Source organism: Poromitra crassiceps (genome assembly GCF_964638095.1).
Source record: "Poromitra crassiceps genome assembly, chromosome: 8".
NCBI classification, from domain to species: domain Eukaryota; kingdom Metazoa; phylum Chordata; class Actinopteri; order Beryciformes; family Melamphaidae; genus Poromitra; species Poromitra crassiceps.
In genome coordinates this window covers 35,619,054-35,688,847 of record NC_139629.1, presented here as the reverse complement: position 1 = coordinate 35,688,847, position 69,794 = coordinate 35,619,054, and the positions used below count along the sequence as shown (strand labels likewise).

The following is a 69,794-nucleotide window of genomic DNA, read 5'->3' as shown; positions in this document are numbered from 1 at the left end:
ATGCAATTGTTTAAGCAGAATATCAGAGCAATTTACATTCCGTTATTAAACATGTCATATTTTTCTCGCTGCCTTTCCATCCACCTGTTAATGCAGTTTTTTCTTATTATCATCCTCATTGTCTTTCTCTGTTTTCATGAGCGGTTGTGGGTCGGTGCTCCCCTCCCCTCAGCTAACAAGACTCCATGCCACGTGAAAACGAAAGTAACAAAAGTGAAAGTAACAAAAGCAGAAGTAATGAGTGCTTTGCTTTTCTCCTTTGAAATCGGTTGAAATGCGCTCCAACGACGCTGTTAATAGTTTGATGTTGTATGAATTGCACCACGCTACCTGGAGTTAATGCTTCCCTATGAACATGTGTCTGTCCTCTTACGCTCCACTCGGGAGTGACTCTGGCTTCAAGCCCATGCACGCTCCACTCGGGAGTGACTCTGGCTTCAAGCCCATGCAGGCTCAACCTCACAAGAAGGAATAGTCCATTCATCTGTAGAGCGCGGGGGGGGGGGGGGGGGGGGGGGGGCGGTCATAGATTGAATATGATTCTTTTGTAAATGTCTTTGACCCTTTTGCAGGTAATTCCGTTAGAATAGTGACATAATTGTATGTGTTGTTTCATAATGAATCTATAGCTGTCTCAATTTAACGCCTGGTTGTCACAAAATCCCACGGCACACCTGGACTTGCCTCACGGCACACTATTTGGGAACCAGTGTATTAAACACTTAGATCCATAGTTCACACCACATTTCTAACACTTCCCCTTTAGATTTTTTTTGACGGAGTGAGTGCATGTAACTGACCTTAGCCTTCTCTTTCGTTAGCCTAGGCCACGGCTTCCCCGGCTCTGCTTTTCGTAAACAGCACAACACTGAGCGATCTGTGCGTTTGTGTTTGGATTCCTGTGTTGAAGAAGAGGGACGAAAGACAGACAATTCAACAATCATACAATATGTCGCTAATTTCCCTCTACACTTCGTTCGTACAAGGCAATCTGCAGTACTGACCAAATTCCTCTGAAGCAATATTATCCAACAAAGCAGTGATTCAGTGGTGTTCACTGTGACTTACTTTTTGATCAATGGCTTCAAAAAGGTCTACTTCATTGTCGTGTTTGACATTGTCAGTTCCTCCAAGACAACTGTGGGGGGGGGGGGGGGGGGGAAGAAAGGGAGACCCAATGAGTTGTTTGCGTGGTGGGGAAAGAACATAGTCACCAAGACAGACTTTTAACACTGGAATCTGCTACAAGAAATAATTTGAGGCAAACTTACCTGAAACCAAACTTTGTTTTATCAAAATTGATCTTAACATCCTTGCTGTCTGCTACACAGAACTCGATGAAAACAGAGTCCCTCCTATCATACCACTTGGCAGTTGCTGGATGCCTGTGAAGAGACAGAAGACACAGAAACATAAACAATCTTCTAGCAGTTGCTGGATGCCTATGAAGTGAAACATAAACAACGTTCTTTGGCACAATGTCTTGCACATAATACAGTTAGGTCTATAACTATTTGGACATTGGACACAATCTTCATCAGTTTGGCTCTGTACACCACCACAATGGATTTGAAATTAAACAATCAAGATGTGCTTTCATTGCAGAATTCCATCTTTAATTTGAGGGTATCTAAATCAGCTGAACCGTTACATTACATGTTAAGGGACCAAAATTACATTTTAAGGGACCCAAAGTAATTGGACAAACTAACAATCATCCAATCGTCCAATGAGTTCTGAAGTTTGGTTGAATACGAGCCGATAACACGTCAGAATTCATCCTGCTGCTGTTGTCAGTAGTCACTTCATCAATAAATGGAAGGGAGTAATTTCTATGAACAGTCATACATGCCCACACGTGGACATGTATGACCGGTAGTTCCATTTCCATTTACAGCTATACAGTACATACTGTATAGCTGTCAATGGAACTGGTTCCCTTGTATGTATTGATGATGCAACTTCTGACAACAGCAGCAGAATAAATTCTGACATGTTTCCCACAATATGATCTGCTCATATTCAGTCAAATGCTTCAGATTGCATGATTATGTTAGTTTGTCCAATTACTTTTGGCCCCTTAAAAAGGGGGGGCACATGTAGAAACTGTTGTAATTCCTACACTGTTCACCTGATTTGGATGTAAATACCCTCAAATTAAAGCTGAAAGTCTGCACTTAAATAACAACTTTATTGTTTAATTTCAAGTCCATTGTGGTGGTTACAGAGCTAAAATTATGAAAATTGTGTCAATGTTCAAATATGTATGGACCTGACTGTAAATTTGAGTAGCAAACTTATTTTTAACCCAATTGCTACAGACTGCAACTCTCGCCGCCTTGGACCAAGACATAAACAATTAACAATACATTTACAATTAGGATCTGGACCAAAAACTCCCAACTGTATATTTGTACTATATCACACTGCTTCCACATCCTATACCATATTTAACCTAGGGAATGCATAATACAGACCACCTGTAAGGGCAGGTGGGCCAGTTTTCAGCAACAATAGCGTGCCATCAAAAAGCATGTGTATCAGGTTGCCATGCGGCATCCGATTACTCAAAGAGCGCTCCAGTCTCAAGATGGCTCAAGTAAGTTGTCAAAAGCAAAAGAACAATAGGTTTTCTTCAAGTCCTGCATGCATCATGAACATGGTGGTAATCATGTGATCATGTGACTTGTAACTGCAAAAGCCACAACACACAATTCACATGGAATAATGAAGGCCTGGCCGTGATGGAAGTCAAGATCACATCACTATCAAACAACCATTATTGATGTAAAGATATAACGTTACTGACGACTAGAGTCTAGTCACTGAGTTCTGTGCAGGTGTAAAGATATAACGTTACTGAGTAGTCTAGTCACTGGACGGATGAGTTCTGTGCAGGTAACAAAACTTGTGCCAGAGGTCACGTTACAGAAGATAACCAAAGGCCAGCATGCATGAATACTGATCACTTAATCATCTTTGATCATAATGATGCAATAGGACTTCTAGTATCTCTGGTTATGTTCTATCAATCCATGCTTAACGTTAATTCATTTGGAAGTTTCGACCTCAAGTAGAAAAGCGTGTAACAGTAACGTTAATGTTAACCTACCCGCTTCCCTGTTTCGATGCGATATGATCATTTTTATTGACAAGAGCAACATGATCAGCAATTGCACGCTGATTGACACCCCTTGTCACTATGGCCTTGCCACCAAGCAAAATCCTCTTAAAAGTTGGAGCCCTGGCGATGTATGGAAGGCGCTAGCCTTGGATAAAAACTAACGTTACCAACTCTCCTCACAACTTGACGAGCAAAGGTTGGGTCGCTAGCTAGGATTTGCTTGGGCTTAACGGTCCTGGTTGCAACGTAAAATGTATGTCAGTCTTCAGGCAGAAAAACGATGTTAAATGTAGTGATCGCTTTCTACACGAATTCAGCAGCTCAATGAACGCTAGTCAAAGCTAGCTAATAACGTTAGCCATATATATATTAAGCCATGCGGTGCACCTGACTCATGCCATGACCAAAAGCCAGCCATTTCCAATTGATGTGGCAAAACCACGTATACTAAAATAATTGTGATGCTGTCTATAACTTAACGTTATTCGCTGTAGCCGATATAAGTTCCCAGCTAGCTAGCGAGGTAACAGCTTACAATTCACTGAGGCAAGGCCGACCTCCCGCCTTTGCCAAAGCATGTTGTTGGATGGCTAATGTTAGCTAGCTACGCTACTCAGGTTGGGCGAGTGCTATCGCGCTCCCCTCTGCTGCACCCACTTGTCATTTTCTCCCAAACTTACATGTCTCAGTAGAATTGATCTTGATCTTCCTCTTCAGATATGACAGACTTATGACAACAATGCGATGATAGCTAAATAATGTCCACACAATCAATGCAACGGCTCCACACTCTGGACTGGACTCCGGATCTTCTTGCGTATCACTTGATGAGAATGACGTTACTGACGCAGTTAGCGCGCAGGGCGCTAGACGTTTCTAGAGCTTTCAGCCACAGCTGCCGCTGAATGAGAAAGCATGTTCCTACGTCTCCACCACCACCCAGTAGGCTACGCTCTTCTTCTGGGTTCATAAAAATATCCTCCTCCTGACCCCACAGCCAGGTCGATTTTGAAGCCTGGCGGCAACTATTATTATCAATATACACAGCATCTGCCAAGAAGTAGCTAGTACGTTACTTATGTTTTATTATGGTCAAGTAGCAGACAATTACGTTTGCCTATGTAAAATATAGAGCCAATTTTAAGTAGGTGAATTTATATTGAAACAGATGTCATCCACTCGTAAAAAAAAATCTAGTAATTTTAAAATAATTTGATTGCAGCCCCCAAGCCCCATAACAATTATTTCATTCTCATAGATCTGACAAACCCTGTCCAGCCATCAACCAGGTGATGGACAGGTTGATGACGAGTCTCCGTGGACTATGTTCGGGGATGAGAAGGTTGAGGAGCCTGGAGTGTGGAAGATAAGTAAAGTCGGGGTTCCCACACTTTTTCATGGTTAACATTTCTAAACATTTCCACGACTTTTCAAAGATACACATAATGGAATTTCCAATGTAATGTGGAGTGACTCAATCAATACAAGAAATTTCTACTACACTGGACACTTTTATACTGTATTGGATTTTATTTTAGTGCTTGCCTTTAATCACTCCGTCACATTGAAAGCATGCATTTTCCATAAATATAAAACACAAGCACTCAAATCCTATATAAAGATGTCCTATTTGTCCAGTGTAGTAATAACTTCTGGCATTGATCTGGAGTCATTGCATCACATTACAATGGAAGCTACTACAAAAAAACATTTATGGGAAATTCTTCATTTTGTTTAATAGCTTCCAGATTTGAAGACGCTAAGATTTTCGTTGGGAGTGACAAGGACAAACAAGATTAGGTACGAGTACATAGAGGGATAGCTCATGTAGGATGGTTTGGACATATGCGGAGGAGAGATACCGGTTATCGGGAGGATGCTGAAGATGGAGCTACCAGGCAAGATGAAGGCCAAAGAGGTGGTGTGTGGCTGTGGTGAGGGAGGACATGCAGGTGGTTGGCACAACAAAGAGGCAGAGGACAGGAAAAGATGGTCAACAGATGATCCACTCTGGTGACGCCTAATGGGAGCAGCCAAAGGAGGATGTCCAGCCAGCAAACAGAAGGCCCGGGTTCAACCACCTGTGCAGTCATACCTGCCTAAGAATCCCTGCACCCCCCCCCCCCTCCACACACATCCATATCAGCAAAGTATATATACAGTGTATATAAACAAGTGCAAATTTACAATAGCTGTGACCAGAGATGCAATAGTGTGATGTCATCCACTCCATTGTGAACCCCCCCCCCTTTAACCAATTGACATGAACACAAACGCACACCTTCACACACATGACCGCAATGCCAAAGAGAAAACTGCATAGAAACAAAATTTCATTTTTTTCAAGCCACAACTTTATTTCCATCTTGGGTATAAATTGTATAAACGAGCGTAGATTAAATCAGCAACCTTTCTTCACCCCTTTGCCGCCAGTGTGCCGCTACATCGTTAACTCCTGCAAACGGACAAAAAGAAGACACGTTACCAATGTGTGTCAACAACCCTCTTCATGGTTTAAATCAGTTCCTCTCTTCTCAGGACAGAAATTGTGGCTTCAGTAAACTCAGAAGAACGAAAGTCACTGTGTCAATCATCACGGAAGAGTTTTGACTACAATTATCCACAGAAATTGGACCAAACCCAAACAATGAATAAAGACTCCCATGTCATTTTGCTTAACCGTTAGACCGGTTTTGAAATCTTACCATAATAGCATTGACAATGTCGTTGTTGTTGTTCTTCAGGGCGCGTACCGCCTTCGCCCGCGACACGTTGGCTTGCGACATGACGAGTTCAATGTCCTTCACCTCAACCCCGGTCTCATCAACCTATATGAAAAAAAGTAGCAATTTGCAATACATCCAATTAGAGAGAAAAAGTGGTCATGTCTATATGAGCTCAGTGTGCACATTAGTTTGTCCATTTAAAGTGAACAGAAGAGACCACCGTACCTCTTCCTCTTCGCTCTCCTCCTGTACTGTCGGCGTCTGTGTGTTTTCCTGGATGTTTGAAACGGCTTCTCCCTGTACCTTGAACTTCTCTGCGGCAGCCAGCTGAGCTTGCTGTGAAAGATCCTCGATCTGAGGTGTAAAGGAGGAGACCACATATATCAGCAGCACATCCTTTGACAAGAACACTTCAACTCTTTAGCTGAAGGACAATATGTGCCATCTTCAATAGACTGCCGTTTATCACAGACATCTCTCAATGGCTTTTTTTCTCTGCTGCCTTATAAAAGGCCAAAGCCAGATGAGAGATTTATTCGACAGCTAGATGCGACTAAAAATCCTCACAGGCTGGATTAGATCCCTGATGCCTACTTACCTTCGCCTCGCCAAAGACAATGTAGGTGTCTGACGCAGGGCTCTTGTAGACGTCTGGCTTGGTAATGACAAACAAGATGTTCTTGGACTTGCGAATGGTGACTCTGGTGACTCCCGTTACCTGCCTGAGACCAAGCTTCGACATTGCCTGCAGAAAAAGAAACATTTCTTTCATATGTGGCCAAGTCTCACCCTCTCTAACCCGACTAGAATGGCACTCAAGAGCACAGACCTCCGCCAATGCTAGTCTGCTAAGATATGCAAATTTTGTGAATCGGATCAGAACCCTAAACCCGACCCACCCACATACACCTAGCCACTCCCCCTACCCACCCCTCGACTCTCTACGACCTTCCCATCACTAGTGAAGGCCTCTTGTCCCTAGCCCTGGCCCCTCCCCCCTCGACCCAAATCGAATCGGCGCCAACATTTTACGGGCTCTTCTTCGGACCATGCTACATCCTTCCACGAAGTTTCATGGAAATCCACCCAGTCGTTTTTCCGCAATCCTGCTAACGGGACCAAAAACATCCCCTCCTTGGCAGGGGCAAACATGATAGCAGCGAAGCAACAATACAATATTATTGTAGAGAAGCTAAAAGACTTACTTAAAGGATAACTTAACTTACCTTTCGTGCCTTCTTTTCACTACGGCTCTGTTTGGCTTTGCTAACAGGTTCCTCGTCTATTTCGGCAGCAGCTGCAAGCTGTAGGAGACGGTAGAATATTCATCCACATTTTATAGACTAAAATAATATAGACCCTGGAATTATTCTAATTGGAATATGACCACCAACATTAACAGTTAAAGGGACACTCCGCCCATTTTCAACCAGCTTTGTATCATTAGAACATCAGTAGTATATCAGAAAACTGTAAACGGTTTTGAAGTCTCATTTAATTTGACAGTTATTGAGTGTTAAAGTGTGGACCAGTGACATCACTGGTCCACACTAACTCAAATGAATAACTCATTAACTCAAATCAACTCTCAATAACTGTCAAACTATTCATCATTCATCTAGTTTGACAGTTATTGAGAGTTGATTTGAGTTAGTTATTAATTTGAGTTAGGGTGGACCAGTGATGTCACTGAAACACTCAATAACTGTCAAATTAAATGACAGACTTCAAAACAGTTTACTGATATACTACTGATGTTCTAATGATACAAAGCTGGTTGAAAATGGGCAGAGTGTTCCTTTAAGTGTAATGCAAATTATAATATCGATAGTTTCTCTTCTCAGGACAGAAAGGTTGGCTTCAGGAGGCTCAGAAGAACGAAAGTCACTGTATCAATCATCACTGAAGAGTCAAAATAGCAGCAGCTCAAAAGGTTTTTGTGTGGACCAGAATTCATCTCTCACCTGTGCCTGCTGTGTCTGTGTCTGCGCTGAGTCCTGTTCCTCCAGATCGGGTACAGACTCATCACTGTCTGACTCAGTGCCAGATCCTGAAACCACCCATAGACAAACAATTCAGTCACAACATACCAGCCCGTGCTATACATGTGTTCTTTACACTTGCAAATTGTTCTCAATAACCTGTATCAAACCTGGGGAATAAAAATAGATTGCCAAGTGACCAAAATGTGTTTTGTATGTGAAATGCTAAGACATCTGCTTCCTAAAATCTGTAGAACCAAGAGAAAATGTGGATGTAGGTTAACAGGAATCTGCAATAGCCATTAATTACATAAGACTGAAACAGTCTGCACTGTCTGTGAAAAAGTCTTCACTGCACTGTATGTAATTAAAACATCAACTTTAACTCAAATATACACAATACTGTGCATCATAAAGACAATGCAACACCCGTCCTATCAGTACCACTGCCCTTTTACCAGTGATTAAATGAAGTTATTTGAACAAAACAAGAAAGAAGACAGATGACAATACAAAACACAAGGGACAATTTTTGACTGATGTGAAATGACAATGGAGCAGATTTGTTTCATCCCAAATTGGAATCTGAACAGGATGAGCACCGACTTCAGCAATTGGGTAACATCTTTGAAACAGGCCAGTATCAAGTTAATTTTGAAGCAAAGTTAATGCAGACCTTGACAGACATTGCCTTTTTTTGAAAGAAGGGAATAAGTATATCTAAGCACTTAAGACAGTTGTCAGAATGTACTGACAATTGGGAAAAACACAGAGGACAGACAGGAGAGAAAGGAAAAATACCCTTGTCGTTCTTGATCACAGGCTCCACCTTGGCTGGGCTTTTAGCAGGTGTGGGGGAAGGTTTGGGTGTTGAGACCGGTTCGGATGGGATTGGACTGATTACCTCAGGGGCGGGTTTAGCAACTGCCTCGGCAAATGTGAGTTTATGGGGAGCTGGGGCAGGAACAGTAGGCTCAACAGGAGTGGGCTTTAAGGGAGCAGGTGTGGGCTCAGCTGCTGGTTCGGCAACTGGCTCGGCAGCCTCAACAGGTGCAGGCTTGGCAGCCTCAACCAGCACTGGCTTTGCCTCAACAGGCGCAGGCTTGGCCTCAACAGGCGCAGGCATGACAGCCTCAACAGGCATGACAGCCTCAACAGGCGCAGGCTTGACAGCCTCAACAGGCTTGGCAGCCTCAACAGGCACAGGCATGACGGCCTCAATAGGCGCAGGCTTGGCAGCCTCAACAGGCACAGGCAAGACAGCCTCAACAGGCACAGGCATGACAGCCTCAACAGGCGCGGGTTTGGCCTCAACAGGTGCAGGCATGACAGCCTCAACAGGCGCAGGCATGACAGCCTCAATAGGCGCAGGCATGACAGCCTCAACAGGCACAGGCTTGACAGCCTCAACAGGCGCAGGCATGACAGCCTCAATAGGCGCAGGGATGACAGCCTCAACAGGTGCAGGCTTGACAGCCTCAACAGGCGCGGGTTTGGCCTCAACAGGTGCAGGCTTTGCCACCTCAACAGGTGTAGGCTCGACCTCAGCAGCTGGCTTGGCAGCCTCAACGGGTGCAGGCTTGGCAGCCTCAATGAGAACAGGTTTATCTTCAGCAGTCGGCTTGACAACCTCGACAGAGGCAGGTTTTACCTCAATGTCTGCGTTTGCAGGAGCAGATTTGGGTTCAGCAGCTTCCTTGGTAATCTCAACAGTGACCGGTTTGAACTCAGCAACTGGTTTAACAGCCTCAACGGGAGAAGGCTCGGCCTGAACGGCTTCAATGGAAGCAGGTTTGGCCTGGGCAGCTGGTTTAGCAGCATCAACGGCAGCCGTTTTGGCAACCTCAACAGGCACAGACTTGGGCTCAGTAGCCTCCGCTGGTGCAGGTTTGGGCGTGGCAACCTCCACAGGTGCAGCCTTTGCAACCTCAACAGGTGCTGGCTTTGGTTCGGCAGCTAGCGTGGCAACCTCTACACGGGCAGGTTTAGGGGCAGCCTGTGCAGGTTTAGCAATGTTCTCAACAACTTCAGGTTTTGCACCGGAGTCTTTCTGAACAGGGGGTACGAAAACGGGCATCTTGAATGGCTTCCCAGGTGGGATCAGTGGAGGAAGATCATCATCATCTACGAGCGCAATAACAGGGGCGGCTTTTGGCGAAGCTGCTTTAACTTCCACTGATTTGGGAGGGCTGGAAGAAAGAGCATCTGCAAAGGAAAGTGGAGCCGGTGCAGCAGGCTTTGACGTCACTTTAAAAGCAACAGGAGCTGCAACAGGCTTCACAGCGGGGGGTGACGGTTCTTTTGGCTCAACTGGGGCAGGTTTAGCCTCAACGACACTTGGGTCTGGCTTAGATCCTACCGGTGGTTCACCTGCTGGGGTGGCCTTGCACTCGACAGGGGCAGGAGCAGGCACAGGCACAAACGCCTCTCCTTTTTTAGGTTTTCCTTGTTTGCCAGCCTTGACAACTTTCGGGGCGGAGCGATTGCTGTGACCGGCGGCAGAAGCGCCTCCGGGCGAGGAGGCGAGGGGAGACGAGAGGAGGGGGGTGAGCGGGGCGGACGAGGGAGTCGATTTGGGGGAGGTGGGAGAGGAGGAAGAGGCAGACATTGAGGAGCGTTTTCTTCTGCCAGGGACAGCCTTTGGGGCAGAGGACCCCGGCCCACTCTTGGCATCTTTGCCTTTGGGCTTAGCGGGACCAGAAGCAGCCATTGGTTGTTGGGAGGAGGAGGCTGCTGGGGCAGGAGGTGTAGCTATATAAAATAAAAAGATCTTTAATGTTTTATTCTGAGGGGGAGAGTGAAAGCCTTACTCATGCGGGTTAGATGATCATAAACCAAGGGGCAAATATCCTTCACAATGTTAGGAAAAGAACACTCCAGCCTATCTTCAGAAATGGATGCAAAACACCACTCAATGCACACTACATACTAGTTTCTACAGAAAAAACACTTCCATATCTTGTGAAGATGCAAAAAAAAAGGAAAAAAGGAAAGAAAAGTAATTACAAGGCATACCACTCAAAACATTTTGTGATCATGGAAATCCCACGGGTATGCTAAACTTACTTATATGGGAAGTGCATACCAATGGTTTTTCCAGATATAATTAATTACTATCTTTGAAGACTAAAGCCCAATTCATGCTTCGTCGCTCGGCACTTTTGAAATTGTTGCTCGATAGATATGACGTCTTTAGCAAGAGAAAAATGTTGACACTTTTATTTCATGGGGCATACCTGGAGAATGTTATGTCGCGGACACTTCATATTTTGTCACACAATGTGATTGGATAGTCATCATGTAGTATGTAGTGATGAGTTCCGTCAGTGTTGCGGTGTCTGACAGCCAGCCTGACTGAGCCAACAGCTACCTTAGTGGAGTGGAGGAGCAGAGCGATTCTAGGAAAAGCGGAGCTAGCCGCGGTCAGTCAAAACCAAGGCGGGGAGATGAAGATAAGAGGACGGGTTATTTTTTTGCCTTTAGGCAAGATGTTTCTAGTGATTTGGACTCAGGAAGGCGAAAATGTTACAGTAAGCTATCGGAAACGAACGGCCAGCGGACACCAGGTTCCTCCTCGCAGTGGAGCCGAGTGGAGAGATGCTGGAGCTGGGAGGAGGGGCCGGGTGCCCGGTCGCTATGGAGACGACTGAAACCTTTCCCCTGAAGCATAAATTACAAAGATTGTGCGACTCTTATTTCTGTCGAGCAACACGTATCAAAAATGTCAAGCGCCCTACCATAAATCATTTTCCTGTTACGCGTGTTAGCAATTTTTATGTGGGCTAAACAATTGCTGTTATGTAATTCAATCTTCGCTCATTTAAATAACCAGTTAAGAGTGGATGAATGTCAGGTATTTGGCCACAAGGAAGTCTTTAGCTGCATCTTAATTGATGGGAGTGTTTTTACTCTACAAAGATGAAAACAGCTGAGAAGGGAGCAACACAAAAGCACAGGACTGTTCTGTTCAGCCCAAGAAGGTTGTAGGTTGGTTATGCTCTAATCGACTGGCCTGCTTCAAGGAAAAGATGAATGACAGATTGACGCTGGCCACAAGGCCATAACAAAGGAGCTATTGAATCCTATGCCAGCAAGTATGACAACTAAGTAAAACGTTATTTTTATTTGTTTATTAAAAAGTTTTTTTTTTTGCTGAGATTGTCTTTTGCCATTGGTCATTGTCCAATTTAACCCCTTGATACCGGATGCAGCATTTGTGTGTGTATCCCTTTAAGACAGCGAACCATGTCACACGGTTCGCGGTCTTAAAGGGATATACACGCAAAAATGCTGCATCAGGTATCAATGGGTTAAATGAACCAGCTATGGGTCGTGTATAACCTTGCTCATGTTTGCGAGACATCAGTGTGACTACCGGTATGTGTAAAAAGCGCCAACTTTGGCGATTCAACTACGCAGAAAAAAATAAGGATTACAACAAAAAAAGAATTGGAGGAAGAGAGAGGGGTAGTAGCTCCAGCTTTTCACACAAGATAACCCACCTGACAGGTGCCGGGTGGAAAGGGACGGACCTGCACAATTAGAGGTCACCTTTGACCGCAGGGCTTCAGAGATGACAATGACAGGTGGCTCTTCTTCCTCGTCAAGATTTTCATTTCGAGTGGCCACATCAACGTTCACGCATCCAGGCAATGTTTCAGGTTCTTCGAGAGCTGTGTCCGGGCAACTTTTCTCTGGCTCTTCCACTGCAGGCTCTGGCACACCGCTTGCCTTCCCATCTACACTGTCGGCAATCGGCTCTTCAGAAGCCGGCATTGGTTTTGGATCATCGGCAATCTCTTCGGCCACTACACCTGGTTCTTCCCCAACAGACGTTGCACAACCTTCAACAGCAATATTTTCAAGCGCTTGGCTGGCAGATTCCTCAGCAACGATGCCCGACTCCTGACTCTCAGCTAACTCTTCGGCGGGAGCTTCAGTGGGAGCCTCTTGTTCAGGCGTGTGTGTTCCTCCTGTGGCATCAGGAGCCTCAGCAGGGGTCACAGATTCTTCGGTCACTGGCAATTCGGCAGCGGTCACTACTGGGTCGGCAGCGGTCTCTACTGGGTCGGCAGCGGTCTCTACTGGGTCGGCAGCGGTCACTACTGGGTCGGCAGCGGTCACTACTGGGTCGGCAGCGGTCAGTACTGGGTCGGCAGCGGTCAGTACTGGGTCGGCAGCGGTCAGTACTGGGTCGGAAGCGGTCACTACTGGGTCGGAAGCGGTCACTACTGGGTCGGCAGCGGTCACTACTGGGTCGGCAGTGGTCAGTGGCGGTGAGACAGGCGTTTCCTCCACACTGCAATCTTCAGTTTGCTTTGTGATGTCTTGAGTTGGAGGACCATTAGGTTCATCACCAGTAACCTCGGTATTGGCTTCTTCAGGTGGTGGTTGGGAGTCTGTCTCTTGAGGAGCAACAGAAGCTTCTGGAGTCACAGGGGTCTCCAGTGGGGATTCCTTGTTCACTATAGGAACAGGCATCTCAGGAGGAGCAGAAGAATTCAACACCCTTGCAGCTAATGGAGGAAGAGCAAGAGGAGCACGAGAGGGGGGGGAAGGCAGTCATAGCAGAAGTGAGAGGAGCCATTTTGCTTGCGCACCGCAAAATTGCAAATAAAGAGCTTAATATACACTTACAGTGAATACAGGGAGTGTGCTCAACACGTTGACAGAACCAATGTGTTTGTGAGGGATGCAGAATCAGCTCTCCATTTACCAGTGTAAAAAGGGGGTGTTGTGCGCACTCAAAAAGAATATGTGCCCATGTCCCAAACACCATGCATTGTCCAAACGTGAGATGAACGCTGGAAGACGACCCGTAATCCCAAAAAGTACTACTACTATTATTATTATTATTATTATTATTATTATAATAGCCTATGCAAGAAAATAAAACGCACATCTACAGACCAAGACGAACTAGAGCAAGGAAAACTCAAGACTTATTTTTAACTGCACTACTTGCAAAATCACACATGGCTGGTACATTTTTGTACGACGTCATGCTATCTAAAGACGCTATTACTTGATTCCGAAATGGCGACGACAAATCATATTCCTATTTGAAAGGTTATTTATTCATAGAAGAGAGCATTCAATCTAATCTCACTCTGTTCAAGCCCATGGCAACCAAAACATATCCCAACTGAAAGATGACCCAATTGTTAATTAGTCATAGAACCCTGTTAATTAGAGCACTGTCAAGTATTGACCGCTGTCTGGGGTTGAAACTGCATAATGGTGAAAATGAAGCACACAAACTTGACATGTTACTGTAATATGTATACTATGATGGGGAATTCTGACATGTTAATATGATTTTAATTGTTTTGAAGAAAATTTGTACTCTTCACTCATTAAGTTTGAACTTAAACTCCGTTTTTAGGTTGAAAGAGCAGAGCGCAATCTAACACGGATTATGAAGATAACTTTTAAAGATGTGATTTTTTATTTTATTATTATTGGTTTGTTTCATTCCCCCAGTATATTTCTTCGTAAGTGAATACTCCATGATTGAGTAAATGACTTATGGATGAGAAAATGAAGTAACTAATCCTTTGACTGAACTCAGCCTTTGAGTTAGTCTACCAGTGCTCAACACAATCACAAAATAAAAAATAAATTGTGTTTAGAGCAATGGCCAAAAAGCAATATGTAGCAACAGTTTGTGTCAATATGGTCATATTATTAAGGACATAAGGCTGCAATAAAATATCTTAAGGCCAAGTTAAAATAAATTACATAACACCAAATCTGTGCCATCAGTAATGAGGTTAATTCCAAGTTTCATTGCATTTTCTGCACACACAAAAATACATCATTAATAACCATGCATTGCGTGCTAAACCCAGTTGTCAGTGCAAGTCACCACACCACATTGTGAGTTTGTGAAAACAAGGGGTCCTGGATTACCCTTCAATTGAAGCGATATGCACGACAGAAAATTGTCGAACGGTAAACGTCAAATTCTGACAATGTGAATTGCATTATTTTAATGTAAATTAGGAGTCATTTCAGTCCATCCAAGAAGCACATGCCTCAGTGTTTTAACTGTTTTGATGACAACTTTTATGCCACACACTGAATGGCTTGCAAATATAATAACTATAGCGAAATGTTTTCAGTCCCGCTGCCACTGAAATGCAGTGGTAAAGCAGATAATTCTGCTGCCAATATCTCAATGAGCAAAATACTGGTGCAAGTGCTTTCTGGGTAGACAGAGGGGGCTCAGTCCAGATCCAATGGCCAGTCAACTTTTCCAACAAAAACTTGAGAGCACACTTTCAGTGGACAGCCCTTAAAAGTGCTGAGATTGTGATTAAGAATAGCTGCCTGAACAAGGTCCTCTGAAGAAAGAGTCCCATGGAAGTGTCCCAACAGATGTCTGGTGACAGCTTCAAGAACTATCACCTGTTAGCCCAACTCGGTGTCCGGCTAGTTGACAGTCAACTCCCTGAAACAAAACGTGATCTAGTATTGACCCTCCACCCAATAAAAGGCTGGAGGCAGACTTGACTTAATGGCCATTAACACAGTTACCAGTCAACAAGTAGTTGAGTTCCAGGACCCCATTTGCTCTTCTGTTTAATATAAATCATGCGAGTTATGTTTGGGCTTGTACGAACCAGTCTCAACTTGAGGCTGCTGCATCTCCTGCTCGGTGACTGGGACCGTTTCTGTGGCTTCGCCAGGCATGGTTGCTGTTGAGAAGACGAAATAAGCAATTTATAGCAGACGCCATGTGAAAACATTCTCTCATGATGCAAAACAACATTACACAAGTAGTACCAAGTGTCGTCTTACTCCTCGTGTTTACTCGGGTCAGTTGATTTGATACACAACAGATCGCTAATGTTACATCGCATTAGCCAATTCTCGCACTTGTAGCTAACGTTAGTTGTCATATCTGGTTGCACCCATGCTTTAGCTGCTGAGCTCAGGCTCTAACCAATGGAAACCAAGCTAACTTAATGTGTCAGCCTGAGCCGGGGGAGCTAACGTTAGCTACATAACACACCTGGGCAAGTCACTACTCTCCCATGGCTTTCCCAGCAGTTTTAACTCATAGTGTTTAAAGTACCTAGCTAGTTGTCATACCAATCGAATGCGAATAAACTGCGGCCTTGACAAGCTAGTCAGCAACAAAAGCTGTCTGGCTAGTGAACTGGTAATCCTGTTCCCCCATTTTGAGCCAGTAATCGGCGATACAAATGCATCTATTTTTGTAAGTAGAGGGCGTGGGAAACAAATGGATGTATCAGGCTGAATGCTGGACTCTCCTTAAACATATCGAATATTTGCTACACATGAGAATGTGTATAAATTGTTAGATGAAGTTAGATTGTCAGCAGAGACACTTACCGACTTAGAACGCTATATCCAAGATGGCTGTGAAAGAGAATTTGTGACCCCTGGCTCGCAGTGATATCCGGTTAAAACACGCTGCTGTCTTCTTCCGGGTCACTTTATTGGTTGTTCTGAATTAACCTATGTGAATGAATGACGAAAACAAATGTATCGCTATTAATAAAACAAAACAATGGAGAATTAAAGTTACAGAACTGTTGTCTATCTGAAAAACAGACGTAAACATTGAAACTGCTGTGCCTGTGAGTACACCCCCCCCCCCCCAGTATGGAAAAAGGAAATTGTATTATTGTTATTAATAATAAGGGGAGGTGGGTTAATTCAAAGCAAGAGTTGTGCCTCTATTGTGTTTTCTCGATTTAGTATTTTTGGCTGCACCTTGCATTGGTTGTCAGTCGTCATTTATAATATACTAAATTTGCTCTTACAGATGACTGGTTTGAGTATTAAAAAACAAACACATTCCTAAAGCCAAGGTACCCAGAAAATATTTACAGTATTTTCATGTGGAGGAAATTACACTATATTATAACCTTCTGTACTGTAATGCACTGTGTGGAAATGTACAAGCTGCTGTTATCAGCACTACTCTCATGCTTTTGATCTGATAGAATATAGTGGCTAGTTTAATTGGTCCTCATTTGTACAGGAAATCTGTTATCTCTGGAACCTGCCCATTCTATTATCAAGCATGATAGCATTTCTTAGTTGAATGGAGCCAACTCCAGTAATTGGGAAAATGGCCTTGAGAATCTTGGTTCAACTTGAGACACCAAAACTGAATGTGAATGTGGTCCTGCCCCTTTGCACCTTGTAAATACTGCAGGCAACACACGTGATGGGTGACAGAACATCGTGCATTGTTTGCAAACAAAGTGGAAAGACAACTCTTTTCTTCATCTCCAACTCCCTTTTATTACAGAAAACTTCCATCACATTTGACAAATGTATTAATAAAAGACTGTACAATAGGAAAATATAATGCACAATGAGACAAACAATATACAATGGTCATGTAGAACAAAATAGTAGAAAAAGGGGATCAACGTGTGTGTGTGTGTGTGTGTGTGTGTGTGTGTGTGTAAGATTGGATGATCATTGGTGACCATATAGCAACAAAATCTTGATCAAATTGTCATAAGTAATGTTACTGTGAACAGTGGATCTTCAGAAGTGTATCTATCACATTCTGATCATTGAGCCAATTCAGAAGTCTTGGAGATCTGCAGAAAAAAATATATCAAAAGGGAATAGTTAAATAAACAAATGCTCACGACATCCTTTCCTCATTTCAACATGTCACTCCCTAACTAAAACTTACCACTCTTTCTAAGAAGCTCTCCTTTCCGTGAGCGAGCCATTCCATCCAGAAACTGGTTAAAGTATGTCACATACTTTGCCAGGCTCGTTCGTTTGTAGTCTGTGAAGAAAAGTAAGCACAGTGAGCAGACACATTCTGTTGGCCAATTTAACTAGAAAAATATACAATGAACTCGATGTATTCCTTTTAGGACAGCTTATTAAAAGCAAAGTCAAAGGAAGATCTTGAGACACGCTAGAAGATGATCAGGCTGATTATCATTATACTGGGACACCCCCGATAATTCAGGGCAGATGCTCTGCACATTGTTGAGGGTTTATGTAGCCGCACTGATCGACTCACAAACTGATCTGAGCAGCACAGATCATATTAAACATGTTTAATATTTATGAAATAAAATCCGGACAGGTTACTGTATATGAGGATCACGGATACACCCCAAGAGCAAAGACAACCAACGACAGCCAATGAGAGCCCAGTTTACAGTGAGGTGAGATAAAAACCACCAATCCATCTACCTCTAATCCTCCGTTTCTCTGTGGCATCCGTTTCATTTTCTTTATCCTTGGCGTCCTCCTTGTCTTCCTCTTCGCCTGCCCTGGGCCGATCCAGCTCCTCGCAGATAAGACTAAAGAAATGCAACATCGCATATTACAATATCAGCTCCAGTGTGAGTATGGAATGTAGTTATGTTCTGCACAACAGCGCATCATGAGACACACTTACGCATCACTTACCTGATTGTGGGCACATCAAAAGGATCAAATTGATCCAATTCTTTGAAGACAATGGGAACAGAAATGCGCCCTGGCCAGAGGAAAGAGAGAGACGTAACAGTGAGACACTCAGCCTTCTCTTAGTGGAGTATCGGCCATGCCATCTTCATGACATTATAATATTACATGACATTATAAAGAAAGTACTCTATCACGACATCTATCCCCACCTGTTTTGGGATGGACGCTGAAGGGGCTCTTCAGCAAATGGTTCACCCCTTTGCTGACGTTCACATCGAGCCGAGGGTAGCAGTACTGCAGCATGATCTCCTTCTCAAAGTACTGGCCCTTCTTCACAGTCCCCTGGAGGAGGGAAGATGTATCGCTGTCACATTTGTGTGCGTATCCCTTTAAGACCGCGAACCGTGGTTCGCGGTCTTAAAGGGATACACACACAAATGAGGGATATACACGCAAATGCTGCATCAGGTATCAATGGGTTTAACTAGTGTCCTCTAGAGAGAGTGGCGTCAGCGTAGGACCAAAATGCAAGACTCATTAGCCAATGAACAGCCAGGAATGGGTCTCGCGCTACTTTTGCATGCTAAAATAAAGCTGATAATGTACAATTTGATTCAAGGGGGGGAAAACCCTTTCAGAGTACAACACAAACTCTATTTTGCTGCAACTCGACAGTGCTGCTTAATCCAGGACCTTACTTCCTGGAACTCTGGAGAGTAAAAAACTGGTCCATTGGAGTGAATGGAGATGTCGGGACTCTTCTATCTACACGGCTCTGGGTTTAACCTACACCCTCTTGCTATAATGAGAGTAAACAACAAATCAGAGGCCAAAGCGTTGTCATTATGTGACGCAGGCTTGATTACCAACCCGTTTGTTCTTGGCTAGGGCCACCAGCCTTCCCCAGCGCTTCTCTGGGTTCTTCTCAGTCTGGAAGTACTGCAGCAGATCCTTTCTAACATGTAAGAGCTGAGTTAAGGTCAAGTCCGGTCAATTTTTCCTAAATATTTCTGTGGTCTGTGTAAACAAAAGGGAAAAGCCGTGTCCATATTGTAATGATAATATTCAGAAAACAATATATTTTGTGTGTGTTCTTCAGAAAAAGGTAGCACATTAAAAAAGGATATCTTCAGGCAGAAGTGCCAGCACTTTGTCTAGAGTTTGCTTGTTGCCCATTATGTCTTGATCCTGTAGTGCGTACTGGGAAAAGTAGCTCTCCACCATTACCAGAGACGCTCTGTTGGGATTACAGATAAATAAATTAATATAAAACAATAGTTTCTGCAAGCAATCTTGATGACAGTAATTGCAATCTAAGAACATGCATACCGGTACATCATTTTGAAGTTGGCCTGTAAGGAGAGAATCATGTGATTCTTACCTGATGAAAGGATGGATTGGATCTGTCAGCACTACTTTTCTCACAGTCTCTTCTCCACCCTATAAAACAGCAGCAGGGGGAATGTCACATCACACATAATAATAAGAATATTACAGTTAACTTTCTCATGGCTCCTTAAGGATATCTCCAGGTCATTGAAGAATCATTTTGCCTGTGAACATGATGGTTTATTAAAACTAGGTAACCTATGTAGTAGAAATGTGCAATTATTTTTGAAATTGGAGCCCTATGACCAGAGAAAACGCTGTGGAGCACGCGTCACTGACTCGAGTGATACAGTATGTTCACGTTTCAAAGAACAAGTAACTCTGAGCTACCCCCACCGAGTGCTCCCCGATGTCAGCAACACCGACGACCACTATCGGGCTAGCCAAGGAAACACCAACCACAACCGCCCACCAAGAACTTCCACAGACCACACAGAACACCACCTCAACACTAGTCTCACTGGCCAGCCTCCTCTCCCGTCCGAGGAGTCTGGCGCTGCAGGTCTCCATAGTGGGATTGCGATGGGCGGCGCTTAGCGGCAGTGCCCTTGGAAAATAGTTTCAAACAATCCAACTTGCCATTTTCAGCGTGTAGCAACGAGCTAGCGTGTATGTTTTTGCCGTTAGCTTGCTAGCTAATTAGCGTTGTTGTTTTCACTGCGGTGGCAGGGCACTATTTACAGCGACACACAGGGAGGAGGGCGCGGAAGCCGCTCTGATTGACATGGTCGGAGCAAATGACAGAGCTTGTAATAAGCCGGGAGCGGACATCCGGCTGCCACTGAAACAGTCGCTCAAATGGGAGAGCAGAGTAGAGCAGGGGAGGGTTTATCCCAGTTAATGGAGACCTGTGGCGCCAGACTCCTCGGACGGAAGGGAGAGGAGGCTGGCCAGCGAGACTACTACAGCACAGAACCGGGGCCAGAGAGCTGGTTTGCTAGCCTGGCTGCCCCTTCTTCTCCAGTATTTTTCCTCACCTGAGTATTGCTACACAGGATAAATCGCACTGTTTTCAAAGGATTATAAAAGAAACCAGCGGGCTGGAGTTTATGTGGATAGATTTACCAAACTGCTGCTCCAGTTAAAAACACACTTTCAAACACTCTGTTGCTGAAACATCGGTCCCGGTCCGTTAAGACCAGTTTTGTAATACAAAGCTGGTTGAAACGTGGCCCTTTTATGTGCCAGTCAAAATCATTTTCCTGCAATACATAGCAGATTGATCAATTCAACTATTCAGTCACAGCAGCAGCTACATTTGACTACAATAAACTGGAGTTGTGTAGTAGTGTACCGATTACCCTGTTCCTCATAGAGACATGAAGATCACAGTTCTGCTCTAAAACAAGTGTGTTAGTGCTTTTTCAGTGTTTATGCAGTATGACTTATTGGAGTGCCATAGAGCAATAGAAAATAGACATCTCTGCTGTTACCTTCACCAGGCTGAGGTATTCTGCCACTGCAGAGCGTGCCGCTACAGAGAGCTTCCTGGCAGCCTCGTCACACACCCAGCAATGCACTCCTCTTCTGCCAGAGTAGACCCACAGCAGGTGCCGGAAACCAAAGTCCTCTGGAATAGCACAGCAAAGTTATGAGATGTTTAACCATCATTACACGTCCTTGCCAAATCACCATTCTGCAAAACTATTAAATTAATGAAACGGAGAGAGAAGACAAGTTCATGCATGGGATTAAAATAAAATAAAAATCTGACAAACAAACCTCGAAGAGCTCTATCCAGGATACGGATAGCAATGGTCATCAGGGTCCAGCACTTGGAACAAATGTCTGCACCACTGAAAGTAGATTGTATATCAATACTCATGTTTTATAACTTTAATTCACTGAATATGAAGCTGTAGTTGTCCCTGCACTCTCTGTCAGTATGTGCTACTATGTTTGTTGTCAATATGTACTTACTCTGTTTATAACAATGTATCAGGAGTGGATGAATGTGTATTTTCTAACGATCAACCAATTAACTATATACAGTAATGTAATTACCTGCAGCAGCTTCTGACATCATCATAGTCTGTCATATCAATATCAAACACCAGCTCCTTCTCCAGGGCCTGGAAGGTCCCAGACTTGACAGTGTTGTGTTGATTGGGCTGTGGGTGACAAAACAACAACATATACCTCATATACTTGGAGGGGGGGATCTGACAGGAGAGATGGAATGGAATCATCTCCATGTGTCTATTGAGTCTGGATGCTTTGACAGCGAGTTTGCGTAACACACAGAAAAGAAAAGAAAACGGATGAAAGCCGAGGTATGAGCGAGCAGCCGTACCCTGTGACTGTACACTGCTCCGACGTCAACCTTGTAAGGGTTCATCTTCTGCATCTCCTTCTCCAGCTCAGTCTGTGTGCTGAAAGACTGGTAGCGGACGTAGATGTCATCTTTCAGGGTGAAGGAGAACTCTCGATTCTGGAAGTAGTTCTTCTGCACTGAAATTGCAAAAGGAAGCATGGTTTATTAGCCCCATCTCTACTATTGTTGGTTCTTTGGTCCACTTTAAGGTACTAGATAGTAGTACCACTGTTTGGACTGGTCAACAGTGAACAGATGTCAATGCTCTGGGTACACAAGTCAATCATAGTTTGAAATAGCTGGTATTAAAGCAAGCAAGTGCATAATGTGATGCATAAATGCTGGTCATAAATGACATTCCTCCCGTAAGCTAACTTAGTTGTTAGCTAACTAAGCTAACGTGAGGTCTATCCTTGGTTTGCTAGCTTCCCTGTCCTGGCTAAGCATGACACTCACCTCCTCCATAGTTAAGCCAGCGGTAATACTGGGAGAATGGGAAGAGTCGTCGGTAGTACAGAGGCAATAAATCCGGCAGAGAGGCCGGGTCATAATCTGAAGATGACATTTCTACAACAATGTCTCCGGCAGTCAGGTAAAATAGTTTCAAACTGGCGAGACTACCACCACAGGACAGGGTGACACTGGCGTGTATTTTGCTATTAGAGCGCGCGCGAAAATCTGAAGAGGGGGGTACAACAACCAATAAGACAAGGGTAAGAAAAATACGTCACTGCAACGAGGAAGTAGCTAGTTAGTGCATGGAACGAACAGTAAAACGTCAAGGAATCAGACAAAACAAACACGACTGAATTGAATTTGGCTGTAGATTAGATTAGATCCAATGTCAGCTCAAGAGTTTAGCTGACTTCCTCAAAGCTTGTCGTACCATGGACAGGGGCTTTTTACTCAACCTTGTAATCTTCATTCTAGAACGGAAGAAAAGGCGGAAGTGATGCCGTTGAAGAGAGGATCATGGTATATGTAGTAAGAGTACTTGTACTTCCTATTTGGGTGAGTGGAGCATTTACTGCCAGATTGAGTTTCGTGCATATAATTTACTTCATTCACAAAGAATGAAGGATTACTGATCCGGATCCCGGGATACTTAGGACAATCTGCAGTGGTTCTCAAAGTGGGGTCCAGCCAGGGAATCCCCACTCCCCAGCAGAAAAATGATATTATTTTCACTACAATTCCAAACATAAGTACCACAATGACAGCATGTATGCCTATTTTGGCCGCTAGCAATCTCGCATGCTATGCTCTGGAGATGATGCGCCATGGGCACAACATGTGTCCATGATGTCACAAATCACTGATGATGTCACTGTGTAGCACGTGCACGATTTCTAGCCTGGGGATTATGCTCCATGGGCGCAACATGTGGGATTCATGACATCACTGTCACTGATGATGTTAGGATGTGCGTCACATGTCACTTGCATGCTCGATTTCAGAAGTTGTAGTTGTCATAGACTGTGCTCCATAGTTGATTGCTCTATTGCTGACAGAAATGTGTTATTGTAAGTCGCTTTGGATAAAAGCGTCTGCCAAATGACGTAATGTAATGTAATGTAGGGTGGAGACGATGCGCCATGAGTGCCACATGTTGTGGGATTTATGACATCATTGATTATGTCACTGATGATGTCACGATTTACGTCACAAATAACTGTTGATGTCACTGATGATGTCATGATTTACGTCACGTTTCATGACACAAAACGTGATTAACACTGCAAAATCGTGAGTAACATCTTTAGCCCAAACGTGACTAACACCGTTAGCCAATTTTAATTATGATGATGAGGACGATGCTGATGATGGGTTATACACTATCGGTAGCCTGCCATCGCCATACCAATTAGCAAATGTGAATGCATCTGCAATCTGCAGAGCAAATAAAACATGAGCTCCCAGATTTGTTGGGTAATGTACAGTAAGTGTGAATTTGGGTGACATTTTATTTTGGGTGTGCACAGATTTCTAGACCTAGATATACACAGAGTTTTATGCATTTGGCCCCTGGTCTGAAAGGTATTTAGACTGCACTTTCTCTCTTGCACCTTTAGAGGGCAATACGACCCCTTTTGCAGTAAATGTGACACTGATTCCTTCATCTCAGGTACTGAAACACTGGTATCCCTCAGAGGTATTTCTTTCATCTCAGGGACTGAAACACTGGTATCCCTCAGAAGTATTTCTTTCATCTCAGGTACTGAAACACTGGTATCCCTCAGAAGGATTTCTTGATGCAAGCAGGGTGAGAGAGTAGAAGTCTCCACTGAGATGAATGCAAATCAAATGAAATGTGAGGTGGCAGCACATCAGTGTTTTCTTTTGTAAAAAAAAATCTACTCCGATTGAGTTGATTATTGAGTCCAAATCAGTGTGATTAATGTGACTGAAAGGATCCGAGCAGGTTTTACACCAAAACAAACGCACCCCATTTATTGAGGTTGTACACAATTGTCAAAAAGTGAAGACTTCATTCGTCCATTCCAGATACAGTTAGCATAATAATAAGCTGCACCATGTGAAGTACCTGTGTTCCAAATTCATGTAATGAGCTCATCTTTCCTTTGCAGCGTCAGTGAACTGTGACATGATCAAGAGCAATTAATATAGTCCAGCATCCCCAATAGGCTACATTATTTCCACCTCGTGATTGCACTCATGTATATGGAATATTCTTTAATCATGCCCTGATTTACATAATGCGAGTGCTCTCAACCACGTCTTACTTTGAATTATGCAAATTATTTGGCTCCAAGGCAGAGGGAATATGATTTGGGGTTTTTTTTTTGTAGTTGAATGTTGGCTGGCCACACAAATGATGGAATATGATTTTCTTCTAGCCTTCCTGTTTGTGTTGAGTGTGTGAATGGGGTCTGGAATACTCAGCCGTGTGAAAACAATGATGACTCTACCTAGACATTATTTTGATATGGATAAGCGATGAATTCTCTCTCTCTCCTCTTTCTCTCTCTATCTCTCTCATTCTCTATTTATCTCTGACCTTCTCTCTCATTCTGTCTTTCTTTATTTGCTCAGTGTGTCTCTCTCTCTCCCCCTCCCCCCTCTTTCCTCAATGTAGAGTTTCCATGCAACAGTAAATGTCAGTGGGCCGAGGTAAGTATAGGTGAAGTGGGGGGGTAATAATAATGTCACTTTCAGCACTGTGTACGATAAATCTAGGTCAGACACTCGTCAGGTAGTCATGTAACATGAAGACCGGCATCATGGGTCAAGGCATCAGTTCAGTCAGGAACACTCTCGTCATAGAGTTACCCATTTATTGCAACAAATGGAGATACAGTCATGTTTGCCGCTGATGGCTCCGCTCATTACAGAAGATGCTCCCTGGATTAGCCAAGCAGCATGCTAAGCTAATCAGGGAGCGCAATGCAGAATCCCCACATGGGTATACAAGAGTGAGAAGTAAGACATTGAACGCATGTTTAGCCTTTGAGCCATGTTAAGACTGAACTAGAAAGGTGGAGGCTGGGGTGGTGGAGGCAAAGCTTTGCCAGCAGCAGCAGTGGTGTGTGTGGCAGTGTTGAGTAGCAAAGACCAGTGTAGAAGGGAGCCATATTTCAATGGACCGCCTTGTTATCAGAATGGATGTGATTGGTGAATGATTCAACACTGATCCAATCAGCAGGCTGTCAGCCGATTACATCTGTGGCGTAGCCTATGACCTCCATGTCCTGCATGAACTAACACGATGCTTCATCTATCATTTTGCTTCATATACAAGTCAAAGCATGTCAGGGTTCCCAAAGTGGACGAGAATCCAGAAGAAGGCGGTAATGCAACATAAAGGATGCCAACTGCCATAAAACACCACAGAAGAAGAAGGTTCCCAAAGTCAGTGCTCTGTATCAGTAGCTTAAGAATGGAGCTGTCCATGGACCATGGTGCTGAGCCTGTGTTCACTTATTTTGGCCACTATTAGCCTCTTTTTTAAACCTAATTGAACAATCCTGCCCTGTCACCTTCTGCTCGGTTGCCAAATATGAATGCTGTCAGGCCGACGCTTTCTGAGGAAAATGAAACGGAGACAAATACATACCGAGATACATACATGTTTGCTCATTTATGTGCCAGACAGGCTCATAAAAATGGATGTACTGGAGGAGGTTAAACCCACCTATAGTCCATAAAGGCACGATTGGCTGTGTCTGTGGTTGGGAAGCCGGATTGCCGGATTGAGGGTAGGTCCTATGTGTCCTGGTCGCTGCACTAGCGCCTCCTCTGGTCGGTCGGGGCGCCTGGTCGGGGCAGAAGGGAACTGGTGGGAATAGTGTGATCCTCCCACTGAGTCCCACGTCCTGTCGGTGAAGCTCCCTGCTGTCAGGGGAAAAGAAGCGGTTGGCAACTGTGCATGCGTCGGAGGAAGCATGATGCTAGTCTACGGCTCTCCCCAGATCGGCAGACGGTGGAACAGCGACCGGGGCAGCAAGGGGGAAATTGGCCAAGTACAATTGGGGAGAAAATTGGGGTAAAATAATAATAATTAAAAAAAAACCTATACTAAGTTTATCCAGCTTTTTATGCTGACATGAAACTTTATTATGTAAATTCTTCGCTCCGTGGTGAAAAACTGCTCGAGTGACATCACTGATGAGTGATGACATCACAATTGCTCGAGTGACATCACTAAGGAGTTAATTGAGGCGACTCCACTCCACACTCCACACATGCCAGAAACAGGAACATGCGTGCACGGCCCTCCCTCGGTGGGAGCGCCCGGCACAGCAGCGCAGCGCTCATTGGCTGGCGCGACAATATAAAGTTCCGCAGTATCTCTCATTTATGGGTCAGTCAGTTGAGAGCTGCTCTGCTTGCCTGTTTGAGTCTGACCACACCGTCACCGCCTGCCAGCCGGGAGGGAAGCCAGCACAGCCGCTTACAACGAGGATTTACAAAGTTTTTTTCTCCCTCTACATTCTAATTTTGATAAGTAACCTAGGCTAGTAGCGAGGTTTTCTATATCTTCACAATGAAGGAAAGAAGACTCATGCCACATTTTGTGGCGAGATGTAAACTAGTGCTGGTTGGAGACGTCCAATGCGGTAAAACCGCAATGTTACAGGTCTTGGCGAAGGATTGCTATCCAGAGGTAAGCTATAGGGCCATAAAGGCTAATTTACATTGCTTGATTGATTCATTGATTGATTAGAGCACTACAGTAGAAGAGTTATGATTTTAGACTTTATTTTTCGGACTATTTATTTGACTAACGTTATACATTCCTATTAGGACTTTCTTGGGGCTTTAGAGTGTTAGTGGTAGGCTATTTGTAGGCTATTTGTTTGTAGTTACAGTGGTGTATGCAATCAACTGATACTGTGTATGTGCATGTGGTATGTGAGTTTGTAATATGTCCTTGTATCTTTTTTTTAAAGCTCATGGTGTCACTATATTATGCATAATATAATTAGGCTTATTAAATGTACATTTATAATGGTGCGATGTTTGTAGGATATTCTTCTCAAATGTATTAGGATTATTAGTTCTTTAGGGGTTATAGAATAATAATAAGTATTAACCTATAGGCCAGTCACCACCTTAATATTTAGAATTATAACACTGGACAAAGATGGATGATATGAGTTGTTAGAATCACGTATCGTTATTGACCTAGAATAATGCCTGTGCTAGAATTGCTCCAAAGTGGTAAAAGACAAGAGTCGCAAATGCCATTGTTTTGTCCCTCTCTAGACGTATGTCCCTACTGTGTTTGATGCCATTGTTTTGTCCCTCTCTAGACGTATGTCCCTACTGTGTTTGAAAACTACACCGCCTGTCTGGAGCTGGATGAGCAGCGGGTTGAGCTCAGCCTGTGGGACACATCAGGTGAGGATCGTGCCGTCTTGTTCACCTGCACACACAGTTACAAACACCTGTGAATTCTGACAACACAGGACAAACATGAAACGGCAGCAGTTTTACGACTGAATGAATGTATGAATTAATTCATTTATTCATTTATTTATTGAGACAGTTGTTAAAAATTCAGATTAAATCCGTACGCCGGTATTAAAATTGTCGAGGAATAAAAGTAAACACAATAAAGTCCATGACTTGTTTCCATCACCTCCTCTCTTCTCTCTGTCTTCGAGTTGCTCCCCCTGGGAAATTCTGCTTGGCCAATGAATTAGTAATAAGTAGCTGGTTTCAGTAACATTGGGACTGGTGTGTGAAGCCTTTGTTTAGCCAACCACCCTACAAACAAGACAGTCAATATAAATGTAAATGCAGGGCTGTCTTGTCTGTTGTCTTTAGTGTCTTATTTACCTTCACGGAGACTCCCGCGTTATTGCTGTTGGTTTACCCAGACATCACTGATCTGTTGATCCTGTTTCTCTGAGGAGAGACGAGAAGCTGTTCCAGGCAAAGCAGCTCAGTACTGACTCACACTTGTCCATGTTTAATTTTTAGCAGTCCAGATAGATGATATTTTGTAATAGTTTTTCCCGTGTATATATATATATATATTTTTAGTTTTACAGTTAGGGGAGATATCCATGATTCATGTTAGTTTTCAGTGAAGAAGGGAGTAGAGAGGCTGTCCCCGCCTCCAGCTTAAAGCCCCTGTGGCAAAAGCGACCCCCCTGCTCAAGTGTCCTTGAACAAGACACTTGAATCCCTGCCAGCTGTGACCTCCAATTTCCTCCAGGGATCATAGAGGATCACAAAACAGTGTCATAGATTCATCACTTATAGATCACCCGATATATTTCTGTGGAATAATGTCTTCTAAATCGTAGGGACCATATAGGAGAAAAATAGCCCTGCCATATCTCAAAGAAATGGGACAATGAAAGACTATTTGTGGCTGTTACAACACGAGCGTTATTGCAGTGCTGTGGCTAACTGAGATTTCAGTGCTTTGCCCATCAATATATTTAATTGGAATGGGGAGAGTGGGAAGTGCCTAGTGCATTCCCCAAAATATGCATGTGAAAAAACCCACATGTGAATTCAAACCGCGTCTCTTTTGGACACAACTTTTCACCTACAATTCATTACATGACAGTATTTGTTTCACATGTGAACACTTAATTTCACATTTAAGAGGTAGTTCGCAAGTGGGAAATGTCATTTTCACACGGGAAATGTTGGTTTTCATATGGGAAAATTCTCAGTTTCTTTCCCGATTTTTTTTTTATCCCATTTTATCCCCCATTAGTGCTCACTTGAAAATTCTCCGTTTCTCATTCATTCACCTGTGAATTGCCTCTTTATATGTGAAATGAAAGTTTCCACACGTGAAACAAATACTGTCATCATGTAATGGCAGGTGAAAACACATGTTCACATCATATGAACATCAATATGTCTCCATGAGACACATCATGTGCTTTGAATTCACATGTGGCTTTTCAATGACACCTGAAACATCTTTCAAAATGATGTAAAAACAACAACAACAGGAAGTAGAATAGATTTCTCTCATAATAACAGCATTGGCTGAGGAGTTCTGCTGAGAGGAAGCGGAGCAGTGCCAGTTGGCCTGCAGAGGGATTGTCTCACAGGGGGAAGGGGGTTGCCTTGGTCTCTGCAGGGAATGGAAGTGTGTGTACGTGTGTGTGTGTGTGTGTGGGTGTGTGTACGTGTGTGTGTGTGTGTACGTGTCTACGTGTGTACGTGTGTGCGTGTGTGTGTGTACGTGTGTACGTGCGTACGTGCGTGCGTGCGTGTGTGTGTATGTGTGTGTGCGTGCGTGCGTGCGTGTGTGTGTGTGTGCGTGCACGCGTGCGTGTATGATTTGTCTATTTTGGTGTGTTTTTCATGGCTTACAGTAGCTGCGAACAGAAGGCACAAATGAGGGATATCGAGCAAAAGATAAGCAGGACCTCCCCGCTCCCTTACGGTGTGCGGCCTGCAATAAAAATAAAACTATTGTGTAACTGAAACCAACTCTGAACTGCTGTTTGTTTGTCTGTTTATCTTCCACACAGTTAAAACTTTGCGGACAGTCATCCGCCCCAGAGAAAACATTGCATAAGTTTTTACATAATTTACACACACACACACACACACACACACACACACACACACACACACACACACACACACACACAGGCTTTAAGAGGATTATCCCAGCTCTCTTCAGATCTCTTTCACTCCCGGATACTGAATAGCGAGGAGGACAATCTCATTGGATCAGCCCGTTAGTTCAACCTGGTGCGTGCGTGCGTGCGTGCGTGCGTGTCCAAGCAGGGGGCTGGCCATGTGTAGGAGATGGTGGTGTTGTTAGACGTGTTGTAGATCTCTCCTGTAGATGCCCCCTCTTTGCTAAGCCTTACATCACCCTGGATTATTTCTGTGCTGGCGGGGTGCGTTTTAGCTGCTACTCGTACGGGTATGTGTGCACATTTGAGCGAAAGATTCTGACTGAGTTAAATCAACAGGGCTTTGGTGCTAATAGATTAGTTATTCACGCCTCAAGGAGGAGGCTCAAGACAACATGATTGTTTGATAGTTCCGGTCGAAGCCTGAGCGCTATTTCCTTTCCTGATATGATTATATCCTCCTCACATTTGACCAAAGGCGAGCTCCGGGCGCACGTTGGCCCCAGAGGACAGGAGGAGGAAATGGAATCTATAGTGTTGCTGTGTCGCTGAGTGATTAGGTAGCGGGGGGAAGACAATAGGGGGCGGACTTCCTGTCAGTCTGCATTTAGCACAGGAGCCTTCCTGAGGGCCCAGAGGGGGGCCACACATCATGGCTGTGCCATTTATCGAAATGTAAGCCAGATTATGTTTCCTTCCTTCACACTCTCAGCACTGAGGCGGTGTCGTCATGTGACATGCATCCTGGTAGACGCCGGCCAATGGGAGCGAGCTGACATGAACACTGGATCTCATTGCGTTTTTTTTTTTTATCATCGGTTAAATGTGACGCGTGATTAAAAAGGCTGTGGGTGAAAAGAGTTTTACCACCAGCCGCTTTAACAAAGGCATTATTGGCTGAGATGTCGGGACCGGTGTGTGGTCTGATGTTGATGTTGATGTTTCAATAAAGCCGGAGAAATACAAAGATACAGCGTAGGGCTGCACAATTAATCGTATTTTCATCGTCATCGCAATATGAACGTGCGCAATAAACACATCGCAAAGACTGCCTGAAACGCGATGAATAACAAAAGTGTTTTTTTTTACATGCCTCATGCATTCACACTCAACATCTGATCATTTTGTCTTGTGTTGTAAATCCAGCGTACACCTTTCCCTTGCAACAGTGTGCTCCACCCCTCTGCCAAAGCCCAAACACGCTGTGTGTAGTTTCAGCTGGAGTCAGTGTGTATTTCATTTCTTTATTCAGTGGGCATAGGCTATGTTTGGGGTCTATGTTAGCATTATTAAAGCAGAAAGACATAGGAACTGTATAGCTAATATGCATACTTTAATATTTGTTTATTTATTGCAAGTCGTATCGTCATCGCTATATTGAACAATGTTATCGCACATCGCAGATTTTCCTCATATCGTGCAGGCCTAATACATCGTTATCATTGCATGTGTGCAGCCCAATCAACTGTTTTCATCAGTCTTTGCTTGATTTGTGACTAATAATAATCTAATTCTACTTAATTTCTGATATTGCAGCAGCAATGTGTGAGGAATTAAATATCACATATTAAATGTAATTCTCCTGCTCTTTAAGAGGACATGTTTAATACTAAGATAGAAAAAAATATATAGTTTTTGTTATTCTGGCTACTTTTGCTCCCACATATCAGTAATGGTATCAGACTCAAAGTTTCTTGTATACTGACACCATGTCTGAGCACAAAGACTAACTGACAGAAATATGGAAAGAGTCTTCCATGAAACATCTGATAAGAGTCTTCCATAATAATCTGTCACCTCCACAGGGTTTTCAGACTGGTGTTTGGTATAAGCCCTCAGAGTAATGGAAGCATGCGTGTTGCTGTACTGAAGCTGGTTCCTCTTGTCACACGTTCAATCTCCATCCTCCTGAACCACATGTTCACAAAATCGTCTTTGGTCCGATGTTCTGGTACAACGTGTCGTTGAATATGTGGCATTGAACCTTTACCGCTCTGTGTGTCCCTCCAGGCTCTCCGTACTACAACAACGTCCGGCCGCTCTGCTACAGCGACTCAGACGCAGTGCTCCTCTGCTTCGACATCAGTCGGCCGGATATCGTAGACAGCGCGCTGAAGAAGGTACGGGCGGTCACAGTGTAAACACACCACAGCTACCCTGCTCTCCTCGTCCTGTCTCGCTACCTTTTCAGCCTTTTCATTAGTGACTATGTACTACTACAGTATAGTGCCTAAGTCACACTATGGATTTTACCACAACAGTAGTAACTCTATAGATGGTTTAATGGTAGCTCTTTGGTGTCTCCGTTGCAGTGGAAAGCAGAGATCCTGGATTTCTGCCCCAGCACGCGGATCCTACTCGTAGGTTGCAAGATGGACCTGCGCACGGACGTCTGCACACTCATGGAGCTGGCCAATCACAAGCAGACGCCCGTCTCCCACGAGCAGGTTTGTTCCGTCGTGTGACGACTCTTCACTCTCCTGTCTGTCTCCTGATCTTTGTGCTTGGACACGTATTTGACACACGTCCTCCTCACACACGCATTCTCATTTGCAGGGCTCGTCCTTGGCCAAGCAGCTGGGGGCAGAGGCGTACCTGGAGTGCTCGGCGTTCACGTCGGAGAAGAGCATCCACAGTGTTTTCCGCGCCGCCGCCCTGGCCTGCATGAACAAGCTCCAGCCGGCCGCCAAGCCCAGCCCGGCGCGCCGCCTCTCCAAGAGGCTGCTCCACCTGCCCGGCAAGACGGAGCTCCTCTCCTCCACCTTCAGCAAGGACAAGTCCAAGAGCTGCTCCGTCATGTGAGAGACGCTGAGAGGAAGACTGCGAGGACACGGGGGGGCTGTCTGTCACTGGTGCAGGAGAAGGAGTGGTGCGAACTGAATTTCTGGTGGTGAACCTCTCGTTTGGGTCCTCCCCAGCCTCCCTGACAACCACTTCAACAAGATGGCTGATTCCCTACACTCCACAAAGTTCAGCCAGGATACTGGCCTTTTATGCCATTGCTTGTCACCAGCACACAGTGCAGAGACAGAGTGGAAAATGTTTGGCATTCAAAATGTTTTGATTATATTCCTTCTTAATTAACCGGCATTGTAGATTTAGAATAACCTCGCACACCTGTACAAAGGGAGCACAGCACTGACAGCAGACACTTTAAGGCAGAGGTTCTCAAATGTTTTTCAGCCAAGGACCCCTTACAAGATAGAAAATATACCGGGGACCCCCTCATTCTGATTTGTGATTTTGGGCTAAGCTTAATTGTTTCCACGGTAACGTGCTTGACTTTTAATTTGATAGGTTTGTTATTAGAATGTAATCCATGAACCATTTTAGATTTAAAGCATAAACTATTTTCGTAGAACTATGAAGATTTTGCAAAACAAAAAAAACAAAAATGTTTTTTATTACATTACATTTACATTACATCATTTAGCAGACGCTTTTGTTTTGTCCAAAGCGACTTACAATATCACAATTTGTCAACAGTATACAGAAAACCACTATGCAACACAATCAATGACAGCCAAGATATTTTGATAGACTAGCACCATGTAGGAAGTAGTTTGAGAAGGAATAAGTAACATTTTAGCCATTTTTTTTTCTTCTTTCTTTTTTACCTGACAACTTTTCGTGGACCTCCTGGCAAAGTGCCGCGGACCCCCATTTGAGAACCACTGCTTTAAGGTGTAGAAGACCTGTTGGATGTGGTGTGAGGCTTTGGCTATTCCTCACATACAGGTTGCTGTGTGAGAGTCGGCTTAAATAAGGTCAGCTCCCTCTCTTTTCCATGGAGAGAGTGGTTGCAAACATGGCGTTGGATCGCGTTACTCTGACCAGACACATTTGAAATTCAGATTGCCCTTTCCCGTCGGCCTCTCTCTGTCTCTGATTGTCTCCCGAGGATGTGATCTGGGCTGAATGATGAGATAACGTGTCAAATCTGACATTGAGAGGGAAGCGTATCCAGAGGAATGTGGTGGGGGGGGTATTTAAAACACAGGCTGTTGAAGGTATTATTTCCCCAGTGACTCTTCACTGTATTTCGTTTTGGAAATTAAATCTGACAGTGGAGGGGGGGGGGGGGGATTTGGCAAGCAGAGTGCTCATTTGTAAAGGCAGTGGGAGGATGAGCTGAGCTGAGAGCACATCTGTAGGAGTGCAATGTGACTTAGCCTCTCGCATGGGCACAAACACTCTAGGGTGGACATGCTGCGACGGGGCGGGGGTTTGGGGGGTCAGCCAAGACTGTTTTTGTCAGACCCCCTTTTCTTACCCCTCACCACATCAGTCTTAATTGCTTCACTGATGCGATGCATCATCTGTCTTTTCCCTGCTACTATAAGAAGTGTTTACTCCACACCCGTTTTTTTTAGTGCGTGTACCTGCAAAAAAAAAAAAATCATTCTTTATTGTCTTCTAAAAGATAAAAAAGGGATTTGTTTTTACCATCTGAGTGGATTTATTTAAATATGCCAAAAGCAGCATCCTCTGCCTCGTGGATACATCATTTGAAGGGAAATAATCCTTACGTTTTAGCTGTACAATTGAAAGAGTGAAGTTGGCTTACACATCATGTCTAAAACAAAAAGCTCCGTTGTGCTGCTGGGATGGGCTGCATTTTTTAAACGCTAACAATGTCAAGTCCCATCCCAAGAGGCCCCTACAGTCCAGATAGGTGCATCCCTGAGCGAATGTTGCTCGGGAGGGGGAATGGTTGCATTGAATTATACTAATAACAGGCTGGTCCTGTCTGGAGGAAGATATTTTTCCTCATCATAATTTCTTTCTTTTAAAAGTATTTTATGATTACATTTTTTTTTAGCTTTCTTCCCAAGTATTCTTGACATCCTCCATTTTTAAAATAGCTTGTTTTTTTCCCCTGGGTGTTTCTAATTGCTTGTGGCTGTCTTTGCCGTTTTTGTGCTTGTTGATGTCCTTGTATTCCCTCGCCGCTTGAGTCTTTGTGGCATTAGGGCCTGTTGACAGCTCGGCTAACGGAGGACTTGATGATTTGTAGGTTTTGCACAGGAGCCCAGAGTTCTTTAGGATGTACAGAACACTGGAATTTAATGTGTTGCCTAGCAACCATGTGAGCAGTGGCGCGCGCGAGCAGGGTTGCTGTCTCATATAGAGAGAGAGAAGGATGGCTCTCCAAGAGGGGCGCCTCACCCTTTCTCTGTAGCATTACGCAGAAAGCACCGCTGAGGCAATGGCAGGAAGCAGCACGTGCTAATCAAGATGTCTCTGTGGGGCTTGAAGGGAAGACCCCACGCTGGTAGCAGCCACTGATGAGAACATGCCATCTAAAAAAGCATGTTTTTAAACATGTCTACTTTGCACCTCTGCAGTCATCGTTTCACTTCTCAGTCCTGTCTGGAGCAATGTGCCGCCTTGCAAACAAGCGTCGTTCTGTTGAATATATCCACCCATCGTTTCAGCGTTTCTCTCTTGCTTATTTTCCACAGAGAGACTTGTTTTGTTGTAAATACCCTTCCTTGTAAAGCTGTTTGTTAGAAAGCCCATAAAAGAATGTTACCGAAGCGAAGCAAAACGTCAATGTGAAGTATAGCCTATAATGGCTTAATTTATTGATTGAATTCTGTATTGATTATTGTCATACACTATTTTGTTCTTAATTCTTTATTTGAATAAATATTTCTGAAGTTATTTTCCCAGTCCATGTTTTTTTCTTTCTTATACAAAATGAAGTTGTAATCATATCAGTGTGGCCCTTGATGGATCTATTAAATCGTTGATGCTCTTTATGGGGAAATAATCAAAGAAGTTAAGCGAGACGACTGTACAGTGTTGCTTAACTGGTGTTCGGTCAAAATAGTCTCAGTGTTACAGGTTTTGCCATTAATTTCAGATACTCAAGAAATACTTGGTTACTTGATTGATTTAAAAAAGGTTTAATACATTTATTATGAGTAATGAAACGATTTGTGAGCACAGCTTCCTCTCATCTTTGAGCAGGCCGCTGTGAAGCTAGTAATAATAATAATAACTTTGATTCATACAGCGCCTTTCAAGGAACCCAAGGATGCTTTACAATAAAGTGACCCATAATAACAAATAAAACAACAGAGTAGAGCAAAGGCTTTGTTACCAGGAGGCCTACAAAATTGATAGAATTACATGACACTGTAATTTACCCACTATCTAATGTGCAACATGGACGTCTTAAAGACCAGCTAAAGTTTCAAGATGTGTATAAAATACTCTACTTTGAATAATAATGTATTTGTGTCTGATGGTTTTCCCCACAAAAAAAGGTTAAATTATCTTGTTAAAATCCTTACAATGACTTCCCCTCCTTCTCCCTCATTTAAAAATCCAAAGCAACCAATCAGGGTCATCGAGAACATAACTAGCCAATCACAGCATACAACACGGGCTTTCAACACATTCTCACTCGTGATAAAGTGATGACAAGGGTTCCTGACCGATCTGCAGTACATGACGAGTTGGATAGTGAGAATGCGTTGGGGCTTTAACTGCTGAATACTGGACAGGGATTGGCTCCAAGATTCATGATGTCATGAATCTTGCTTGTTTGCGAACGGCCTTTTCAGTGAGCTCAGAGGAATTGACACATTCAGCAGACGATTATGGAAACCGCTTTCTAGTGTCAAAACTCTGCACAGACATCATTTTGCACCAGCCCGATCTCATGGGAGAGTGTATGTATGACACGCGGGGCGTTATCTCGTGTCATACATACGCAGAAACGCAATTTGGCAGCAAGTAAGTTGAAGTAACGTTAACAAACTCGCAACCACTAACCCAAACCCTTAACCTAACCCTGACCCTAACCATAACCCTACACCTAACCCCCATAACTTCCACGTAAAGTTATTATGCATGTTAGATTTATAATGTAAGTGGATGAGGCGAAGTTGCGTATGAACTGCACGAAAAACTGCGTTTCTGCGTATGTATGACACGAGATAACACCCGCGGGTCATACATACGCTCTCCCATGAGATCGGGTTGTTTTGCACAGTGAAGCTCGATCAGAGATCCAACTGTAGGAACAAGAAGAAAAACTGATTTTTGAACTTCGAGGGTGTTTAAGCAAACTAAAAGTAGCACAAGCACAGGTGTGAGAGATGTAATTACTTGAACAAATCACACAAAAGTGCTCTCTTGCCCGCAAGACATAATTCATCCTTCATTCTTCAACCTCTAAGGCAGTTTAATGGATCCATTTAAATGTATATTTCAGTCCCGTCCGAGGAGGCTGATTCTCCTGTAAGTCATATTCCAGCTTTGCAGTTGGTATAGGACAGTGGTTCTCAATGTGGCGTCCAGGCGGGGACCACCAAGGGTCTTTGAGGGTTCCGGGGATCCCCATCAAATTGATTAATTGTTACACTAATTGTTTCACTCTTATCTCTCTACCTCGTAACAATAGTCAAGGAATTCTGGAGAAAATCATATGTTAAAAAGAGGGTTAGTTAGGCCATGTTCAGACTAGGAGGCCAAATCTGATTTGTGAACTTTAATGACCTATTAATGATTCTATCCAGATTGGTTTTATGAGTCTGGACGCTCCAAGTCTGATTTGTGTCACTTGTCCCAAACCACATTATGGAGGTCTGGACACACAGATCCGACTTGAACACTTGCCCAAATCAGATTTGTGGCAGTGTGGACACACTCCCAAATTAGATTTGGGAAACCAATCAAGATAATGATGATTAATGACTTTAGCAGCAAATCGGATTTGCCTGTAGTGTGAACATGGCTTTAGAGAGAGGAAATCTCATCAGAAAGGGGTCTGTGGCTGTAATGTGGACTGAAGGTTTTGGAATCACTGGTATAAGATGAGCAGTGTGTGAAGGTATCTATACTGCCCTCTGTCTTTCTCAATGTTGAATGGCACATTGCACTTTTCATACAAAACATCAGGCGCTGTATCAAATTAGAGCAAATGGATATTTTGGGCAAATAAAGCCGATTCAAGGCTCCCTGGCAGAAGGAATGTCCGACAGGTCGGCAGTGTAGCGTGTGTTTTGTCTTAAGAAAGATTAATAGTCTATGCTTATCCCCAGTTCAAGGGCACAATAGCTCACTTGACGTACTAAAGCCAAGGTTACAGATAAACACATCACTAATAGACCCATTCCTGCTGCTGATTGATAACTAACTTCATAAAATCACAAGGGGACTTAAATCTCTTTCAGCTCAGTGGAAGAACAGCAGAGTCAGGCTTAAATTCAAATGGATTTCTGGCCACCGAAGCAGCGAACTTTCTGTCCAGTCCTGAAGGATCGTCTGACCTACAATTAGATGATGAGTGCAGCTAAACAGTCTGGTGTGAAAACTACCCTGTGGATGTTATGGCACTGAAGCATGGACACAGCCTGAGGGGGTCAGCCACTCCCCCCAGCAAAAACACACGCGCCGCGCGCACACGCACGCACGCACGCACGCACGCACGCACACACACACACACACACACACACACACACACACACACACACACACACACACACACACACACACACACACACACACACACACACACTACTAGTAAATTAGTAAATCTGTCAATTGCTATTGTTTGAGAACAATGTTTGCAGCTTAAAAATATATTTTTATAATAATCTGTGGCAGAGATATCAGTCTCTCAATGGAGATTTCTTTTTACACTGGTAACACTTGACAAGGCTAATTACATAAAGTAATGTAAAGTAATTAATTAACAGTTAACTAACTAATGGTGTCTATGTTAACTCAGGTATTCATTTATACTGGTGGTTGGGTTGAGGCATGAAGTCACTGAAGTGATAAGGTTATAGCAAGCTGTTAGGTTAACTTATTTGACTTAACTTAGTTAAGGATTACGCTTACGTTCAGTACACAGTAATATAAGCAGATGACATGAATACTACTGATAAAGGTCTAATTATTTAATTTTATGTTGTCACCTGTGGTTGATACAGTGGATTCATTCAAGTAATCCACTACTGTCCGAACAATGTCCGGTAACACGGTTAAAACTGGAAATCTCCCTTTCTCTCTTTCAAGAGTTCCTCCTCTGCTGCATCTTCCTTTGTCTCTCTCTCTTTCTCAGGTAACCAATCATCCTCCCCCGTCTCCCCCCTCTCCCCCGTCTCCCCCCTCTCCCTCTCACGCTATCTGCTTAGTCTGATACTGGCCCTTATCAGGATGTCCTGATATCCTGCTGTCGCACTCTGTCCACTGATGACATGACACGGATGGAGCAACGGAGTGTTTGGCATTCCTGAGCTATCAGACTTACAGGATACCAGTTGGCTCATGCTCTCCTTATCTTCTGAAAGAGGCAGCAAGGCTCTGAGCTATACAGGCAATGTGTTGGAGGCAGGCGAGGCAGGGGTGGAAGAGGGGTGGTGGAGGGGTGGAGGAGGGGTGGGGGTTATGCTCCTTATCACCAGTCTAGGTTTCATCTCTTGTCTGTAGCAACGATGCATTTCCACAGTTGGGACAGGAATAGTGGTCTGATAATCTTTTAGATAAACTGGCCTGCTAGCCTGTCTGCTTGCAACATTTCCCTCTCTTAACCCATTGATACCTGATGCAGCATTTGTGTATATATCCCTCATTTGTGTGTGTATCCCCTTAAGACCACGAACCGCGTGCACGCGGTTCGCGGTCTTAAAGGGACTTAAAGGGAACTTTACTAATTACTAATTGCTGAACACCTGGTGATCTGTCATGTATATTGATACGGGTATTTAAGACGGCGTCTCTCTGCCACTTCAGAAAGCGTCTTGAGGAAGGGCCAGTGTGGCCCGAAACGTCACGCTGTTTGCATATTTATAAATAAAAAAACCTAACGGGAGCTCCTTTTGGTGTGCGGACCATTATTTTTTCACTTAAAGGGATACACTCACAAATGCTGCATCAGGTATCAATGGGTTAATATTCCTCTATCCAACCTCTCTCTCTCTCTCTCTCTCTCTGTCTCTCTGTCACTCTCTCTCTCTCTCTCTCTCACCGACACACATTTTTCTGAAATTGGCCAACAAACGTTACATGTGTGGGTGAATCAGGCAAGCCTCAGCCAGTCATACATGACTGGCTGAGGACTGGCTGAGGCTCCTCCCAGGCATGATTATATGGCGTGGCCATAGTGGATGTGGGGCGCCGGCAGTGTCACTGTCCTGACCTGCACGCACCGCCAGTGTTGCTCTCTCATGTAGGGTTATACCAGGGTCAATGCACTGCCTTCTGTCTGTGATATTCTATAATAAGAAAATCATCACCATGTCCAGCATAAATGCTGCATTTTTATTTCTCAAATTTCTGGAAATGGATTTCTGAACAATGTACATGTATGCAATATTTGATGTAAAAATAATGAAGAGGTTAATAGCAAGTGATCTGTGCAGTCTCTCTAGACAAAGGGCATTCCGTCCCTTCTCCCCTGCACGGAGCAGAGGGTAGGTATCAGAGAAAATGGACGCTGTGCCGTGTGGCTCATGGCCAAATAAGCACATCATCTATCAGACACGGCAGCACAGACGCACACAAAAACACACGTTTGCACAAGTAACCTATCGGACCTACGTAGCACCAACAGCAGGGGCGGAGGCGAGTGGCTTGCAGAGGGGTATGCTGCCCTGGTTACTAATGAGTTATCTGCACACTGAGGTACAGTATAGTTTACAATTCACTCAAATGCACCCTGTTGGTGAGCCACAGCTGCTGTGACAGCGTCATAGCTCTTCTCTCAGGATGTGAGATGGGGTTGCGTATGTCACAGGCTCAGCTGGGTGAGGAAGAGAGCACCAAGGAGCCACACACTGTAGTGTCCTGTCCCATCAGGGCATCTGTCTCCACATGGCTACATCTAGCATGCATGGTCTCTGATGTTGTTCCACATCCTAATGTTTGGAGATGTTCTGTCTGCCTGTGTCTGGGCACACATTTCTATTTGAGGTACATTGGGATGCTTGTGTAGCTTTCAAATGCATGCTTTCCTATATGTATATTTATATTATTATGATATGTCTACTTGTTATGTCCTTCTCTCAGTTACATACAAAAGACCAGACTATAACACCGGCATGAAGAATACCCCAAACTCTAAGCAGCATTTTTCTCTGATCCTATGGGGCATATTGATGCAGAGTTTTGTTGAAGCAATCCATTCACTCTGTTTGATTTCTCAGTCCAAAGCTGGTTTGATGTCATGGGTTCCGGCAGCTCTGTAGCATTCAGTCTGTGTGCTTTGAGCTGCCCAATGAAGCACGGCGTTATCATCAGCAGACAGCAAGCACCACGAACTACACCCCAGGGCTGAATCACATTCATATGAACCATATCACACTCAATAGAGTAGTGTGTTCAAAATCATATCAAATAGTTAATCAATATAATAAAGCTTCCTCTATCATTATATTACAATACATGTATCTGATTGCATGGATATCTTATTCAACTGAGTCTCTTTGATTTATTCTTTACTATCAGGCCAGGCCAGTCCCATGTGATTAACTATTATTTTTTCTGTGTGTGTGTGTGTGTGTGTGTGTGTGTGTGTGTGTGTGTGCGTGCGTTTGTGTGTGTGTGTGTGTGTGTGTGTGTGTGTGTGTGTGTGCGTGCGTACGTGCGTGTGTTTGTGTGTGTGTGTGTGTGTGTGCGTGTGTTTGTGTGTGTGTGTGCGTGCGTGCATGTGTGTGTGTGCGTGCGCGCGCGGCGAAGGGCATCCATGCATAAGTACGAATGTGTGAATGTGTGTATGAATGTATGTCAGTGTGTGCTGCTGTGTATACTAAGCAGTTTATCTTGTCTGCTCGGCATATTTTCCCCGAGTCCCATGTGCAGAGAGGTGAGCTATACGCTCCCATAGCGTTCACACATGCCTGCACCCGGCTCCACTCTGCTGGAATGATCAAGTCCCACCTCATGGTCCTGCCAGGCGGGCCTCCAGACTCCCCTGTCGAGCCCCAAAACCCCACCCGCCATCAAAATGTTTCCCCAGGTGTGATTATTATATCCTCTTGTTATATCCTTGGTCAAATTATACACTAAAAGACTAGTGCCTCTTCTGTGCTTACCTGGCAAACCTTCCATGTATTTCCATGTATTGGCTCGTCACATTTCTGACTGTTTTTTTTAGAGACTAAAAATAATGACGCTGTCTGGGAGGGAAATCATGACAAAGTGATGACGAATAATATTTGGCCTTGTACTCAATCCTCACTCAATATGGGGTACGGTGGCGCAGTCGGTAGCGCTGTCGCCTCACAGCTAGAAGGTCCTGAGTTCGATTCTCGCCTGGGACGCTGTGGGCGCTGGGGTTGTGTCCCCCCCCCCCCATATCTTCAGTGCCTACTGCCCAGGTGGGTTATCTCGTCAAAAGGGCCTTTCTGTGTGGAGTTTGCATGTTCTCCCCATGCCCCCCAGGGGGTTCCTCCGTACATAAACCCCCCCACTAAAAACATGCAGAAGATCGTCATCGTCATCCGACCAGTGACGACAACATCCGAAGTTGGTCCCCGGGCGCTGGAAAGAAAAAGCGACCACTGCTCCTGTCCTGCCCCCCGGAGGAAAGGACAAGCCTGGATGGGTTAAATGCAGAGGAGACATTTCACCGGCCACCATCAGCATGAGTGTGTATTTGTGGCTGCATGCATGTGTTGTGGTGTGTTCGTGTGACAATAAAAGACGGCCTTGTCCGTCTACTAACTGTAACTGCTTATTAGCTAGGGGGAAGTGTAGACACATAACATGAGCTTCTCACCAGACTATTCATTTTGGGGCAGAAGTAGGGTAGTCATAGCAACAGTAAAGTGAAAAAGGATTACGAGTGTTTGTGTACATGTGAGATACATGTCAGCGCTTGGCAGAGAGAGACACTCGAATGTCACAGGTGTGAAGTGCTTTTCCAACATTTCTGATGTCACACTGTTTTCAGAATTAAGTTTGCAATAATGAATGCACATCCACGACCCATTCTTTGGTTATAAGACGCATCATTCTTCCCCTAGTTACAGTAAAGAAATTCCACCTTTAATTTAATCGATAGCTGTACATTGCATTCTCCATGCAATAAGGAAAATCGATAACTTCAGATTTTGTGTTTTATGACTTGAGTGACAAATGTATATTTGTGAATACTGTTGTTTCAGAAAATATTTCATACAACATAACAAAAACAACTAAAAGTGATAAGTCAGTTGAAACGCTCATAGTCCAATCATCCAGTCCTTTCTGAAACGTATGGCAGGTGACAGCTGCCCATTTTTTCTCCATGTTGTTAAACTGGTTTCTGGCCTATTTCCCTCATATTAGTTGCAGTAGGCCATGAAGATTGCTATAATATGCGAGTCCTTGAGACAAAATAACAACTGTTTAGCCTGAAGGAAGAGAAATATTGAGAGGGGCAACCCTAAAACAAATGCCCTGTTTTTCCTCTCTTTCTTATGGACGTGTGTGTTTGCTCAGCAGTGGCTGTGATGGAGCCAATTAAAAGGATTCATTTGACTTCAGTCACAGGGTTCATCTTCAGCCTTTTATCCATTGACAGTAAATATATATATAAATACTATATATATAAATATATATATAAATAATATATATATAAATTTATCCCACATGTCTTCTAGTGAGAGACAAATACATTCTGATGGATGAATGACTGAACCCAGTATCCCATAATGTGTGTGTGTGTGTGTGTGTGTGTGTGTGTGTGTGTGTGTGTGTGTGTGTGTGTGTGTGTGTGTGTGTGTGTGTGTGTGTGTGTGAGAGAGAGAGAGAGAGAGAGAGAGCGAGCGAGCGAGCGAGCAAATTGTGTTCAGCCACAGCTATGCCATTTGATCATTTTAAAATAGGAGGATTTCTGAGTGGTTTTATGTCTGCAAATAAAATGATAAAAAGTTTGCACACACCTGCTATGTCTGGCAGTCTAGTGTAGGGCAGTGCACACTGGCCCACTTGTGACAAATATGTGTGTTAATGTACAGGATCAACTTCAACATGACTTTTATCCTAACTGCTTTTTTCTTTGGTTCTCGGTCTGTATCACACACATCTATGTGGCCCTCTATGTATAGATTAATTTGTATAGTTTTTTACTTTATTTATTTTCTTTGATGTTCACTTGATTGAGGTGTCCCACCTGACCAGGTCATGTGACTGAATCAGGTGGGTATTTAAGATGGCGTTTCTCCTTTGTCTAACAGTCTGAAGAAGGGCAGGGTGCTGCCCGAAACGTTACCCACGGTGTTGCAATAAAAAACCTAATTGGAGGCCCTTGCAGTGTGCGAACCTTTTACCATTTTATTTGTATTCATCACTGTAAGTTCTGCACCTGCCCTACTAGGCTGGGATGTGCGTGTCTCCCTTCTACCTTTGGTATTATGTCTGCCCTGTGTGTCATGGTAAATTGTTCTCTCTTAAATGGTAAATGGACTGCATTTATATAGCGCTTTTATCCAAAGTGCTTTACAATGTGCCTACATTCACCCCTGCACCCACCGAAGGCGGCCAGCTGCCACGCAGGGTGCTGCTGGCACAGCCATCGGGAGCAATTTGGGGTTCAGTGTCTTGCCCAAGGACACTTCGACATGCGGACTGGAGGAGCCGGGGATCGAACCACCAACCTTCTGATTAGTGGACGACCTGCTCTACCTCCTGAGCCACAGCCGCTCTTAACCTTCTTAAATTACAGTTTTGAGGTTGTGGGTTCGAGCCTCAGTCAGTTAAGAGTTTAGAAAGTGGACACCCAGACTAATAATAACAAAAATAATAAACGTTTCAAAATAAAAAGTTGAAATACATTTACCAGACCCCCGCGCCTCCCACACACACAGGAAATCAGTCCACACTTTTTTTTTTACCAGCATCATCAGGACCTTTATTTATATTACCCATTTCAAACATAAAGCTATGTGTTAAACGTGTAATGTGAAACAATTAAGTGAATAGACTGACTGCAAATGAGGGTCAGTGAACTAAACCTATACTTTCTTAAGGGAAATGTGGGTTTGTGTCAAGTATGATAGAACAGTTATATAGTGACAGATTCAATTATTACTAAAGAAAAAAAACATCGCATGGATGCATAACTGGGACGTATCCTCAGTGATGTACCCTGGGGTCATAGGATGTTTCGGGTCTCGCAACATCATACACCCTCGCCCAGGTGACCCAGCCGGGGCTGGCCAAGCCCCAACTTACGTCCCAGTAGCTACCCACGGTCAGCCCTATAGGGAGGGTCGAAGGTGGTCACGTGGTCAGGGCCACTCAATCCGCTGCTCCGGAACTACTCTGCTGGGACCGGGGGAGGGGGAGGGCTCTGGTACGTAGAGGGACCGGGCTCTGTGGGTTGCCACCCGGCCGGGTTCCTCCCTCGTCTCACCAGGTCTACGACCTGTGCGCTGCACCAGACTCCCCCGCTCCAAACATCTCATTCCGAGGTGATGGTATCTTAGTGGACACCATGCAGTACCAGTACTTGGTGGCACTGCAGTCTCCACTTGCGGCTTGAATGGCCCTCCTAAAAGGCCTCTCGTGGGTTGTTGGGCTTCTTCCTCACGGAAGACGCAGGCTGGGGAGCTAACCCATACTGCTACCTGGGTGCCGTCCCTGTTCCGGCTGTCAACTGACTCTCCAGTAGTCACTAGTCTTTCCTGGTTGTCACATAGTCTATTCCTATGAGTCTCTGGCTAGGCCAGGCTAACTAATAAAGAAAAAAAACATCGCATGGATGCATAACTGGGACGTATCCTCAGTGATGTACCCTGGGGTCATAGGATGTTTCGGGTGTCGCAACATCATACACCCTCGCCCAGGTGACCCAGCCGGGGCTGGCCAAGCCCCAACTTACGTCCCAGTAGCTACCCACGGTCAGCCCTATAGGGAGGGTCGAAGGTGGTCACGTGGTCAGGGCCACTCAATCCGCTGCTCCGGAACTACTCTGCTGGGACCGGGGGAGGGGGAGGGCTCTGGTACGTAGAGAGACCGGGCTCTGTGGGTTGCCACGCGGCCGGGTTCCTCCCTCTTCTCACCATTATAATATTGAATTATTGTCCAGCCAAATATTAAGTGACCTCTGCTGTGTGGAGTATCATGTGTGTCTTCAGGTTTCTTTTATGACCAAAACATTTACCACAGATTGAGCATTTAAATGGCTTATCTCCTGTGTGGACCACCATGTGTTTCTTCAGGGAGTTTTTATGACCAAAACATTTACCACAGATTGAGCATTTAAATTGCTTATCTCCTGTGTGGACCACCATGTGTTTCTTCAGGGAGTTTTTATGACCAAAACATTTACCACAGATTGAGCATTTAAATTGCTTATCTCCTGTGTGGACTACCATGTGTTCCTTTACGCAAACTCTGACAATAATTATGAATGGGAGCATTTTGGGTGAAAAACTGTTACTTTTCTTTTCTCTGTAAATAACTGCATTGTGAAACTACTATAACTCTAGGTGGCGATAATGCAAAAAAAACATGTTTGCCAACCGAACTGCCATTAAACTCAAAAGAAGAAGAAGAAGAAGAAGAACGCTATATCCGCAAAGAGCATGATATCCGTATCCGATGAGTCACGCCCCTCTACGTGCGGACCGCGGCTTTTTAAAAATGGATCAGCTGCTAATGTAGCGTTAACAGAGTCGAGTCGGTCACAGAATAAAACAAGTAGGTTATATAAACACTCAGCTAATGGTATTTTAACAAACCAACTGACTGCATTTCTTAAATTGGTAATGTTTGCTCTTGGGCATGCTACGTTTAACTGCTAACGCTAATGTTTGCTAGCTAACCAGGTAGGTTTACGTGAGCTCCTCTCGGTTTATATTAGCTGAAACGTCAACTAAACTACGATGCAGGCATGGCATGCTATTCAAGTTTTGCGATAACGCTAGTGTTTTTGTGAGGCATATAACGATAAAAGTATCCATCACGGTATCGCGTAATATCTTAAATATACTAACGTACAAGTGACAACATGAGGAATCAGCCAAGGAGCATTTTGGTAAACAAACGGCGTCCCTGGGTGGCAACGGCAAACCCTTTGAGCCTGAGCTTTGGGAGGCTTGAGTGTCTGACTCTAGCCGGATGGCCCTATTTACATTTTAGATGTGATGTATAGTTTTTGAGATATTAACGTTTGTTTGGCACAACTCGTTAACTGCTGCAGGGTTCCGCATTTTTACTACCATGCAACCTTGGTTGGGTTGGTCTCTCTCCTTCCCTTTTTTAATATATTTTTTCACAGTCTGTCTAACCGACGACGTATACAAATGTTAGAAGCCTTGTTGACCCTGTTTATGCCCCTAACTTTTAACTTTGCAGGGATGGAACAGTTACTCTGCTGAGAGTGTGCTGATTACACTGGGTCTTTGTGCTAAAGCTTATACAAAAATCAAATTGGGCAGTGAATTGCATTTTGAGTGAACTTGTGCATTGCCCCTTGACCTTTTATGGTCGTTATGTCTCAAGAAGGTGCATATAGACCAGCTGCCATGCAAATTGAAAATAAAGATGTTCTTCAATTAAGTGAACCCTGTAGATTAAATTCCAAATTATTCTATTAAGGTGCAATTTAAGGCAGGTACTTTGCAAACAAACAAATAGTTCAGAATAAAAAGAGAAAAGACTATCCAGCACCACAGAGACATATGAGAGTCAAAGTGCATAAATCAGAATCTATAGTATAATTATATAAATCTGAGTATCGTATGTTGAATCTGAGCTGTATGTTTTTTGTTACAGGTTGTCCATCAGAACATCATGGCCTCCATTACAGATCCAGACATCAATGCAATGTTCAACCATGCATTGAAAGAGATCGGTAACCAGCTGGCACAGGCATGTGTGGACATGGCTGCCGCCACTGTGGACCTGTGCCAATCCCACAGGCAGCTTGTGAAGTCTGCTGTTGGTACGGTTTATTTATCCTGTGTCCATATTGTACTAACTGTTAACTGTGTTCGTACGGTCTGAGTGGTTTCTAATATAGAATATAGAATGACGACAAAAATACCTGCATATTGGTATTATTGTTTATTGTTTATTAGGATCCCCATTAGTTACAGCAAGGCTGCAGCTATTCTTCCTGGGGTCCGCCAACATTAAAAATAACAGTACAAAACATAACACAACAAAACAAAACAAGAAACGAAAAGAAAATACTCTGCTAATTAAGAAAGCAGAGACTTACTAATAAATAAAATCAAAAACAAAACAAAAGACAAAAGCATAAACTAAACAGTAGCACTATGACATTTTAAAATCTGTCTAAGGTCAACGTCAGACACAAAAGTCTGAAAAGAAGTCCACAGTCCCTTTATATGTAGCCAAATTATACATCTTATATAACAAGAATTCCACAACTGATTAGATACATACACATACATTCACTTACACACTTGTCATTTATACTGATTAGAGAGATGTTGTTTAGCTAATAGTTTAAAAGTTCTTTTGCTGTTAGTTTGTGTGATGTGCCTGGGAAACAGATTCCACTCATACATACCTCTGTACACAGCAGTTCTTTTACCTGAATTTGACTTCACAGTTGGCAATGTAAAATATCCTCCAGCAGCATGTCTAGTACTGTATTCATGTTTATCAGCGCTGCAGCATAGCTCTTGGTACAACACATGGGGAGTCTTTGTTATGGACACATTTCTAATAAATAATAACAACGAACAAAGTAATCTGTCACTAACCATTAACCATGGTCAGTCTATATAGTATAGAGACTGAGCATACCATTCATTTGAACCTGGATCAGTCTCTCTCTCAAATGAACAATGGTCACTGGAGCTCTTGAAAAAGCCCCTTTCTCCTGTTACCTTACCTATGACTGTTTTTATACAATATATAAAGTATGTTCATAGGCCCCTGGGCCTGGACGCATAAAAGACCCCCCCTCACAGCGCATATATGCACGATTAAGGCCAAAATAATAACATCATACATTCATCTGCATCTTAACAGGATTTACAGCACAGTCACCTGAACACTCAAAGCCAACAGCACAATAACGGGAAATAAAAAATAACCTGTATCTCAATACAGGGTCCAAAATTAACTTTTTTGTTACCTTATACCTTATTACCCACAATAACCCTCTAATTGTCCATAAGCTTATTTTGTCAAAAACAAAGGGTTGGACCCGGGGGAAGATATACACAGTGGCCCTGCGAAGAATCTCTGGGTTATTATGGGCCCCTGAGCTCCTGGGCCGGTGGGCCCAGTAGGCCTGTTCGGCAATACATCCTTGAGTATGTTCTCTCTGTAGCTCTTTGGCTTTTACAGACTTCGAGCTGTGGAGTATTTCCAGGAGGACAATAGTGTTTCAAAACCGTAATAACCACATTGTCAATTATGCTTATTCATCTTCTATTTTTGCAGATACATGTTCAAGGAAATCTAAGGAAGATGAGCCACTGTTTGAGTCAATACAAACATACGAAAGAGGTGAGCTTCACACAGCATTACGTGTGCCTCCATAAATTAATCATTTCATACGTTTCAGACATGCATTCACTTCAAGCATTTCCTTTTGCAGTGTTTTTGTTAAGTGTTTTGTTTCCAGTACTCACTGTTCTCTTTTGGAGACTTATTACTTATGTGACACACACAAACTGTAAATACTGTCATATAGTTGTGTTTTTGGGAGAAAAAGCTCAGTGTAGTAATGTATTATTTATTTTCATATTTTCCAATGCAGTGATGACAGCTTGTTTATGTAACCCACTGCTACTAAATGAATACAAAGGAATCCCTGATGCATGCTTTGTTCCTCAGATTTGGAACAAGCAAATGTGTCAATCACAGAGAAAAAGAATGCCATTTCTCACAAGATGTCTGAGGTTCAGCGGAAGGAGGCGCATCGACGCTTCATTGCCCAGAAGAATAAGATACTCCGACAGGAACAAGTCGAGAGGAAAGAGCGTAAGTTGACGTCTGAAAATGGAATTCATACTTTTTGATGGTATATTATCAGAACATTCACAAGAGCTAATTTGTGAAGTCTGAGGAAGACAGACTTGTCTGTCGAAACGTCAGTCAGCCCCTTCTATTAAAACGTGCAGACGGAAAAGAGTGCTCCGGTGTCTTTACTTTGGGTAGTCTGTGTGAAGTGCCCAGGTAAAATATTATTTTATGCATATTGTCCTCCACTGTTGAGCACCAGGACCCTTTTTATTCCAAACCTGGCTGAAGCGCGCTGGACTCTATTACGAGCGTAAGTTGACGTCTGAAAATGGAATTCATACTTTTTGATGGTATATTATCAGAACATTCACAAGAGCTAATTTGTGACTATATACTATTTTGGGTGAACTGTGGGTTTGGTAATTTGGTTGGGTAAACATTTATCAATTTCAGGGATACCGTCTAGTCACCTTTACCATCCCAATCCCTTAAGTCAGGGGTTGCTAAACTTTTCAGACCAAGTACCACTATGTACCAAACCAAAATTCCCACTTCCACTCCAGATACAGACAATTTTCCCCTCATAAAATAAAACATTGCTCATTTAACCATACAATACAGTACAGACACCTACACCCACACTAGGCTATGAAAAAGAGAAAAGAGGTCCCCTTTGAAAATGTTTTTTTCCTCTCCAAAATGTAGCCTAAATTTGGAGCATTATTTAGCCACCTTCCTGATAAGCTAGCATGACACGGTTGGTATCGATTCCATAGGTCTTCTAGTTTCATATGATACCAGAAACTTCCTCTGGCTTTCAAACTAAGCCTGCTACAGCCTCTGTAATTAAATTGTCAAATTGTGATATTTCCTGAATATCGCGATATTTCAAAAAATCAGCCTAAGCCTACTCCTCAGGGTTAATATGTTGTAAAAACTGTTGTCTGTAAAAAAAACGAGACTACTCGGCGTTGGTCTCGTCTACTATTAGAGGTAAGATGTGAGGCATCCATATTAAATTTAGACTGTTTAATAACAATCGAAAATCTTGCTCGTAGCTGCTTTAAGTGACGGATTCCTAAGTGGTTTTTGTCTCTGCCCTGCTATGTCACCTTTTTCACTATCCAAGAGTATGTGTGCAACTGTTTTCTCTTTCCTTCTCAGTGATGGTCTCTCAAAATACAGCAAACAAAGACAAACTGAGGAATCTCAACAAAGCCAAACAAGTCTTTCAGGATCGTTTGGGGCTGGAGATCATAAAAGTCCATGGTAAAACTAATTCACTTTAGTATCTCTCACTTGCAAGGCCCAACATTATGTATAATGCAAAAGCACATTAAATATGTCAGTTTCCCCTTGTGGAACGCTAAACAATAATTGCATTACTCCAGGTCTTTGTTCCGTTTTGTCATCACCATGGAGAGACAAACAGAACTGTAGTTTATGTTCATGTGTAAGGGAATTCTGATTATTGCGTAATGTGTGACCAAACATTCTGGAAATGATGCCCATATGACAACCTCCCCCCTCCCCATGTTTTGTTTTTATTTTATTTCTTGCTCTTAATTTGTACACCTAATCATACTCATTTCCAAGTTGACAAACTATTTTATGTGTGTCTGTAAAATTCAAAGCTCAAAAGCTGCAGTTGATTTTCCGGAACATCAACCCTGCAGATGAGGACAGTCCCTACACCCTCATAATTGGGCTCAAAGACGGGTTGTACCAGAGTAAGTAAAAATTCAAAACAAGACTAACCTAGTATATAGCTGGCTAGCAGTGATGCCAATTCTTTTCCAAGGAAAGTAGCTTTTGGCTGCTCAGAAAGTTGCCAGATGACATCACATGATAATGTGCATATCAATATACAGCATAAGGCTGCACTGGTTATGTACGCCTCGGCATAATCCATTTTAATATTAACTGCTGACTCCGCCTGCCTAGGCCAGATTCGACGTACACCAGGAAACAATTACAGCAGAGGGAGGGGACTGCGTTGTGTGTTGGGAAAAAAGCTGTGATCATTAAACTCTCCGGGTTAGACAAGTACAGCAAACCGGCATCGGCTGCACCAATTTATTGCCAAATGCTTTGGGATTCAATCAACATTGTTTCCCATGCTTGTAAAAAGTCACCAGAATTGTCTGCTGGCATCTCCGCCCAACCACGTGTTCCGTCCGACCAATAGTGTAACTTCATCCCTCACTCACGATCATTTGCATTTGTAGAGCTGGCACCGCTATTCATGGACAAGCTAGTATTAATGTTCTGTTATATTGTTACTATATGATCTATGAGTCTTTCTGCACTAAAAAGGGGGGAAAATGTAAAATTATTAAATTATGAATTTCAGATTTATTGATAATTATTCTCTCAACCTATAGTCTGTTGTGATGATATTGTAAATGGCTTTTCTTTTCTTCACCACAGCTGTGTCAAGTGAGCCACAGCTTGACTGTTTGCCTGCCTTGGAACGCCGACTTCATGAGACGAATAACCTCACAGCCTTCCTGGCAAATGTCAGGAAGGAGTTTGTCTGTCACGCACGTTTCCCAATATCTGGGGAAGCCATGAAGCCAAGAGAGAGAGTGGGTAGGATAAGGATGTAGGATAAAAGGATCAAATATAAGAAGAAGCGTGACGGGATGTGTGTTGTTGTTGTTGTTGTTGTTGGGGGGGGGGGGGGGGGGGGTCCCTGTTTGTTAAGCACTTTAATGTTGAGTCCTTTTTTCTGTTTTTCTGGAAAAGTTCTAAAATAGTGTTCCACTATTATGGAAACATGTTTATAACACAAATAAAGAGATAATTTTTTCTGTTTTTCTGGAAAAGTTGTAAAATAGTGTTACACTGTTATGGAAACATGTTTATAACATAAATAAAGAGATCCTAACAGCATTATAATGATTTTAATTCTTGGGAGGAAGGTGATAAACATCCAACTATCACAACTATCAGTCGAATAATGGTGTGAATTATTAATTTGAGTACTATTCCCCTTGAATGCTTTTGTTTGTATGAAACCATTTTCAAAACAGTGAATGCAGTAGTCAGTCAGTACAGTACATACACAGACTCTTGATCCATATTTTTAGTGAGTTGCCACTGTAGGAGTTCAGAAAAACTTAAATGAAGTTAGGTGGGAGATTTGTGTTTGTGCTGTCCATGTATCACTACAGTCAGGCCTCATGATTTGACACGGTTGAACACGTGCAGCTCTTGAACATAGGTTGACGGGGACCACCAACCACTGTCTTCCTTTAGATATCGAAAAGTTCTCATGTGAAAGAAAAATCTCAACTTTATTAGTTCAGCTATCACTCTTTATTATAGTTTGAAGCTGTGTGTAATATTTTGTGTATAACAAGTCGACACTTACCTTCTTTATAGTGTAGGCCAGGGGCAAGGGCATTCATTGAATTTCCATTTCTATCTCCAACACACTCAGCAGCAGCTACAAGCTGGTTGCCAGAAGAAGGCACGAAGAACAACACACACACAAACAGTGCTGTCCACACTAGGGCCCTTTGCGTGCCCTAGGTTGCTGACCCCTGACCTATAGTGATTGGTAGCAGTGACTTCAGCAATCATTCCAAAATTACCACATAAAACTTAAGTATACTTAAGGGAAAAATGCCAATTTATGATATATAATCTGTTTGTATCAAGGGAAAGTCAATTGACCAGCAAGACCCTACTTCACATTCCCACCTGGGAGTTCCCCATGTACAACCACAGTATTCTACCGTTGGCCACAAGCATCTCCACTCGCTGGCTCTATTGTGAGTTTATTAAAATCCTCATTCATTCTCCTTACCTACCTAGTATCGTTTGGCCCGCGACTCCTTATATTTTTCTCTGTCACCCACAACCAAACAAGTTTGACCACCCCTGAGGTGCAGTAATCTCAAGAGATGGATAACAGGGATCAGCTACTGTACAGAAAACAAGCATTGATTTCGATTAATTTAAAATGCTGATTGCTGTGGCAAACAAACAAGGGGGTTATGGTTTTGTGTAAACTCTTTTATTGTCTAATGTATAATGCCAAAGAAACATGGGATTTTGATTGTTTACTTTACCATTGGCCAGTCAACGTTTTACAAGACAAGAACAGTCAGCAACATTATATTAGTGTAAAAGTTACACTTGTAACATGCCTGCCACCTTGTGCCTGGAAGGGAACATAGCACTAATCGAAGTCGGACTTATTTTTGGTCAGGCACTTAGGTGTTCATGTGCCAAACAATGGGGGCCATCAGAAAAGCCTTCATTTTGTTGGGAAGTGTAGTTTAAATCGTCTTTGATGCCGCTCCGCACTGGACCCTCAGCACTACGATTCCCACAAATCCAGTCGTTCTTCAGTTCGTCTCGGGCAATATGGCGTCTTCTTAAAAACGAATGCAAATCGCTGTAGTGTTTTATCAGTTATCAAGGTATGTGTTTGAATGTTTTTGCAATGCTTTCCCCCACCTAGATACGCTAATTTATTATTTGTATGAGGCTTGTACGAGTATGTTTTTAGTTTTGTATGTTTTGGCAGGCGTTTGCTATTTTTGAAGAAATGTAGCTTGCTTGCTAACTCGTTAGCTAACAGCACCATAAACTAGCTTGCAGGCTGCATCCCACGGTTTGAATGAGTTAAAAGCGACTCTTAGTTACTTTAATGCGTCCACTTAGTGTACACATGTTGCAGAAGTTAGTTTGGCATGTTATATTATTAATGCTATGTTATGCTAATTACTCCTAATGACAAGCCGTGTTTTCTAACCACTGCTTATGAAAATGATCACGTAACGTTACATTGGTGACCTGGCAAATGGAACTGGAAAATGACGCTATTTCCTAACTGTCAAAACAAGAAGCACGTAGGCCAAGACCCGTCTGGAGAAGAGCAGACATCGTCTTGTCAGATTTAACTCAACAACGACTCTCTGCTTTCAGATGGCAGGTGACTCTACCGAGAAGAAGGATGCTGCTGACTCTTCGGGGACCAAGGACAGGGAGAGGAAACGCAGCCGTTCACGAGACAGAGATCGTAAAAGCTCTCCTATACGCAAACCACCACGCCATCGATCCCGTGAACGGAACAGGTCTAAATCTCCAGACAGGTGAGGTTACTAAATTGATCCGTAACTACAGGACACAAACCCATCTTCAAGACTAGACTTAAGCACTGACTGTTATGTTTCATGTTGACTTCTTGAGATCGAGCATATTATCTTGAATACTCCATGATGACCAAACTTCAGTTTGCCTATTGTTGATAAATCTTCTTTCTTTCTTTCTTTCTTTCTTTCTTTCTTTCTTTCTTTCTTTCTTTCTTCTTCTCAGAGACCGTCGCATGAAAGACAAGGAGAGAGACAAAGAGCGTGACAGGGATAAGGACAGAGAGAGGGGCCGTAAGGACCGAGATAAGGACAGCCATCGACGTGATAAGGATCGCGGCAAGAAGTCCAGGTGTGTAGACTGGGGTCGGACCACTGTGATACACAGCTAATGTGAGATGGACCACTGTGATACACAGCTAATGTGAGATGGGGAGCTGTGTGAGCCAATGGCATTCATTGAAGTGTTAACAATGCCATTACTAGTGTTGTTAATGTGTCTTTACTACATTGTTGTTGTTGTTTTTTGCTTGTGGTTGATTACACCTGTTCAATACAGCATGTCACTCTTTTAAAGGAGCACATCACCCAAGTCGAAGGATTCAAGGCTAAAGAGGGATAAGGATATAAAAGCAGAAGATGATGAAGAGGAAAAAAAGAAGAAAGAAAAGGTATGTTTTGGTTTGGCTTCAGCTGAATCTCCCGTAGCACTGCAGTGCGTCGTCTCTTTGGGTGTTAGTTTGAGTCTTTTGTGCTCTTGTTGCTTCCTTGCAGGCGCAGCCACTGTCTCTGGAAGAGCTTCTTTCCAAGAAAAAGGCGGAGGAGGAAGCCGAGGCAAAGGTGAGAAGTCCCCTTAGCTGCACCGTTTGTTTCCTTTTCAGGCCCAGATTCCTATTCCCTTACTCGGTTCTTACTTTGCCCTCCTCAGCCCAAGTTCCTGTCCAAAGCGGAGCGAGAAGCCGAGGCTCTGAAACGACGGGAACAGCAGACCGAGGAGAGGAAGAGGATGATCGAAGAGGAGAGGAAGAAGAGAAGGATGTTTCAAGAAACGGGAAGAAAAATGATGGGTGTGTGTCAGGCTCTGAGGGTCACGTCTGGTTGTTTTAGTCATGGATAGTCTGCATGTTGCTACAGAAGCGTCTGTTTAGCCTGACTGACATCTGTGTGTTACAGAGGATCCCCAGGAAACAGCCAGGCGAGAGCGCAGAGAACGCATGGAGCGAGAGAGCAATGGAAATGAAGAGGATGACGGGCGACAAAAGATTAGAGAGGAGAAAGATAAGAGCAAAGAACTCGTCGCTATCAAGGTTCGTCTTGAGAGAAACTGATTGGACGTAATGGTGTATGCAAATGCAATATGAGATGTACAGTTTTACGTTTCTGTGTTTTGGTTGATGGTAACTGATATTTACAAGTTGTTATGTGTGACTGACCGGTTACCTTTTGCTATGGAGACATTGCAAGCATAAATTATAATGATATTGACCTTATATATGATTCCTAAAACATGATCAAACCACATGCACCAAGAAAACAACAGGCGAATAACTCGGTTGAATTTGCTAAATCTAACGTGATTTTTACATGCAGCGCCACATTCTTGTTCTTTTCAGGAGCGTTACCTGGGCGGCACCAAGAAACGTCGACGAACACGCCACCTCAACGACAGGAAGTTTGTCTTTGAGTGGGACGCTTCCGAAGACACTTCCATCGACTACAACCCAATGTGAGTCCGCACGCGCGCACACACACACCGTATCATTTGAACATTGGCTCGTTTCATTTAGGCAAGGATTTGTAATTTTGTGAGGACCGCTACTATTCAAATGAATCTAAAGTTCCCCACCCCTCTCCTCTCCTCTCCCAGTTACAAAGAAAAGCATCATGTGCAGCTGTATGGCCGCGGCTTCATCGCTGGCATCGACCTGAAGCAGCAGAAAAGAGATCAGTCACATTTCTATGGCGACCTGATGGAGAAGAGGCGCACACTAGAGGAGAAGGAGCAAGAAGAGTGAGTAACGCAGACACTAGAAATGATCATCCCCATCTCTATCTTTCAGGACTTAGAATTGACTCACTCCCTGCTAGGCATGGGTCGATTTCCGGTTTTACCGGTTCGGTGTACGAGCCCAAACCGGGTTGATCACGTGCGAACCGAAAAAACCTATTACCGTAAATTCCGGACTATAAGCCGCACCGGTGTATAAGCCGCACCTTCAAAGTTGACTATTTTTTTCTTATATAAGCCGCACCGGACTATAAGCCGCGGGTGTTTTAATGGTATTTTTTTTTTTTTTTTTTTTTGTGTTTTAATGTTTAATTACCATATGTAAGGGTTCATGCACAGAGGGGATTGTAGAGGAAGCTCCCATTTATTAACATTTCAACAAAACAACATAACACAACACCACCTGTGTTGTTTTTTACAGTGCACACAGTGTCATACAGTGTCATACAGTGTGGTGAAAAGAGGGCAAGAGAGGAAATTAAAACTTATTATAGTTATATAGGATTTATAGTTAGAAAGAGTGCTAAAAAAGAGAGATTTTTTTTTTTTTTTTTTTTTTTAATCCATAGATAAGCCGCACCGTTATATAAGCCGCAGGGGCCAAAAAAGCCAAAAAAACGGGAAAAAAGGTGCGGCTTATAGTCCGGAATTTACGGTAATTTTTTTTTTTTTTTTTTTTTTTTTTTGCCAGTCCATTCTGATTGCACTATTGTTCGTATTAGCCTCTTCTCAAGTTGCACTAGTATGCAAAAGTCTTATTTTGTTTATTATGTTGATGTTTGAAGAAAAGTTAAGCTGAATAGTTATGAGAAATAAATACAGGGTGTGTTTGTTACACAGGTGTCCTGCTTCTTTTTATTCAGTATCATTGCTGGTTGACAATACCAGCTTAGAGGTGTATTATCGCTATCAGGTGGACTGAAGTTGCACTACAGACAGTTATGGGCCACACTCGGGAGCCCTGCTTAAAAAAAATAATTAATTAATTAATTAATTACAAAAAAAATCGGTATACCGATTTGATCCGGTTTAGACGGCAATATCGAACCGGTTTTAAAATTTTCAAACCGACCCAGCCCTACTCCCTGCAAAACATTGCTTCACTCCATCCGACTCAACAGTTTGACCGACAGTTACCTCGCCCCCTGTCCCGCCCCTACTCCACTCTCCAATCCCCTTTTCCATCCTCCCCCAGGGTAAGGTTGAAGAAGGTGCGCAAGAAGGAAGCCAAGCAGCGTTGGGACGACAGACACTGGTCTCAGAAGAAGCTGGAGGAGATGACGGACAGGGACTGGCGTATCTTCAGAGAGGACTACAGCATCACCACCAAGGGAGGAAGGATCCCGAACCCCATCAGGAACTGGAAGGAGTACTCGCTGCCCGATCACATCGTGGAAGTCATCGACAATTGTGGCTACAAGGTCAGCTTTCTGAGCCACCACGCTGTGAAGATTTCAAAGTCGGGGAGATCTGCTCAGAGAATTTGACCGAGAGTTGAAATTGAGGTTTTTGTATTCGTTAAAAGTAAATTAACCCGTTGTTTATATGTGTCTGCCAGCGAGAGACGGGCTGCCGCTTGATTTTGAGCATTTCTTGGATGCTTTATAGTGCACACGAGGGTTAATTGAATCATTGGAATATCAAAGTTAATTTATGTAGTTGCAAGTGTATAGAGAAATATAGGAACAGTTAACATATGCTCAGACCCCCCCCCCCCCCGCCATGTGTATAGAGAAATATAGGAACAGTTAACATATGCTCAGACCCCCCCCCCCCCCATTTGACCAACCAAGTGAAATATTTACCTGTGTTACATTTTGCTACTGTCTTTGGGTTCCATGAATTGATTGTTCACTTTTTTCCTTTCTTTCTTTCTTTCTTTCTGTTAATCCAGGATCCCACGCCTATTCAGAGGCAGGCCATCCCCATTGGTTTACAGAACCGTGACATCATTGGTGTGGCCGAGACGGGTAGCGGTAAAACTGCTGCTTTCCTCATTCCGCTACTGGTCTGGATTACCACCCTGCCAAAGATCGACAGGCAAGACGAGCTAAGCTAATAATGTTCACACATAATGGCACCAACAATGTTCGATCTTAACATTTGTCACACTCTTGAACGTATCCCATCTTACTTGCATACGAACATGCCTCACACCCGGCTGCAATTCTGTGTCCTCTGTTCCTGCAGGATTGAAGACTCTGACCAGGGTCCCTATGCTGTCATCCTGGCTCCTACCCGTGAGTTGGCCCAGCAGATTGAAGAGGAGACCATTAAGTTTGGTAAACCGCTTGGCATCCGCACAGTGGCTGTGATTGGAGGAATCTCCAGGGAGGACCAGGGCTTCCGTCTGCGGATGGGCTGTGAGGTGAGACATTCAACGTGTACCCCAGTCTTTCATGATGGAGTAGAAAGGCCTCTGTAGTTAACCTGATAGTGTTGCTCTGACACACAGGGTCCCAAATGAGCAGGTGGCAAATGTAAAATAAAATAGTAAAATGTGTCTTTAGCGCATAGATCAATAAGGGTTTCCTGTCACACTGGCTGCTAGATTTTTGAGATGATAACATTTGAATGCCTCGGTTATATTGAGTTCTGTTGCACTTTGTGGTGAATTAGAAACTTGAACCGTTCATTGTATAAGTGAGTAAGTTGTAAAATAATACAAATATTCTATACATGAAATAGTGCTGAAAATGGTTAGGGTGACATTTCTATATATAAAAAAGGTCTATTGGTATTTTTGGGTGTTAAAAATGACTCTTAGCAGATATTTACCCCATGGCAGTTTACGCAAAAAGTTAATTTTACACACACACACACACACACACACACACACACACACACTAAAATAGCTGTATGTGAGTGTGCAGCTCTTCTCGGCAGTAGGCCCATCCTTCCTATACATTTACAGAGCAACACTGGTAAGCACACATGAAAAACACACCAACTCTGTTTTCCCTCTGTGACAGATTGTCATCGCCACCCCCGGTCGTCTGATCGACGTGTTGGAGAACCGCTACCTGGTCCTGGGGCGCTGCACCTACGTGGTCCTCGACGAGGCCGATCGTATGATCGACATGGGCTTTGAGCCCGACGTCCAAAAGATTCTAGAATACATCCCAGTGACCAATCAGAAACCAGACACGGACGAGGCAGAGGACCCCGAGAAAATGATGATGAACTTTGAATCTGGAAAGCACAAATACAGACAAGTATGTTCATATGACAAACATTTACAAAGAAGATTGTTCTCTAGGTGCTGTTAACGTGTGTTCGTGGTGTTTCTAAACTCTGCGTCTTACCGTGTCGTGCAGACGGTCATGTTCACAGCTACTATGCCTGCAGCTGTGGAAAGACTGGCCAGGAGCTACTTGAGACGCCCTGCTGTGGTTTACATCGGCTCTGCTGGCAAACCCCACGAGAGAGTGGAACAGAAGGTCCTGCTCATGGGAGAGGGAGAGAAGAGGTAACGCAGACACAAACACACACTTCCTCTCACGGCCGGGACACGCCAGAAACGTCTCCGTCATGGAAGCGTCGCGGAGGCGGTTTCATTTCGGCGTCCTTGTTAACAGTTTAGACCGATCACACCGGCCGCGTCGCGTCCTGCAGCGAGAGTTTCCGCATCTGGTCTATTTTTGACGCAAGCCGCGAGCGGCTACGTGCAGCCAGTACTAGTTGTGACCGGCGCGGAGCAAAACAAGAGCGCTTCTGGTTTGAATGGCCAGGCTCCTGCTCGACTGTGATGCACTGCGTTGGAGATGTTTCTGGTGTCCTTCCCCTGTCACACACACTGTAAACGCCAAATCAAGCAGTCTATCTCTGTGAAATTGGCACTGATTCCTGAGCTGTCTTTGGTTTTGTGTGATACAGGAAGAAGCTGCTGGAGGTTCTCTCACGTGGCTTTGAGCCTCCCATCATCATCTTTGTCAACCAGAAGAAGGGTTGCGATGTGCTGGCCAAGTCTCTGGAGAAGATGGGAGTAAGTCACTCTGGACTAGACTGTTGGATATCTATGAATGAATTGGATTTCCAGATTGCTGAAAATATACAGCTGAATTTGAACCCCCAATCTTTTGTCTCTTCTCCCCTTTCTCTTTCTTCACCCAGTACAATGCTTGCACGCTGCACGGTGGCAAAGGCCAGGAGCAAAGAGAGTTTGCGCTGTCCAATCTCAAGGCAGGAGCCAAAGACATCCTGGTGGCCACAGACGTGGCTGGTCGAGGTATCGACATCCACGACGTCTCCATGGTGCTTAACTACGACATGGCCAAGAACATTGAAGGTAAGAGGCCTTGTACTCTGGCTCATGGCTGAGAGCTGACAATATGTTGTTTTACCTTGTAGATACTAAGTTATGCTATAAATTTAAGTTATATTATAAGCTAGAAGTTATTTGTTGAATGAAACGAGTTTTGTTTCTGTGAATCTTTAGATATCTAAATGTGTATGTTATTTGATGGATTATTTTATCCAAAGTGACTTTCATTTCAAAATGTAGAAGGGGGGTCCTAGTGGGTGTGCTGTTGGTGCTCTGCTGTACTCTCTGTTCTACCCTGTGTTACTCCTTCACACCGGCGAGAAGCTAATGTCGCCCTCTTCTCCCCCTAACTACCCACCTCCGCCCCGCAGACTACATCCATCGTATCGGTCGTACGGGTCGTGCTGGTAAGAGTGGCATGGCCATGACCTTCCTGACTAAAGAGGACGCGACGGTGTTCTACGACCTGAAGCAAGCCATCCTGGAGAGCCCGGTGTCCACCTGCCCGCCGGAGCTGACCAACCACCCCGACGCCCAGCACAAGCCTGGAACCATCCTGACCAAGAAGAGACGAGAGGAGACCATCTTCGCCTGACATCCCAAAGCTCTCCCTGTACACCCTGGACCCTACGCAGTACACACAAACTGTTTTCTCATGTTCCTCCCTTATATACAGGTACATACAGAAGTATGCATTTTCTCTGTTTTACACTCTGTATTTGGTCTGTTTTGTATATCTTCTGTTGTCTCTCCTCTTGCCTCCAGATGCTGACAACAATGTCAACATTTCAATGTCTTCAGGCCAGTCTTTGGGTTATACTCTTCTCTGGCTTAAAATGGCATATATAGTGTTGGTGTAGACATCAGAGCATTGTTTCTGGATGGATGGTGGGGATGTAGGCACAATGGTGGGAAGTTCAAATTGTTCTATGTGGATTTGTCTCCACTTTTGTATCAAGTGAATACAGCAAATTTGAGAAATTTTTGTCTCCTTATGCCATCATTGTCTTCATATGATCAACTTTGTTAGTGCCGTAGACAGTATATCACAACCAGATTTTTTTTTTTTTACTTTTGTTGTACCCAATGTGTGTACGTCTGGTCTGACCACTCAGATTTTGATAGACTACTGGCAGCCACTCATGAGTCTGTTGAAATCATCGGTAGTTGATATTAACATCCATATTCTGTGCAGGTGTCCATAACCTCTGTGTGTGGCTCTACGCTGACAAAAGTGAAGTTTTGAACAGATATTGGAGCTGATATAGAACAAAGCTTTTTTGTAAACGAGCATCACAGCTGTGCATTGTACTCACAGATTTGCAGTCAAACACAAAAGGAGCCCAACAATATTAAAAGTACATAAAATGTCATGTTTATTTCACTTAAGTCATATTTTACTTAGCATTGTAAATCTATTTTCAAATAGAAAGCATTCTATACAGCATCAGGCAGGAAATGTCTGTTTTTACACATTTTGCTATCTCTTTTGATGAATAGAGGGAAGAGGCGTGTTGGGGCACGCTAGCACGCTGTGGTAGTCTGGTGGATACATGGTTATATTTAGTGCAGTTATTGCATTACAAAGCAACCATCCCAAAAAGAAAAATAGTGCAAATTTCTTTCTACTTACACAAAAAGAGGAAGTCCAGATGGTCTAAGGCGTTTTAAGTTTGTCAATGTTCGGCTTAGTATTGCATACGGAATAAGACGGAGGAAAAAAATTATAACCCTTGTAAAAATTGTGCTTCATAAATCGAAAAACCTAAACTTTTTTTTAATCAATTACTAAATTGGTCCGCTTTGAAAAACATACTCTGCCAAAATACAGTGAAAATAGCTAATTAGTCAACTAAGACATGCAGGGCTTCATGGAATAACTCACTTATTCCTTTCTCAAAATGTTTTTTAATCGGGGGTAAGAAATAGAGAATGTTTTTAGAGTGATTTAAAAGTGTGTCAACCAGTGTCCATCCATCTATCCACCCAATATTGTGGAAAAAACCTCCCAAATGTCACGCTATTGATAAATAATTTGATGCATTCTGCTCATTTCCCATTTTTCTTCCATTTTTAAGCTTGGTTCAATTTAGCATTGGTCGTGGAGGGGTGAATTGATGCATTTCACAGAGTGAATAGCCCCAAAGACCAGACTATCACTACAAGACAAGGAGAATAAGAAACATTGCATTACTAAAATACTTTACTGTAAAAAGAAACAATCAGAATTCATGCAACACTTGCATAGATTTTTTTGTTTTTTTTCTTTTTTCCCCCAAATCATGCTGTGATTTTTTTTCTTCTTCTTCCAAAATATACAGAACATTAGATAAAGATACCTGTGAGCGAGACATGGAAACAGTAAACCAGTAGTTCCAAAAACCCTGCTCTTATCAAACCCTGTATGAACAGCAGCAGGTCACTGCTCATCGGCATCGCGTCCCAACTCATCATCGGCTCATGAACTAGCGGTGCAGGAACATCATGACATCATGTCACAGTTGCTACAGCTGTGAATCCTTTGGGAACACAATAGAAATACAGAGGACCGCACCATGGAGTGATGATGAGTGACTGCATGCTGACTAGTCTCTCCACCAGACTCAAATATTACGTTGAATCGCTGCGCTCCGCATACTAAACGTAGTGTATCAGCGTAAGAACTCTCACGGGTCTGGCGTTGAGACTACATGCTGACCGGTGGGACTTGCCTTCACAGGGACACCTGAGGATCTGCCTTGGTCAAATCGGATCAGTTTGCCGACTGTAAAACTGCAGCACACACACACACACACTTAACGCAATGTTAGGAAAAGGTGCATATACGGCGTGAGATCAGTGTCAGGACTGAGTGTGAGTGTATGGATGGAATGGCTGCTACAATCAGTTAACGTGCTACAATCGAATCACAGGACAATCTGTTGGGTTGGAAACACCAGGTGGTGCTAGAGGTGCAAAAGGCATGCAAGCTTACATTCTCTGGATGTGCCATAATGTGTTTGTGCATAATGAGAATGAGTGGATGTAAACAAGCAGTTTGGCAAATCATTTCTCCATCGGAACTAACATTCCCTTCTTAATTGTGTTTACATTCTCTGTGCCCGTTTAGACTTTTATAGCTGTTCGAACTTCGAGTGATATGTACAATATAGCAAAGACAAAGTGATGCCCAGGAATGTAAGTGACATTGATAGTGTACTGCAACTTCATACATGTTACTTGCATTGTAATAATTGATAGACTCATCATATGTGCCTCTCTAAAATGCCGTTCACCATCTTTAGAGTATAAACTATCTCGATTGAAAACATGGCAACATTTCTCTGAAACGACAAACGAGTACATACTAACAAAATCGACCAAACAAATAAATAAAATAGCAATGAAACAAAACCAGGTGCCCATTCAATATATACATTATATTCAAATGCATTACTATTCCCCATAATGGATTCAACGGTAGACATTCCTACGTTTTGCTTATCCATAAAGATCATTCAGTTCCTGTTCTGACGTCAATGTGCAAATAGTCTTAAAATAATCATATTCATACATGCAATAGTAAAGATAGTTAAAAGTCTTAGGAATTTTAAGGCCAGTATATGAGACATCCTATAATAGAGAAACCTTAGGCAAAGCAGCTAAAGTTTGAGTCTGCGTACAGCTGGTAGCCGGAAACCTTTCCATTGCAGAGTTGAGTAGCCCTGTTGACTTTTTTACACGACCTAGAGAGGTCAGGACGTCCCCTCGGTTTAGATAATAGTTACAACTGGGAGTCTGGAAGATTGTGATTGTAAGTGATAAACACTTCTTTCAAAATAAAGCTAGAGTTGTGTACGAAATAAATTGGGCACTATGTTTCTCTTTTTTTTCAGGCCAACTACAAATGGACGTGTTACAGTTTGGGGGCGTTGTTTTATCTCTAATCATTTGGGAACCTACTACATTTTGCTCCTTACAGTCGGGGGGCCGGGGGGCGAACATGGGATCTCAGTGCTCATCTGGAGGCCAGGGGCCCGGTTCCTCAGTCATTGTGTCGGGGGGTCAGGGGCCCAGTTCCTCAGTCATTGTGTCGGGGGGTCAGGGGCCCGGTTCCTCAGTCGTTGTGTTGGGGGGTCAGGGGCCCGGTTCCTCAGTCGTTGTGTCGGGGGGCCAGGGGCCCGGTTCCTCAGTCGTTGTGTCGGGGGGTCAGGGGCCCAGTTCCTCAGTCATTGTGTCGGGGGGTCAGGGGCCCGGTTCCTCAGTAGTTGTGTCGGGGTCAGGGGCCCGGTTCCTCAGTAGTTGTGTCGGGGGGTCAGGGGCCCGGTTCCTCAGTAGTTGTGTCGGGGGGTCAGGGGCCCGGTTCCTCAGTAGTTGTGTCGGGGGGTCAGGGGCCCGGTTCCTCAGTAGTTGTGTCGGGGGGTCAGGGGCCCGGTTCCTCAGTAGTTGTGTCGGGGGGTCAGGGGCCCGGTTCCTCAGTAGTTGTGTTGGGGGGTCAGGGGCCCGGTTCCTCAGTAGTTGTGTCGGGGGGTCAGGGGCCCGGTTCCTCAGTCATTGTGTTGGGGGGTCAGGGGCCCGGTTCCTCAGTCGTTGTGTCGGGGGGTCAGGGGCCCGGTTCCTCAGTAGTTGTGTTGGGGGGTCAGGGGCCCAGTTCCTCAGTAGTTGTGTCGGGGGGCCAGGGGCCCGGTTCCTCAGTCGTTGTGTCGGGGGGGCCAGGGGCCCGGTTCCTCAGTAGTTGTGTCGGGGCCAGGGGCCCGGTTCCTCAGTAGTTGTGTCGGGGCCAGGGGCGGCTGCGCTGCCGGTCGTTTCTCTCGTTGTGGCCTTGCTGAGCATCGCGTTGGAGCAGTCTGTCCTGGGCCTCGTGCCCGTTGGCACTGTGGGCATTGGCTGTGTGCCCACGGGGAGGGGGGTACGCGTCTCTGTAGGTGCGAGCATGGCAGGGTGATGCAAACTCCTCCTCCTCCTCCTCCTCTTCCTCCTCCTCTTCTTCCTCCTCCTCCTCCTCTTGCTCTCCCTCGCCCCCCCTGTGGCACGGGCTCCCCCTCCGGCCGTGGTACAGGGAGTCGCTGGCCTCGTCAGACGGCATGAGACTGTCCTGCTCCAGGGGCGAGTGGGCCTCCTCGCCTGGCTCCTCCTCTTCCTCCTCAGCCTCCAGCCCTCCCACACCTTCGTGAGGCTGCGGCTGGTTCTTGTTCTGGTGGTTGTTTGGTGTTGCGGTGGCGGGAGAGAAAGGAAGAGAGGAAAAGGAGAGCTCCGTCTCAGAAAAAACAGGACAACATCCAAAAGTAGTCTCCTCCTTTCTGCTAACTTCCTTTTTTAAATGGCGCACACAGATGGTTTCCCTTACAAAGCTAGTATTCATAGACACACAGCAAACAAATATATATAATACTACAGACATTGAACAAAGGGAATGCCAGTGAGACAGTTCAATGGATGGTCAGGGGAATCACCTCGGAGACGTAGTATAAACGCTGCATACATGTATATTTCCAGTGCAAAAATCAAAACGATGACATTATTTAAGCATTTTTCATGTCATTAATTAGCAGTTTAATTCAAGACAGCATTATGTGCCACTGTGAGAGGGCGCTCCATTCACAAAGCATGCTTGGTAAAGGAACAACCCCTATTTAAAAGAGATGACAATCGTCCAATTTGTCAATTGCCATTTCAACTAAAATATGAATTGCATGATTTTGTTCAATCAGAAACCATATACTGAGTTAAACTGCTTTGTGAATTTCCTCCCAGAAAGCTTGTAGAGCAGTGTTGATTCACAAGAGATCATCAACTAAGAAAAACGGGCGGGGACAGGATGCAATAAAGATAAATACATTATGTAAATACATATGTACATACATATGTGGTGAGATTCTAATGAATAAACGATGAATGCTGTTCATTCACTGGTCTCATCCTTACTAGTGTTTGGTACGGAGTGGAGTTGTGTTTGGTACGGAGTGGAGTTGGGAAGTATAAGAGGGGGTTGTAGGGGTTGAGAATGCAGATATATAAACCCTACTACTCACCCTGTTTTGTAAGCCATCATTCAATTAATTCCTGTGTTTCAGAAAACTGCAAAAATGTGAAGCATGGATGAGTGAGAGGACAGACAGACAACTGGAGACAATTACATCAAAACACACGCGTGAGAATCTGAGATGGGAAGAGCTGGTAAGGAAGGACAGTGACAACAGACAACACCTTTTCAAAATAGGATTCCTACTTAGAGGAGAATTCCAGTTTTTTTTACAAACATATGAGCTGCTGCATGCAGAAAATACGTTATTTACAGGACGTAATGAACGCTTTGCAGGTGCCCCTATGGCCTCTGTTCCAGGCCGTTTTGCAGGCCGTTCTAGCTTTATAGTTAACCGTTTTCAGACATTTCTGTTCAGGGTGAGTTATAAAGCATAAATACAGCTCCAGGTTGTAAAAAAATAAATTCTCCTTTAAGGGTCTAAAAACAGTATTCAGACATACAACTTATTTCTACCTTAACTGCCCCCCTGCCTTTTTGACCAATGAAGACAAGCTCACCTGTAGGCTAGAGATGACAGAGGGCGGGGTCATCAGACTCTGCTCCAATAGGGGATTGAGAGGGGTGGTGCCAGGGAGATGAGTGGCACGCCAGTAGACCTCTAGGTATTCAGCCAAATGCTCACAAGCGTCTTCCAATTGGTTCTCATCCAAAATGACATCAAACATATCCTACGAATGAACAGTAGGGGGAGACAAAATACTGTCAAAGTCCTAATTAAAATGACATTATTTCACTGGAATGGGACATTTGGCTAGAAATGGACGTGTCATGACTTCACTCACAGGGGGGCACTGAGAGAGTTTGTCCGATGCCATCATCTGCACATTCAAGTGTTTGCTCTGAGACTTCCCCCTGGATTTGATCAGCCTCTGGAGCACCTGAGAGACGGGCGCGGATGAGGTCAAAGTTCAACAATGAGAAAAAGAAACAAACGAGGCAGCCTAAACACCCAGAGCCGTGTATATAGAAGAGTCGCGACATCTCCATTCACTCCAATGGACCAGTTTTTTTACTCTCAAGAGTTCCAGGAAGTAAGGTCCTGGATTAAGCAGCACTGTCGAGTTGCAGCAAAATGGACAGTTTGTGTTGTACTTTGAAAGTTTTTTTTTCTTGAATCAAATTGTACATGATCAGCTTTATTTTAGCATGCAAAAGTAGCGCGAGACCCTTTCCTGGCTGTTCATTGGCTAATGAGTCACGCATTTTGGTCCTCCGCTACCGCCACTCTCTCTCTAGAGGACACTACCTAAACCCACCTGCTGACAAGATCATACTGGAATATAATAGATTAGAAAAATATTAATGTCCTCATTGAGGGGACTCAATGAGGACAGCTACAGCAGACACTTGAGCGAACAGTTCAACCGTAAATGAAAATTCTGTAATCTACTCGTCGTCCTGGCAGTTGAAACACCGGTGAGGTTTGTCCATATAACACACAGGGAGGTTGCCATCGCAACTCGAGATAAAACCAGTCACCATTGACTTCAGTTGTACTGTACCGAAGTCAATGGTGACTGGTTTTCTCCCTGTGCGTTATATATGGACAAACCTCCCCTGTGTTTCAACTGGCATGAGGGTGAGTAGAATTTTCATTTTCGGGTGAACTGTTCCTTTAACACTGATTTCACCTTTCAGCACACAATCGCACCACATGGTGGGAAAAAAAGTGGAATCACCTTTAAAATAGAAAGATAACATGCATACTGTCACTGTGCCGTAATAATACAGTTTCAGTGCTTTCAGGTGAAATGCACATATCAAGATAATGTACATACATGTACTATAAAGTACATACAATAATGTACATGTCCAGATGAAGTGCATACTATGCAGTGCACAGCCCATAGTGTAGCATCATATTTAACTGGAGAATATTTCAAAACATGAGCTAAATCATTTAATTGTAGTAATGATCCAAATAAAAACAAGCAAACCAAAAACAGAAATCAAGCAGCCTGAGTTCAAGTGCATAATAGTACAGTATGTAGGACTGGAGTGCATTAAATAGCTGCTTTTATAGCTCCAGCTTTACTCTATTTAACTGAGTAATGGCAGAAGGGATGAATGCGTTTCTGGGTCTATTTGCTTTCATCTCTGCTCCTATTTGTTTTCGCTTGGCGACGTGAGCGAGGCGACCTGCTGCACCTTTGGCGAGGAGACTTTAACGTAGACCACGATGGGGGCCAGGGAGGTTTTGGCCAGCTGTGCAGGGTGGTTGATGGTGTCCGCGTCCAGAACCACCAGCTGCAGGGTCTTAGCCAGCTCAAATATCCTCTCAATCTCACTCTGCACCTCCGCTGCAGAATACAGGCAAGACACAGGGGATTTCATACAAAGTACAAACTTTGTTTTTTGTTATCATAGCCCTGAGGCATTTTTTTTTTAATGCTGACATAAGCAGGGTCACCTAGGCTGGAGCGGGTGTTGGATCTCTCCATGATGGGTCTTT

General features: G+C 43.8%; 7 protein-coding genes across 8 annotated transcripts in view; 3 read left to right on the top strand and 4 right to left on the bottom strand.

The window, feature by feature from the left end:
- ptges3b (prostaglandin E synthase 3b (cytosolic)) overlaps positions 1 to 3,961 on the bottom strand; it is a 6,654-nt gene extending 2,693 nt beyond the window's left edge. The window contains exons 1-4 of the mRNA XM_083641911.1: positions 3,805 to 3,961; positions 1,272 to 1,385; positions 1,069 to 1,138; positions 801 to 899 (exon numbers count right to left, since the gene is read on the bottom strand). Of these exons, the coding sequence (XP_083498037.1) occupies positions 801 to 899; positions 1,069 to 1,138; positions 1,272 to 1,385; positions 3,805 to 3,806 (285 nt within the window). The 5' untranslated portion in view covers positions 3,807 to 3,961. The remainder of the gene's footprint in view (positions 1 to 800; positions 900 to 1,068; positions 1,139 to 1,271; positions 1,386 to 3,804) is intronic.
- Positions 3,962 to 5,455: 1,494 nt separating this feature from the next.
- On the bottom strand, positions 5,456 to 16,231 carry naca (nascent polypeptide associated complex subunit alpha). Of its 2 annotated transcripts, XM_083642451.1 has the most exons (9): positions 16,194 to 16,231; positions 15,458 to 15,532; positions 12,335 to 13,348; positions 7,815 to 7,900; positions 7,077 to 7,154; positions 6,449 to 6,595; positions 6,076 to 6,204; positions 5,830 to 5,952; positions 5,456 to 5,579 (listed from the first exon to the last, which is right to left on the bottom strand). In XM_083642451.1, the coding sequence occupies exons 2-9, from the start codon at positions 15,525 to 15,527 to the stop codon at positions 5,565 to 5,567; spliced, it is 1,662 nt and encodes a 553-aa protein (XP_083498577.1). In that variant the 5' UTR covers positions 15,528 to 15,532; positions 16,194 to 16,231; the 3' UTR covers positions 5,456 to 5,564. The 2 variants fall into 2 exon arrangements, with proteins under 2 accessions (XP_083498577.1, XP_083498578.1); XM_083642452.1 differs by lacking the exon at positions 12,335 to 13,348 and having other exon boundaries at positions 16,194 to 16,228.
- Positions 16,232 to 17,242: 1,011 nt separating this feature from the next.
- On the bottom strand, positions 17,243 to 22,583 carry prim1 (DNA primase subunit 1). The gene is made up of 13 exons (XM_083641544.1): positions 22,417 to 22,583; positions 21,940 to 22,097; positions 21,651 to 21,757; positions 21,369 to 21,442; positions 21,080 to 21,216; positions 19,639 to 19,697; positions 19,383 to 19,494; positions 19,128 to 19,217; positions 18,467 to 18,599; positions 18,258 to 18,327; positions 18,039 to 18,148; positions 17,521 to 17,619; positions 17,243 to 17,422 (listed from the first exon to the last, which is right to left on the bottom strand). The coding sequence occupies exons 1-13, from the start codon at positions 22,523 to 22,525 to the stop codon at positions 17,406 to 17,408; spliced, it is 1,275 nt and encodes a 424-aa protein (XP_083497670.1). The 5' UTR covers positions 22,526 to 22,583; the 3' UTR covers positions 17,243 to 17,405.
- A 4,382-nt stretch (positions 22,584 to 26,965) lies between these two features.
- Positions 26,966 to 32,875, top strand: LOC310780981 (rho-related GTP-binding protein Rho6-like; the record flags this gene model as incomplete). The annotated part of the gene is made up of 5 exons (XM_083641516.1): positions 26,966 to 27,085; positions 27,735 to 27,822; positions 32,055 to 32,164; positions 32,357 to 32,491; positions 32,601 to 32,875. The coding sequence occupies 5 exons, from the start codon at positions 26,966 to 26,968 to the stop codon at positions 32,844 to 32,846; spliced, it is 699 nt and encodes a 232-aa protein (XP_083497642.1). The 3' UTR covers positions 32,847 to 32,875.
- A 13,725-nt stretch (positions 32,876 to 46,600) lies between these two features.
- Positions 46,601 to 52,586, top strand: LOC310780407 (kinetochore protein Spc25-like). Its single transcript, XM_083640978.1, has 7 exons — positions 46,601 to 46,691; positions 47,769 to 47,937; positions 49,416 to 49,481; positions 49,812 to 49,958; positions 51,105 to 51,209; positions 51,575 to 51,670; positions 52,371 to 52,586. Exons 2-7 carry the CDS (start codon positions 47,787 to 47,789, stop codon positions 52,547 to 52,549), a joined length of 744 nt encoding a protein of 247 aa, XP_083497104.1. The 5' UTR covers positions 46,601 to 46,691; positions 47,769 to 47,786; the 3' UTR covers positions 52,550 to 52,586.
- A 1,729-nt stretch (positions 52,587 to 54,315) lies between these two features.
- ddx23 (DEAD (Asp-Glu-Ala-Asp) box polypeptide 23) lies at positions 54,316 to 62,656 on the top strand. Its single transcript, XM_083640956.1, has 17 exons — positions 54,316 to 54,373; positions 54,882 to 55,048; positions 55,272 to 55,397; positions 55,623 to 55,716; positions 55,820 to 55,885; positions 55,974 to 56,112; positions 56,219 to 56,352; positions 56,659 to 56,771; positions 56,913 to 57,056; positions 58,249 to 58,474; positions 58,948 to 59,093; positions 59,244 to 59,421; positions 60,026 to 60,268; positions 60,371 to 60,522; positions 60,930 to 61,038; positions 61,167 to 61,341; positions 61,689 to 62,656. The coding sequence occupies exons 2-17, from the start codon at positions 54,882 to 54,884 to the stop codon at positions 61,910 to 61,912; spliced, it is 2,436 nt and encodes an 811-aa protein (XP_083497082.1). The 5' UTR covers positions 54,316 to 54,373; the 3' UTR covers positions 61,913 to 62,656.
- Positions 62,657 to 66,058: 3,402 nt separating this feature from the next.
- The window catches only part of LOC310781198 (voltage-dependent L-type calcium channel subunit beta-3-like), a gene marked incomplete at both ends in the record, with an annotated part of 19,354 nt that continues 15,618 nt past the window's right edge, over positions 66,059 to 69,794 (bottom strand). The window contains 5 exons of the mRNA XM_083641750.1: positions 66,059 to 66,490; positions 67,840 to 68,010; positions 68,125 to 68,220; positions 69,491 to 69,642; positions 69,753 to 69,794. The exon at positions 69,753 to 69,794 is cut by the window's right edge and continues 59 nt beyond it. Coding sequence (XP_083497876.1) covers positions 66,059 to 66,490; positions 67,840 to 68,010; positions 68,125 to 68,220; positions 69,491 to 69,642; positions 69,753 to 69,794 — 893 coding nt within the window. The remainder of the gene's footprint in view (positions 66,491 to 67,839; positions 68,011 to 68,124; positions 68,221 to 69,490; positions 69,643 to 69,752) is intronic.

Coding starts and splice junctions, on each gene's coding strand:
- ddx23 (XM_083640956.1), top strand. CDS start 54,882: ATGGCAGGTGACTCTACCGAGAAGAAGGATGCTGCTGACTCTTCGGGG. Junction 56,113..56,218: donor AACGGGAAGAAAAATGATGG/GTGTGTGTCAGG, acceptor TGTGTGTTACAG/AGGATCCCCAGGAAACAGCC. Junction 60,269..60,370: donor GAAAGCACAAATACAGACAA/GTATGTTCATAT, acceptor CGTGTCGTGCAG/ACGGTCATGTTCACAGCTAC.
- prim1 (XM_083641544.1), bottom strand. CDS start 22,525: ATGTCATCTTCAGATTATGACCCGGCCTCTCTGCCGGATTTATTGCCT. Junction 21,443..21,650: donor GATGTCAGAAGCTGCTGCAG/GTAATTACATTA, acceptor ATCTACTTTCAG/TGGTGCAGACATTTGTTCCA. Junction 18,600..19,127: donor CCCTAGCCAAGAACAAACGG/GTTGGTAATCAA, acceptor TCCCTCCTCCAG/GGGACTGTGAAGAAGGGCCA.
- LOC310780407 (XM_083640978.1), top strand. CDS start 47,787: ATGGCCTCCATTACAGATCCAGACATCAATGCAATGTTCAACCATGCA. Junction 49,482..49,811: donor AATACAAACATACGAAAGAG/GTGAGCTTCACA, acceptor TTTGTTCCTCAG/ATTTGGAACAAGCAAATGTG. Junction 51,210..51,574: donor GGAGATCATAAAAGTCCATG/GTAAAACTAATT, acceptor TAAAATTCAAAG/CTCAAAAGCTGCAGTTGATT.
- naca (XM_083642451.1), bottom strand. CDS start 15,527: ATGCCTGGCGAAGCCACAGAAACGGTCCCAGTCACCGAGCAGGAGATG. Junction 13,349..15,457: donor GCAGCCTCAAGTTGAGACTG/GTTCGTACAAGC, acceptor TTCCTCCATTAG/CTGCAAGGGTGTTGAATTCT. Junction 6,205..6,448: donor TTGTCTTTGGCGAGGCGAAG/GTAAGTAGGCAT, acceptor TTTACACCTCAG/ATCGAGGATCTTTCACAGCA.